This window comes from Homalodisca vitripennis, unplaced genomic scaffold (genome assembly GCF_021130785.1).
Source record: "Homalodisca vitripennis isolate AUS2020 unplaced genomic scaffold, UT_GWSS_2.1 ScUCBcl_6738;HRSCAF=14087, whole genome shotgun sequence".
NCBI lineage: Eukaryota > Metazoa > Arthropoda > Insecta > Hemiptera > Cicadellidae > Homalodisca > Homalodisca vitripennis.
The window spans coordinates 1-59,085 of NW_025782918.1; the positions used below are offsets into that span (position 1 = coordinate 1).

Below are 59,085 nucleotides of genomic sequence, written 5' to 3' on the forward strand. Positions count from 1 at the left end.
GTGTACTTCCCTGGATAACTCCTTAGTCCACTTGCTGATCACTACTCTGCTTGACAGATACATATTGCTTCCTATCTAACAGGTAGCTCTCAAATCAGAAGTATGTGGTCCAGAATCAAATACCAGAATGAAATTTTCCCCAAAAAAAGTTGTTACTTATACTTGTATTTTATAATGATAAAGTCACAAAACGCCTTGACAATAAAAATTGGGCACAGAACATAGTTTCTCTCCTATTTGAATCTATCCTAAATCCATTTATCTTTTAAGTTTACCACAATCAGTGGCGCACTCAGAAAATAATTTTGGAGGGGGCTGACCGGGGGTCCCTGGGCCAATTAACGGAAAACTTTTTAAACATTCTTAGAAAAACTGGTATTTTAAGGCATTACTTTAACTTTATTTTAGCTCTTTGAATGCAAGTTTTGAGTAGGGATTACAGGAATGAATGATACAACCCAGTAGATTAAATAAGATTTTAGGTTTTATTTTGACAAAATCTTTTTGTATCAGCTTTCTTACAAAACAAAGTTGAGCCTTCTTTGGGTCTTCGCCAGTATGGATAATACACTGTCTGTGTCAACTGGAATGTCCCTGTGGATATTAAGATTGGCTAAGCCATTTAGCCTACTCCAAGACATTGTGTTTCTTAGGTATGTCTTGATTCTTCGAAGAGTGGAAAAGGAGTGCTCTGCTGTGCTCAGTATTCAGTATGAGTAAAACATTTTTTCTTGAGGGGGGCTATAGCTCCTTTAGCCCACCCCGTGGGTGTGAGCCTGACTATAATTGTAAAGCAAATGTAAAGACTTGTGTAATAAGAAAATATTTTTAACACAATTGTACGCATTCAATTTTTATAGATTCATTGTAACAGTAATGATTAAACAAAATTGAGGGTTTATGTGTTTAGAGGGCTAGGAGGGTGGACTAAATGGCCTTGACAGATATATTCAGATCTGATGCAGGTTTTAGTAAACCACAACTAAGTGCGTGCATGCAAAACTTAGTTAATTAAAATAAATTATGGTAAACTTGCACCAGATAATACTACTGTCATTAATATTTGACTAACTCATCAGAAATCTCCAATATTATAGAATGGATCAACAGGAACTTTCATCATCATCATCATCATTTCTTTATTTGTAATTTCATGGAGGAATAAAATAGCGTCAATTTATTCGCCAAGTATAGTATAATATAAAATAAATTGCAACATGTGTTTGTGCTACAACATATAACATGTATAGCCTACTAATAATTTGTTATACTATATGATTATTTTTTTAGGCAATTTGGAACTAAAGACTTATTTAAAACAATTGAATTGAGTTACAGGATAATAGTCTCCAATGTTTGTGAATCACTGTTGTTGAATGAATCTACATGCCAAATCTGATAGCTGAAATGTCGAAAATAATGCTCCTGAATTTGAAAGGTAGTGGAAGTGTAAAATTGAATTGATGCTATTGGGAAAACGTGTAACAATAAAGAAACCTCTTATCAATAGTTCTATCTTTTTTTAACCCTTTGAATGACAACGTCCAATTTTATCAGATGTCAAAAGTCAGCCGAAAAGTGCCAACGTCCGACTTTTAAAACCGGATGTTTGGGGAAAAAAAATCACTAAACATAGACATTTTTTTATTTTTAAACTAATATATTAAATTGTTTGTGAAAAACTGTTCTTTTTCGAAATAAATTGTTGTAGTACACTTCCGATCAATTAACTTTTAACGAAAAATCATTCTAGAACTCACATATAAACATTTTTTGGTTGATATGGCTACCGGAAACAATGTGACATTAGTTTCTTAAAAGTTGTATAACTCACTCATTATTGAAGATAATGATATACGTTTTTTTTCAGATTTATAGACAATTGAATACCCTTTCTAGTGATATAGACAAAGAAAAGGATATGAATTTTTTGGTAATGATAATTTGGTTGAAAAATTAAATTTAAATAAATTCTGGAATTTTTTAGGTAAGTCCATTTTAGGTCCATTCCTAAATTTAATTTTATGGTAACTTTGTTGATAGCTTATTAATTAATCAAACTGTGAATTTTTTACTTAAACCTTGCAAAATGCCTTCAAAATGGCTGGCACCTTTCAGTACACCCACTCAATAAGTACTTGGCACTCAAAGGGTTAAACTACGTAATATTTCTCTCTAGTGATGCCTGAAGACAACGCTGATTGTAGATTTGACTCATATAGATTTTGGAGCAACGGTCAGGTTTCCTTATGGAAAATATTTATCCAAAGAGCTTATCCAGAAAAAAACTTACTTGGAGAATCTTGGATCTGTCATTAACAAAACTCTTGCCTGGGAAAAATATTACAATCCCTTGTGTTTATTGGGATATAACCTTTTCGTTACCAATCAACATGATGATGAGACCTTTTCCAACAGTAAAAGTAACTAGTTTTTAATATGTGTACAATAACAGGCTATCTAGGACAAGGCAGAGAGTTTAATAGTTGAATGCACTTATGGATGTAATCAGCTTGTTTCTGTGTATCCTGTATCCAAAAGACATTTGGAATGTAAACTTGAAACAACCAAAAACATTGTGATAGCATCTTGTAACCTCCTTAACTATCTGAGAACACAGAAATTAGCTTACGATTATAATCCAAGTATGAGGATGAGAATGAGAGATATTTCTTATGAACAGTAGCAGTTATTACTTTTAAATCAGAATCAGCATCTCTTAAATTAAACATGAACATTGAGAACAGTTATGCATCAGAATATATATATATACATATGTATATGTATATATATATATATATATATATATATATATATATATATATATATATATATATATATATATATGATACATGGTAATAATACACGATTGTCATTTATGGTTGATTGAGTTTTAGTCTAAAGTATGGCTGATCTCTTTGGTAAACTCTTGAACAGTGTAGATAGGATGTTCCCAATAACCACGAATCAAGTTTCCTCTTCATTGCCTTTCCAGTTAGTTGTTTGAAGGAAGCTGGAAGCTGATTGTAAAGTCGTGCTCCCGTTGTTGAGGGTTTCTTGTCATGAAGGGCAGTTCGATGTCTGACTGTTGGTATCAGAAACGCATTCCGGGTATTGTAGCAGTGTGGTCGTGTTACTCTGGGAAGTCCAAGCTTGTCCACATGTAGAATGAGTTCTTGGATATATATCGCTGTGACTGTCTTTATTTTTAGTTGTTTGAATGCTGGTCTATAGCTGTCCCTAGAATCCAGATTGGCTAGAGATCTTGCAGCCGATTTTTGTATTTTCAGCACTGTACAGGTTTGCTGCTGAAGTCCTGCCCCATACAATGACTTTGTACCTCAAGTGGGTTTCCATAAGTGCATGGTATGCGATTTTCGCTGTTTCGCAACTGCTTACACTTTTATTCTTTTTATTACATAGGTAGCGGTGTTTAGTTTCATGTAGAGGCTGTCAACATGTGGATTCCAGGTTAGTTTAGCGTCCAAGGTTAGACCCAGAAGCTTGGTTTCCTCTTCATTACTTATGTCAGGCAGCAAAGGAAATTATCCCCCCTTCCTCCGAAGTTAATCTGCTTCGTCTTGGATGGATTTTCTGGTTCGGAAATGGGACTTGAATAAATACATGAGAAAAGGAATCATGATCTTCGTTGAATGTTCCAGTTCACTAGCTGGTTATGTTTGTTGGAAACGAATAGCAGTTGTCAAATAGAAGGCTGAGTTAATTTGAATTAGTTGTAACTAAAATTATGCTATAGAATTTTCAAAATTGTTTTTTTACTAAGTTTGTTTTATCTCTTTACTTAGTGAGTAGACAGTCCGGGACTCAGTTAACTTAGTTAATTAGTGATGGATGGCTCATGAGTGAACCAGTTCATTTAGTGAACTGAGCTGACTCAAATCATCTACTAAAATGACCAGGATCATTTGATGTGATGTGTGTCAGTTACATAAGAGCTGTTTTCAGATAATTTAATATTATTTTACATCTTAATAAACTGATTTGTTTGTCTAAACGGAATAAGAAAACCATTCGGAACCATTATTGAAGTATATTGCTATTATAAAGAGTTATAATGAATAAAAAAATCACATTTGTTTGAAGTACAGAGTTTATTGTTTACACTAGACTAAGGCAGTGTATAATACTCTAAAAAATGTGATCATAGTGAACAATTAAAGCTCAATTGCAAATAACACATTATTGGTTTAAAATATGATTTTCAGTACCAAAAAACAAAACATAGTCAACATTTATAACTTATAAATTATAAAACATAAAATTATAGGGTTCTAAGTTTATAAGTTCATGAAGTAATTAGACTAACTATTATAATTTAATAAAATATGTCAACACTCACATTTGGCTCAAAATGAGATGTAATGTCAGAGATCTGAATGATCTGAATATTTGGCTCATGACTCAGCTCATTTCAATGGTGTGAGCTGTCTGAACAGGATCATTCCAAAGAGTCGTTCCTCCCATTACAAAAATCAGCTTAGAGAAATTAAAATTAAAACTCTTCAGTTTAAGAACCCAACATACCAAACATTGGGATACACTTAGTTGCTGTAAACCAGGACTTGAACAATTGCAAAGTTTTTAACACAATCCTGATTGATACAAACACATGCACAAGTAAGTAGAGTAATTAGTTGATAGAATCATTGTAAAATTAATTTGAAATTGGCGCCACAGATAAAAAACTAAAACATACTGTTTCCGGTGAAAAGGTCCACTCTTTTATATTTTTCCTTTTATACTCTACGGTGAGTAGTACATTTAACATACATTGTACAGATGAATCATTATTTGAATATTTGTATGATTTAATGATATCAAAAATTTTATACATATATAAATTATGGGCATATTGTTGTGCTCATAAACAGTATGTAAGATAAGTTTAGTTGTAGGTTATAATTTACTCTACAGTGAAAACTAATAACTCTCATAAAGAAGAAAGAAAGGTAATCCGTGGTTCATCTACTCGAATATCCAATGCTTTAAATAATTCATTGACTGAACAAGATAAAATAATAACTGGTGTGACATCAAACGCCATTTGGAAGTGTTGTTGCAAGCGAAGATTAATGAACTTCAGCAACTAGACAGTGACATATCTAATGCTATGTTGATATAAGACAGTACAGATGAAAACTTAGGGAAGGAAGTTATGCTGTACAATATTAAATTTAAGATTTTGAAAGTTGTGTTGTTTATAAATAAGTGAGGAATGTTCAGCTAGTAGTAGTCAACATACTGAACTTCAAACCGATTATCACAAATTCAAAATTACTTATGCTAGTACTTATTAAGTTTGGAGGTAAAATAAATAGTGCAGTCATTGAAGCGAAAAATACGGACTTACCTCCGAATTTTTTTACTGTGAACCGATTTGCACGAAATTTTGGAATTAGGCTCATCTTACCCTTAACTTCAAAAGTGAAAATTATCTGAACTCCGCCTATTATTTTTAAGAGGTGTAAACAACCCCTTCATGGAAAAATTGACATTGAGCCATTTTATCACTAGAAAACATGTCTAATAGTAAGTAGTGAAATTGTAAAGTGTTTTCTAACACAATTACCTCATATTAAAACCATTTTTAACCCCTTGAAAATCTTACAACCCTTGCAAACAACCCCTAAAATTGAAAAAAAATCACAAAAAAATACTTTGGTACGACATAAAAAGATGTAAGTATAGAGTAAGTAATATTTTATATTCTCTATAATAATTATCAAATTTCTAACCCCCTTTCAACCCTTGAAAACTACCCCTTGATAAAAAATTTTTAAACATTTTTTTAATAAAATGAAAAGGATTTAAATATTATTCCACACTCTCGAAATGATTATCATATTCTTATGCGTGTATACCCTTAAAACTACCCCTAAATTAAAACAGTAAATATATATGATTACATATTTAAAAATAATTTAATTTAGAGTAAAAAATTGCTATTTATTGAATAAAATATTTACAAATTAAATAAAATTCACTCAAATGTGTTATATATACCATATATATATATATACAGAGGGTGGCCAAATTATTAGACTAGACATTCAAATTTACTACATTTTAAGTTATCTTGTAACTATGCTTTATAATCCTGGAGTATATTGTTATTTTTCATATATTTGCATTCGTTACATTATGTTAGAACTTTTTATTTCTATTTGAGGTATTGAAGTTAATGTCATAGCCAGTTGGTAGCACTTAAATCAACTGATGATTTTTAGGCAATTTCAACTGAACATAAACCCAACTTCTGTATGCATCTAATATTGGTTATTCTTGTTTTTAGTGGGGTTTCCTTGTGATATGAGCTGGTAACAGTGTTAGTAGTGGATTCAAGGTCGTAAAACCGTCAAAGTTTGTGTGTTTTTTTGGCTTTTATTATTTTAAGAATACTTCAAGAGTGAGGCCACTTTTTAACGGTCATGGGAAAAAAATTGTGATTTATCTCCTAGGAAAACAGCTTCAGTAAAGATTCTTTTGAAAGAAAGGTGTTATTCACAAACTGAACTAGCGTAAAGGTTGGGTATTTCTAAAAAATCAGTAAGTAGGATCAAGTTAACCTGTGATTAAAACCTAAGTAATCGGTCACATCAAGTTGGAAAATGGGGCTGCAAGTCCAAAAGGGATGATAGATTGCTCAGGAAACTAAAGAATATTGTTAAAACAAACAGGAGACATACCACAAACAAATGGCTGACCAGATAAACGAGTATGGAGCCAATATTTCACCTAGAAGTGTGAGAAGATTGTTAAACACAGAAGGACTCAACGCTCGCAGATCAAGGAAAAAGCGAAAGATCACGTCTACCATGGCAAAGAAGCGATTAGAGTGGGTTAAAGGCTTAGACCATTGGACAACAGATTATTGGGAAAAAGTAAGTCATGAATATTTATGTGCTGCAAAGGAGACTTATTCCACAGACTCAAGATTGGTTTCCAAATGGGGAGTTTATTTTTAAGTACGATGGTGCTCCATGCCATAAAGCCATGACAGTAACAAGATTTCTCAGTGAATCAGACATCAGTGTGCTCCCTTGACCTGGTAACAGCCCTGACATGAATCCAATTGATAATTTGTGGTAAGTTGTCAAGCAAAAGAATGCTAAAGAAGATGGTAACCACACGTCAAGGGCTCGTGAATTTTTTTATTAAATAAAGTGTGGCACCACAATAAAGAAATCAAAGAGAACTGTGAAAAATAGTCCCATAGCAGGCCAAAGAGTTTTGAAATGTTGATAAAGAACAAGGGTATACGCACAAATTATTAGTCATACAATTTGATGTACAGATATTTAAAAACGATTTAATAAAATAATTTTCTTCGAAAACTAGTTCTAGTCTAATTATTTGGCCACCCTCTGTATATATATATATATATATATATATATATATATATATATATATATATATATATACATACAAGAACGTTGGTATGTATTCATTCCTACGTTTCCAAAATATATGAGCCATATTATGTTTATATATACACATTACAATAGTTTTGGGTCTCTATTATACTGCATAATTTCACATTGCTCTAAATATTCACACTCCGAAATTTTCAGTTACTAAGTAGACAAAAATATGGTAAGTTTTTGGATCATAACTCCTTTAATTTTCATGCTATCGCAAGTTATAGAAAAAGATTGTAAAGGTAATTAAGAGAGCTACAACATCCTTCATTGCTACATATAGTAAAAAACCTTTTTCTCAAACGGTGAAGGGTTAATGGGCTTAAGAGAGGTTGTGATTGCGCTGCCACGCGCTCTTTAAACAATCATATCTCCGTCAATTTTTGTTTGACAGAAAAAAAAATATTTTTCAGAAAAATACCTAAATTTTTCATTCCTACACTTTTATACGTATCTGTCGTCAGTTTTGAGATATTATGAAAAATGTGGTTTTTTAAAAATTGAATTGTTTTTTCAATCATGACTTTTTTGAAATATATGTGTTCTGAAGCAGCCAAACTGATACAATCTATCAAACCCTTCATAAAAAAGTTAATTCTAGGCGGAATACGATTAATTTTAATTTTGGTGGAAATGGCACTTATGAAACCCATTGATTTAAAAGAAAAAAACATTAGATGCTCCTCTTATTTGCAATACAGCTCACTTATTTTACGTGCAAAAGACTTTTAATAGTGCTCATTTTAAAGCTTATTTCCAGCACTACGAAACCCTTTTTTATTAGAATGCCTAAAATGCATCTGCTCGCCGCTAGATGGCATTGACCACATCGATTAAATTTCAGACAAAATAAAAAACGGCTTTGATCTTTAATATCTAGCTTAATATTGCACTTAGAATACTTTATAAAAACCAAATTGTTAATTTTTTTACCTGCTACAATTTTGTTCTTTATAAAGTTCTCGATAAAACGTATATTTTTGGAAATATTTGCAAAAAACCGATGAAAAACGTGAAAAAAGTGCGAATTTTCAATTGCCAATAACTTGAAAAGTATTGGATTTTTCGAAAAACTTTATAGATGATTTTTTGCTTAAAATTATGCCTTCTATCTATATCCGAGGTTATTTTGAAAAACAAAAAATCACCCCCAGAAGGGGTGGCAACCACCCCCAGGGTGGTTGCGGAGTACAAATCATTTTCACTTTTGAAATTAAGGGTAAGGTGAACCTAATTCCAAAATTTTATGCAATTCGGTTCACAGTAAAAAAATTCGGAGCAATAATGCTTCAATGACTGCACTAAAAAGGGTGTTTATCATTTAGGGACTAATTTATTAAAATTATAATGATCCAGACATTCAAAATAAAATAAGTTTCAGTATCTACTCCAAGCGACAGATGCAAACACGAGAGGGTACTTTGATACTATACGGAGATCACTATTTTTGGAAGAGTTTTCCTTATCAGGGTTTTTCTTTCTAAAAAAATTACATTATTAAAAAGACTTTATTTGACTTACTGTGAAAATTATGTCATTACGAAGATCGGTTCTTGTTTTCTGCCTCCCAAAAGGAAGCGATGTCGGCGATAAGGAGGCCACTGTGTCCCTATCTACTATTTGTTAATAGGCTATGTACGTAGGTTCATATTAGGTTTTCATAAATATGTTACGTGGTACTACAGTTAAAGCTTGAATTTGGATACCACCTCGAGAGGTGTTTTTTTCGCTAGAAGTGCGGAGTGGCGTCGCAAGGGCCACTAATGCCTGCACTTATGGTCAGGTGCATTTCCTATCGATCGGTACCGGTCGGACATGCTCTAGGCCATAAATGTAAGCTTCAGTAGCACTCGCACTTCTGGCGAAAATTAAAAATATCCCTCGTACCTAAATTCAAGCAATTTTATATATAATATTAACAAATAGTAGATACGAACAGAGTGGTCTCCTTCTAGCCAACATAACTTCCTTTTGGGAGGCAGAAAACAGAAATAGATCGTCATAATGACATGTAATGTTAACAGTAAGTCGAATAAAATCAGTTCTTTCTAATAATGTATTATTAAGTAAGAACAGTATTCGTGGCCGAGTAATATCAAAGTACTCGTGAGGGGCATGAAATTAATTTCTAGTCTCTCATCGACAGGTAGCAACTATAAGAAGGGCTAAGTAACCTAAAGGCCAGATATGTTCGTAATGAGCTATTGGTTGAGTACTGTGTCATAGAATTGTTAAGCTTACGCTGATCATGAATTAAATCTCGAATAAGTTAAATATTTCAACTCTTTATGATTAAATTTAAATTTAGTTGAGGGCACTAGATGCACAGTGTAGCTACCGTGTCTATCGGCTGAATTTGAGAACTTGAGTTACAGAGTAAGAAGTTTACTAGTCTAATTAATTTCCTAAAATGTGAAGTTGAAAATGAGGGACGCATCAGTCTAGCCGTGCAGAGATTAACTACGGTGGTTCGCCTAAATATTTCTTAAAGCCAAACCAAGGTGATCATTACAAAAATACTCGTAAATCAGCTACAGCTGAAGTCTGAATATGACCCTTTTAAACAACCCACTGCTCCTAATTTAGTTAGCTTAAGATCCAGATTGGTTCATGAACGTGTATTTTTTAGTCTCACATCATAGTTATTATTGTTTTAAAGCTCAAAACATGTCTATAACAGAGAAAAGAGACGCCTTAGCAAGAGTAAATGTTGCTCATCTGGTTTAAAAATAGGACATCTTAGTAAAAAATGTAGGACACTACTGAATTGTTTTATGTGTGGAGAAGAACATGTTCCTCTATTGTGCGATGGCCGAAAACCTAGGTTGAACAACCAATGTTGAATCAAATAAGAGGAACAAAGATAATATTAATCCTATATCTGTTGAAAATAATTCTTCTAGAGTCGATAACAAAACTATTGAAAACAATACAGCAAATACAAATATTAACCAAGCTAAGAGGCGCCTGCTCTTACAGACCCAGGTTTAAAGCGGGCATACGTACAACAGAGCGTAGCTCAAGAAATGGAGTATATTCCAACTAGAGTGAAGATTTTATTCGTGGGTTGTCTGGAGGAAGGAGGAAGCATCATTAGACACACACTCAACCTGTTTAGAATATGTACAGGTAAATCAAGAGAGAAGTTATGAGGTGTGGCTTCCATGGGTTGAGGACATGCACATATGCAGAGACATTTTGAATTGGCAAAATCAAGGATGGAGCGAATTGTCAAGAACTTGAGAATAGACACCCCAGAGAAAAATTTATGAAGTATTGAATGAGTGGTTAGAAGAGAACATTATAGAAGGTGTAGATGCTAAAGATTGGGAAAATGGGCACTACTTGCCACATTGACCAGAGTTCAAACCAAACACCACCACTCAGGTAAGATCTGTTTTTGATGATTCGGCAAAAGACAAAGGATATCCGTCTTTATACGATTGTTTAGATAAAGGAGTTAACTTACTTGAATTAATACAATCATTAGTGCTATGCTTTATGATAAATAAAATTTGAGTAATTTCTGACATCTGAAAAGCTAGCAAAACAGGTAAATTGGCGAACAAATATAAAGAAAGCAAGCAATAGATGCTCATAACAAATGTATATTCCGAAGATAAGATATGTTTTTTTGCGGATGAAACAACTAAAACGTCTGAAAATTGGGTCAGAAATTAAAAGTTAATGATCTCATACAATCAAATATCTTACTTCGTTGTTTTCTCAAAATAATCTTGTAGTAAAGAATAATAAAGCAAACTTATGTGAATAATATAGTCGATGCTCGTATTTCTTGTAGGTCTGTCGACGATTTATTAATCCGTATCATTTCATGAAATTTCTTGGAATTCACATCGAAATATACTTAAAATTTACTTTTGATTATAGGATTTACTTATCACATCGAATTAGTTAGTAAAAAGTTAATTTCTAGAGTTTTAGTTTTAATAATGTTATCTTCTTTTCTGTGCACCGAAGGTTTGTTAGCAGCTTATTATGGGTTAAATTTACTTTTATATTAATTTTGGTATTTTTTTTATACAATAATGTCAATATTGTGAAAGAAAATTTTCATTTTTTATTATTTGTGAATTCAATATCTGTATATAAACAGAAGTGTTGTGTAAAAACATGTAAATTACTTTAACAACGATGCGTTGATGCAATTAGGTGACTATGTAAAAAATAAAAATAATGATTTTTATATCTGAACCAAGTACACATTAAAAGTTACATGTACAAATATGAAGCTTGTCGTTTGTCAACATAATCATTATATCAGATGAAACTCCAGATTTTTTGAAGGTCACTTTTTTCATTTTGTTTTTTTTACATTCCATTATCTGTACTGTCATTTTCAGCCGTCCGTCACGCACTACGAATCGGCGCAGCCGACAGTCTGAGTCAACAAATGTGGTTATTGCATGATTTACAAATAATTGCGTAGCCTACGTTTATTTCACAACACAAAGTTTAGACAAGTAAGGCTGTCACATTTTTAAAATTTATTTATAAGTGATGAAAATTATGTACTTAATTAATTATGAACAGTTTCTGTTATCACAGTGAATATTGTGAAATAACGTTTGTCTTATAGGATAGGGAATTATTTGTAAAAAAAACAAACATAGTATGATTTAATACCGGCTAGGTCTGTCACATTTTTATAATTTATTTATAAGTGATGAAAAGTAAATACTTAATTGTTAACAGTTTCTGTTACCGCAGTGAATATTGTGAAATAATATTTGGCTTATAGGATAGGAAATTGTTATTTTTAATATTTTTTATAGGCCTAAGCTCTATTTTATTTACTATCGGGTAAACCAGTAATATTTTTTGCACATTGTCATAAACTAAAAAATATAGCTAGCACAAACATATATACGCATAATACAATTTTATTTACATGACACTGCCAAATTTATTTTAAATTAGCCTAACTGAAGTGCTAGTTGTTTAGGGCAAGTGTTCAGTATAGGGTCAATTTTCAAAAGCCATTGACATCTAATTAAAATTTACACAGTTATTATAAAATTCCTTAGTAAAATTGGGATTACCGTCAAATTTACGCTTTACATTTTTGCTCCCAGAACTATGCTGAACAGGCCCAACAGATAGTGTGTCATTCGGGAACCAAAGTGTTTAAGTTAAGCATGAGATTTAGGCAGACCAGACCATCGGTAGTTGAGTCTGGCGAGGTCGCACCAGATCCTTAAGAAGGCACTGCAACAAGATAATATTAAGGTTTGCAGGTCAATTATTGAATAACAATAGAGACAATAAATACAACTGCTACAAACAGTCTAGTTTGATAGTGTTGTCAGTATGGATATTAGTATAACCAACATAGTATCCCCTACTGGTATTATTAATAGTTACTTTTATGTTAGTTACTGTGTACTTTTGCAATACGTTTACTCTCATTGTCTATGTTCCTTACTGCATTCCATCATAGGCGTACCTATGATCTGACCAACTGGGGTGGTGAGGGGTTACCACAAAAAATATTCCGTACCTCTTAGTTAAACTGGAGTACAGAGCATAATATGTTGAATGCTAATAGTATTAAAAATTGTAAGTTTGACACAGCTGCCTGAGACCATGTTATTCTTATTTTATGCTGTACAAAAATTGGCTATAACTTAAGTGAAAATTTAACCTTTTGGAGACCGCCCGATAACACAAAAGCATTTCAAGAAAACGTTGCAATATTAAAGAGAATAACGGAGGCCTGGGAAAATGGCTATATCTTAAGAACTACAAGAAACATTCTTCACATTTAAACTAATATTTATACATTCTAAAATGGAGTTTTACAATGTTATCTTTTATTTCAAAATATGGGCATGTATTTGCATTGCTTAAATAATTATTGGCATTGATAACACAGCTTAATGTTGTTAAATGTCAATAAAATTATTGTTGTTGTTACAGTGTGTATTTTACATTTTAAGGCTTATTTAGATATTTAGCCTATCCTCATGGGCCACTGGTCTATGTGAGAATCTTATCAAGTAGAATAAGGAGGAGAGTCTATACAGTACAAGGTCAGCGGTACTGATACAAAGTGATATCGCCACAGATAGGATTTGAACCTATCTCAGATACAAAGTCAGATTCAAGAATCAAGATTAAAGATTTTATAGATCATTTAACATGCGGTAATGCAATAGATTTCGTAAATACTAATATAAAAAAAATTTAAAATTTGTATCATGTGTTAAATTCTGTTTTTAACTACTATGTTTAGGTAGAAATTTAAATAAATTTAGAACCATATTATAAATAAAATATTTACCGGTTCATGTTTGTTTTGCGAGTGTAGAAGCATAAATTTATGGTTCTAATCAATTATATTTCTGACATCACTGTTGAGTTTGCCTCTCCTAGTGCCTCAATCAATAAAATAATACATGTTAGATATAAAGGTCTCGGAAACCTAGTTCAATCAAAAAGTGTCCATTTCTGACCCTTGTAATGTACATCCGTCTAAGATGTTTGAAGTCTCATAATTGAATTTGCCTTTCAGTTGAGGGTGAAAATATACATACTCATATATATATACAGGTGATATGGTTCAAGTAATCTATTGATAATAAATATTGATATTGATGTTACTACTTTGAAGGTGTCCTGGTTTACACAGGGAATGATTTGGTCACCCTATTGTAATCCTGTGTAGCATGCTACTATTCCTAAAACTGATGCTACTCTGGATAGTAATAAATAAGTTCTACTGATGCAGTAATTAAAAAACATTTGTATGAATGGAACAGTTTTTTGGCAACATGCTCTCAATTTCCTATACATTTTCACATAAAATGATCTTCAAAGTAGTATATAATTCTTACAAGTCATTGAATTTCTATTACTTTGTATTGAAAAATAATTAAATTATGTACTGCTTACTATTTTTGTGTTTAGTTAATAACATTGTATTGGAATTAGTTACAATAAAATTAAGTTAATTGAATTGAATGATGCTCCCATGGATAAATCTAATTTACAAATCTCACAAGCAAGTAAATTGCGAAATACCATATTTCACTAGAATTGGTAAGATGTAGGATATCTTAAAAGCTAAATATAGAGAGCCTATAGCTGTGCTTGTAGATAATATTCTAAGATAAAATCTCACAGTAGGCACTGATACAAGGTTACCTCATATAAACAGTTTGGGTGTACACTATCACAGTGTACACCTTATAAATCACAGTGTTTAAATAATTTTTAAATGAACTTTGTATGCTTAATTTTTTCAGAAAGTGCCATTTGAATCTACACTTTGAAAACGATGCTATAGAAATCAGTGAAGTCAAAATAATTCTTTTCAATACCAACAAAGATGGGTTTGTGCCTTCAGTTGCGCATGTTATTGTGGAAGAACTTTCTCCTAAGGAAACGTCAGAAGGTATATTGTGTAAAACTTTTTATTTAAAATAAATTGAGATACCACTGTATAAACCTCTAAGTTTAATAGATCACAATACTTTTACTGTTTATTTTATTTTTTGAATAAATTATGCTTTGTTACAGTTTCGATTGGTTGTTGAACTACTATGGCCATTGTTCTTGTTTTTAATTCTAATGTGGGTGCGCACCAAAGGACTTCGTGAAAATATTAGTGAATGTGAGTTCCTTTTTTTATAAGTTTTTTAAATTAAGGTTTAATTATAGTAATATGAACTTGGTTCAGTTGACATTCTTATAATAATACTAATACTTATACTGATAGAGCATTAAACATTTTAATTTTGAGACTGTTCATTAATCTCTTAAAATTTGTAACATACAAACAATTTACAATCCTTGCTTATAAAACCAAGAAGTACTATTGCATAACAGTATATTATATAACCACACAACACACATTTTGGAATTGTGTGTTTCATTGGCTAAGCATGATTAAGTTTGTTTTTTAATACATATATATGTCAATCATATATATATATATATATATATTTTTTTTTTTTTTATTTATTAATAATCAATTTGTATAAAAACGCCTTTAATTAGATAAGACAGGATGAATTTGATTTTGCAATCAATCAATCAATCAAATATCTTTATTCATTTGAATACATCAAGTGTACAAGAATAGTGTCAAAATGCCATCATACATAATATGGCCAATCTTATTACTAAAAATATTTGCTAGTTTGGTCTTTTTAATGACATGAATTCCTCCAACGAGTATAAACTAAGGTACTGATAGCTCAGTGTGTAAGGTGGACATCTGTCAAAGTTCAATATTAGATCAGTGGTTCAAATCGTTCACCTGGCATTTCTTTTTGCTTATTCATTTAAATTTATTAAACTATCCAAAATTAATTTAATAGAGTACAGGACATATTTAAGTAGCTACATTTAATTTATTAATAACATTTTGGAAAAGAAGTTATTAGAAACCATAAAATAACTTATAAATAAACTTCCCAGTCAATAAATGTGATTAAATAATTAACAAATACTTGCTTACTTTTTTATTTTAAAACATGGGAAAATACAGAAAAAGCAGCATATACAGTTGTGAACAATGCAATAAAAAACTGGGAACCCGAGGATACAGTGTAGAATGCACTACTTGTGAAAATTGGTTTCATAGAACTTGTACTGATTTATCCGTTAAGCAGTGTAAGGAATTAAGGAGAGATATTGGGTGGAAGTGTAATAGATGCTCAGTATCGGATCAGCAGACTATTTTACATAAGGAAAATAAAAACGAAAAGAGTTATAATGAGCAGGAAATCGAAGAGGCAGCACTAGATGACACGGACAACATCAATGAGGATTTATTGCAGCTGAATCAGGAGCTAAGGAATGAACTAGAAAGTGTAAATTTGATAGTGACTGACATGGGTAAGCAGTTGGAGGTATCAAGATGTGCAGAAAAGAATCTCCGCAAACAGATAACCAGCTTAGAAACCCTACTTATAGAAAGAGAAGAATTTATAATTAAATTACAAAATGATAGAAAACAAAAAGAAAGTATTAACGTAAATAATGTAAGTGAGCTTTACTCCACTATTGTAAAAGTACAAACTAAAAATAAGGAAGTCCGGAGAAGTTTGCCATTACTAAAGCCAGAACAACCTATAGTGTGTAAAAATAAATTTCAAGCATTAAGCGAGTCGGAAGTAGAGGAGAGTACTTCTGAGATAAAAGGATCACAGGCAACAATGACAGGAATACTGGAAAAATATAACCAGCCAACAAACTCGAGGTCAACAAAAACCAAGAAGCCCAGATTGCTGTTTGTGGCAGATAGTCATGGGAAGCATATGTCACCACTTCTGGAAGAAGAACTGGGGGAGAGTTTCACTGTGGAAGTTGTCACAAATCCAGGAGCAAATTTTAACTATGTTGCTCAAAATTTGGTGGAGATGACGTCTAATTTTACAGCTGAAGACCATGCAATATTTCTCTGTGGAAGCAATGACTGTGATCGAGTCAAGGATCATGAATTACTTGTAAATAGTTTTAAGTTAGATAAAATAGTAAATGTAGCATCTAAAACAAATGTACATATTCTAAGCATTCCATTCCGTTTTGATAGCCCTAAAGAAAACTTTGATATTCACTGTGTAAATGCAAAACTACATAAATGTATGTCAACATCTAATATCAGAGGTTTTATAGATTTATCAACCATTCAGCCTAACTACTATACAAATCATGGCTTTCATTTTAATAGAAGAGGTAAAGCTTTACTAGCTAAGTTGATAAGACAAAATGTGAACAAATACCATTGCTGTGCTCAGAGTAACACAAACACACAAGACAATTCAATCACACATAGAATCTCTAATATCCAGAACAACAACTCCATGAGCAATAAAAACACATGTAGTCACTTGTCAACACAACCTTCATTAATGTCACCACTGTCACCTTTTTTAGCAAATCAATTGCAGAAGAGCCCAGTAAAATAGAGCAGAGTAAAATAATATCAAAGGTTCAGTTTTACAAAAATAACAATATAACAAATACAAATAACATTACCAATTTTCATGACAACATACAGCACCTGCCCTCATCAACTAAAAGTTTATATGATTTTTCTCAAGATAGTAGGCATACTAAGGCAAGGAGCTGTCAATCATCATCCAAGTTTTCTATTTTTCATCAAAATGTTCAACATTTGTCATCCCACTTAAATATGTTAAATATAAATTTAGAGGAAATACAACCAGATATCTTGGCACTAACTGAACATAAATTGACAGCAGCAGAATTGGTTGGGTTACACATTCCTCAGTACAACATTTGCTCGTCTTTTGTGAGATCTCATTCATCTGGAGGTGGAGTGTTAATATTGGCTAAAGAGCATATACATTTCAGATGTATTAAATTACCAGCAGTTGAAGCTCTCTTAGGAGAAAAAGAATTTGAGTGCTGCCTGTCTGAAATAACTATAGATAAATTTTCTTTTGTATTGGCAGTTTTATATAGATCACCCCAACACTGTCTAGTAGACAAATTTTTAAATAATTTAGATATATTGTGTAATGTACTATGTCATAAATTCAAAAATGTGATTTTGGCTGGAGATATAAACATAAATGTATTAAAAAAAGATATAATTTACACTAAATTTAGTAATATATTAAAAGTGTATAATATGAAATATTTGGTGGACTTCCCAACTAGAGTTACAGCTGATTCTCAGACAGCCATAGATAACTTTATTACGAATATAGATTGTACAAAATTAAATATATCAGGTATCATAACTCAAATATCCGATCATGATGGTCAACTTCTAGAATTTTTAGAATTAAATTGTGTTGATTCGAGTAAAATGAATATAAAAAAACTATGCAGAAGATTTACTTTGAATAACACTGAAACATTTTTGCGAGATATAGCAAAGGAGACATGGATAGAAGTTTATCAATCACCGGTAGATATGAAATATCAACTATTTCATAGTATTTTTAGTTATATTTTCGAAATACATTTTCCTAAAATTAGTCAAACTGTTAAACATTTCTTAGGACAAAAATGGATTACAGATGATATACAAATTTTAAAAAATGAATTAGTTGAACTTGAGAAACAATTTAGAATTTCCAAAAACACAAATTTGAAGTTAGTCATAAAAGGAAAGAAAAATGTACTGAAAGAGTGCATGAATAGAAATAAACAAAAATACTTCGATGATAAAATTCTATACTCTGACAACAAACCAAAAACAACTTGGAAAATAATTAAATATGAGGTAAATAAACAATCCAATATAAATCATAATAAAAGTATTATTGCAAATGGAAAATTAATATCTAATCCTGTTACTGTAGGAAACACTTTTAATGATTTTTTTGTGACAGCCGTTGACTTGCTAGTATTACCTAACATACCTCAGCTCAACTCTATTTATACCAATAGTGAGCATCTGACCTGTGCTCGGCCATGTTTCAGATTTCAAACCGGTGTCTGAGTATCAGTTAAAAACAATTGTTTTGTCATTTAAAACTAAGTTTTCTGTGGGGCACGATGATATACCAATTGATATTGTGAAAAAATCTGTTAACTTTATTATAAAACCTCTTGTCCATGTAATCAATTCTTCTTTAATTTCAGGAATATTTCCTGATATTTTAAAAGTTGCCAAAGTGATTCCTCTCTTTAAAAAAGGTAATGTGACTGATCCAGCATGCTATAGGCCAGTGTCATTGCTCCCAATTTTTTCTAAAATATTCGAAAAAGTGGTTTATGATCAGCTTTTAAAACACCTAGAGTCTAATGAACTGTTGGACAAACAACAACATGGCTTTCGTCGTGGAAAATCAACAATAACGGCCGGTATAGAATTTATCCAGTCCATTATTGACTCAGTTGATAAAAGAGAAAAAGTAATTGGGATATTTTTAGATCTTACCAGAGCATTTGATAGTGTCAGTCATGTAAAGTTAATAAGGAAATTAAACAGCTTCGGTATATATGGAAAGGAGCAAACGTGGTTTGATTCCTATTTAACAAATAGAAAACAATATGTAGAAATAGAAGAAACCATTTTTCACAATAAAAATCATTATGTGAGGGCTCATAGATCACAGCTGCAGACACTACGGCATGGTGTGCCCCAGGGGTCTATCCTGGGTCCTCTATTGTTTTTATGTTATATAGGAGGTTTGCCAGGGGTGATGGAGGGGTTGGATGGTGGCGTGTGTCTGTATGCTGATGATTCAAATGTTTTGTTTTCTGGTCAGAAGCTTGAGAATATTGAAATTTCATCATATATTGGTCTAACTAGGATTAAGGATTTTTTTGACAAAAATAATCTTTTATTAAATTCAGATAAATCTAATTATATTTCTTTTTCTACAAAGCAATCCAGATCAAATTTAAACTGTGACATTTTTCTAGACAATGACAGACTTAAACAAGTAGACCACACAAAGTTTTTAGGACTTATAATAGATAAAAATTTAGCTTGGGATAAACATGTAGATCATGTTACTAAGAAGATGTCTACTGGTCTATATGCATTGCGACAAATGGCAAAAATTAGTAATTTACATACACTTAAATTAATATATTTCTCTTTGATCCATTCACATTTAGCTTACGGAATAAGCATTTATGGAGCAACAACAATAAGTAATTTAGATAGGCTTTTGGTCCTACAAAAAAAATCTTTGAGAATAATGAAAAATTTAAGATATACAGATTCTGTTAAAAATATTTTTTCTGAACTTGGAATTCTGACAGTATATGGCTTATACATATTTGAATCAATAATTTATGTAAAACAATTTTTTGATCCGATACTACAAACCAATAAACATACATATAATACCCGTTTTAATAGACATGTCGATCAACACAATCTTGAATTTTACAAAAAGAAAACATATTACAGAGGTGTTAGATATCTACATAATTTACCAACAAAATTTATAATGGAAACAAATCTGTTAAAATTTAAAAAAGAAGTCAAAGATTATTTAACTAATTTGTCTCTATATTCTTTTGAGGAATATTTCAATACAAAAACCAATTAATTCATTTAAAGAAGAATTGAAGATAAATTGTTGAGATGTTACGATTGTATTTTTTTTACTTATATTTTAAAATTAATATTAGTATTTAGTTTCATTGTAGTGACGCTATTCTTTGTACCTTGTACATATTACAGAATAAAGTAGTTTGACTATTGACTATTGACTATAAGGCTTATAATATACTTTTTTAATTTGGCTTTAAAAATATTAATATCATTTTCCTTTAGAATATTTTCATGCAAACGCCTTAAAAATACTTTTCCAATGTAATTTGGTTTCTTTTTATATAACTCAAGTCGATGGTGCTCTGTTATTATAGTATTTTTCCATCTGGTGTTGTGAGGGTGTATGTCATTAATTACACTTGAATCAGTTTTTACAATTAAGATTGTTTCATATATGTACATTCCATATACAGTCAAAAGTTCTAATTTTGTAAAATATTCCTTCACAGAATCATTATTTTTCAGACTTAACATAATACGAATCCCTTTTTTCTGTAGCTTAAGTAGTTTATCCAAGTTTTTTTTTTGATGTTGAACCATATAGACTTATTCCAAAGTATATGTGAGACTGAACATGTGCATGATAGACTGATTTTAACATTTGGTTATTACATAGATATCTCATTTGTCTAAGTGCATAAATTCCTGAGTTAACTTTACTTATTACATGTTTTACATGGTCGTCCCAACTAAGGAACTTATCAATTTTCAGCCCTAGAAAATTTGTTGTATTTACTTCTTCAACTAAATCCGTATTATATAGTACCCTTGGTTTGTCAGTATTTCCATTCTGTTTTGTAGCAAAGGCAACAAATTTAGTCTTTTCAATATTTAAAGTCAGATTATTTGTTTTTAGGAATTGGTTAACTAATGCCAATTTTTGTGCTATATTCCGCTCTAGTTCTTGAAGAGTTTTTGCAGAAAATTTTAAATTTGAGTCATCAGCAAATAAGGTTAAGTATTGGTTTTTATTATTGTTTATTATTTGTGGCATATCATTTATGTAATATAAGAACAGGATTGGACCCAATGTACTCCCTTGCGGTACTCCAAATTTTATTAACTGCAAATCTGAATGAATTTTATTTTTTTTGTTATTTTGAATGTATGATAATTCTACAAATTGTTTTCTGTTTGATAAATAAGATTCAAAGAGCTTGAATGACGTTTTTGTAACACCCATTTTTTGTAATTTATCAAGAAGTACATCATGCTTAACGCTATCAAACGCTTTAGACAGGTCCATAAAAATTCCTACTGTCTTCTCCCCCTTATCGATTGATTCAATTACTGACTCTAAGAATGAGGTGGCCGCTGTAATTACTGATTTGTTTGCACGAAATCCGTGCTGGGCAATATTCAACATTTGATTCATTTCTAAGTATTCTACTAATCTATTATAGATGGCTTTTTCAAAAATCTTGGATATATTAGATAACAGAGATATGGGACGGTAGTTTGAAATGTTTTGCTTGCTTCCTTTTTTAAAGACTGGTATTATTTTTGAAACTTTTAATAAGTTTGGAAAATTTCCAGTAACAAATGCAGAATTAATAAGATGACTTAAAACTCTAGATAGATTTTTTTTAGCCGCTTTTACTACTGAAATCGGTATCTCGTCATGACCACAAGAGCTCTTATTTTTTAGAGAATCTATAATATGTTCTATTTCAGACTCACTTACTGGTTTTAGGTAAAATGCTGGTTGAAAGATATTATGTCTTTGGTAACTAATTTGATCAAGTGGGTAACTCATGCTATCCAGAGATTGTTTACTCCCCACACAATTTACTACATTAACATAGTAGTTATTGAATTTTTTACTTATAATAAAAGGATCAGTGTAGAAGTTATTATCAATTGTTAGAGTGATATTTTCAGACTGATGATGGTTCTTATTTCCAATCTCAGAATTTATTACTTCCCAAGACGCTTTTGAAATATTTTTGGCAATTTTTATTTTATGATCATAATAGTGTTTATTGGTTTTGTTTAGTTTCATCTTAAAAATCCTATTTCTTTTCCTCAGGTACTTAAACAAATTATTATTTTTACTGTGTCTTGCCATTTTATATATTTCAGTCAACTCTTGTTTTTCATCTTTAAGTTCAACTGTCACCCATTCGTTTTTCTTTTTTGTTCCCTTAATTGTTTTAAAATGAAATGATAAGTCAAAATAATATTTGAATATATCATAAAAAATTTTGTACTTAAGGTTCGAATTTGCAAAATATACTTGGATCCAGTTTTCCTTCTCCAGAAAAGAATTAAACGTTTCAACACTCTCTTTGGATATGACACGCTTAAATTCTGATATTGAAATGTTTTCAGTTGTAGATTTTTTCAAATTTAACAAGTCAATTAATTGGCCATCGTGATCAGATAGCAGTGTTATAATCCCTTCAACTTTTATTTTACTTGTAGGGATATTAGTAAAAACATTATCTATAGCAGATTCAGAGTCCACAGTTACTCGGGTTGGGAAGTTCACTAAGTATTTCAATCCATAACTTTTTAAAATATTATTCAATTCAATTTTATCTGGTTTGTTAAGTAAAACATTAATGTTAAAGTCACCTACAATCAGAATATTTTTAAATTTTGCTAAAATATAATCAATTAGAATATCTAGTCTGCTCAAAAATTCATATACGTCAGACGATGGGGACCTATACATTCCAACAAGTACAAATACATAATCATTTAGAGTACATTTAACAATACAAAATTCACAATGAAAATCTTCACATAGTTTGTCAGCTAAAGGTATTGACATGTTACTTACTTTTAGATCACACCTGGAAAGTATTAAGACTCCCCCCTTTGTAGTATTATCTCTACAGTAACTAGAGGCAGTGCTAAAGTTATGCAAATTTAGCCTTTCTAATTCCCAACTTCTAATGTTATGCTCAGTGATAACACAAATATCAGGTTGAACCTCGTCAATTATAATTTGAAGTGAATTTAATCGTGACGGAAGATGCTCAATATTCTGGTGAAAAATTCTGATCTTTTTATTTATTTCTTTGTCAGCGTGTTTGTGACCGGCATAATTTTGCATTATTCTACCATTAACTTGTTTGTTATCACTACAAAAGGGTGAGGAACACACCTCCAGATGCGAGCTCAATCTAAAAAACCATTATCAGTAATAACATCTCCGTTTGGTCTGTACACAGACCTATCCGACACAACACTAGTACTCTGCTTTTCACCGGAAACATTTTTAGTAACTTGCACTGAACCATCTTTTTCACTTGTATCCAAGATAGAGATATTGGTTGTTGAAATCATTTGTTGGGTAGTAAGTTGTTCTATGGGTGTGTGCTCCTCCGGGTTCACAAATGAGTACAGTTCAGCGTCAGTGGAAGAAGGTATTTTCAGTTTTAGGTACAGTTCATCGATAGCATTTTGAATACATTGGATAAGGTTGTTGTAAGTGTAACCATTGTGTAGTTTCTTAAAAGGAGTTTTGTTATAGCTAATAATATTTACTGGGGTTGCTGTTTTTATTTGAAAGCTAACAATGTTTTCAGCAAACACTTCAGGTGCTAATCCATCACGTATGCAACCCATAGGGGAGCATACTAGACTTTGAAAGTTTCGAGTTTTGAAGTCTCTGACAAGTGCTGTAAAAGCATTTTTATAGCTGCCCTCAGTTGGTTTATGGTTGTATTGTTGCTTAGTAATCAATCCATAGACCGCACATCCATTGTGACGTTTCTGAAATGATAAATCTCTTGTTAAGCAATCTGAAGGCTTGGGCCTCCCAAATTTTTCCTTAAATGTTGTGGCTACTCCAGCACTCATTTGCTTTGCGCTTCCAAAGTCATTGGAAATACAATGGGCGAATGCTACAGTTTCGTCATTACAAAATCTTTTTATCACATGTTTCATGTTTCCATTAATGAAATTAATCTTGTTTCGGTTAAATGATTTTGAAAATATTACTGCCAGTGTGTCCAAAATTTGTCTGCAGATTTTTATTTTCCCATTTCTGTTCAAATGCAGCCCATGCCTTGTATAATCTAATCTGGTTAGATGCTCCAATTCAATAATATATGTAGACTTTAGGCGGAGTGCCAGTTCCCTCATGTAGCTATTCATCAAGTCAATCTTGAAATTTATCAAGTCGTACTTCTCTAGATCAAATCTGTGAGGGATTGTACACAGTATAACAGGAGTTTTTTTGTTTAGTGTAGCTAGTGAATCCTCTATTGACCGATATATTGCATCGGTATCATTTTGTAGTAAATTGTTAGTTCCCCCCATGATAACAACAGCATCATTTCCAGTGGATTTTACTGCTACTTCCATTACTTGTTCAATCCTAGCATTAGGCATGACGCTTCCAAGGACTCTGATATTACTGCTTCTTTCTTCAATATAATGGCTCATACTATGCCCTTGGCTGTCAGAAAAGATTGAAAGTTCAATATTCTGTCTGGATAGTTGATTTATGGTTTGATTGCATTTTGTTGTGTGCAAAAGGTTAGTTTTGTATTTATATTGACATGGTTGGCTCAATAAGTTTGATTCTATAATACTGGTGTTTTTTGTTGATTCTATATTATCTAAAATTGTGTATCTATTTGGTGTGATAATTGCTGGGAGTTGAGTCATGACTTTTTTACTAACTTTGTTTTCCTTGTGTTTTTTTTTGTATATGGGTCCATTTTGTTTTACAAGAGTTCTTTTCTGAGCTACTGTTTTTTGAGTCTGTTGAGCCAATTTCAACAAAATTGATAGGTTTTAGTAGCATCTGTTTTAAGAGGGAAGGTTTCATAAAATTGTTATTTAGGTTAACGTAAGCTATCTGGGAACGTTTGATCAAGATTGAAATCTCACTAAGTGAAGGAAAAGTAAGCTCTTCAAGAGAGTATGAGGTGGTTAGTTGCAACAAGTAACTGATTATAATTTCAGTTACAGCAATTGTGAAAATACCACAATCGTAACTATTTTCCTGTTGTGGTGCAGTACTTACAGGGATGAACTCATAATCATTCTTACTCTCTTTATTCAAGTAGCAGAATACCTTCTGTGCAATACGTTTTGCCGGCTCAATGTTGTACATTCTTAGCGAGTCATAGTAGAAAAACTTTTTTGTTGATCCTTTGTATACTAACAAGCTCCAGTGAGAACCCAAGCCATCTATTTTATTATCTTGTTTTAAATTTTCCACGTCCTCATAATCTTTACTATCATTGACAGGCAGAAACAAATAATTTGACTCTTTTATATTTAAGCTGTCCAGAACAAAACTATAATCTGTTAGCAGTTTTATCGCCTGACATACCGTAGGATCCAGACAAATAATTGCTCTCCCCCTTAAGAGTTTATAATTTAATACCTCAAAATATTTCATAATAGTGTCATCTTCAATCCAGTTTGGTCCCAATATGTTTAATACTTTATTATGGTTGCTGGTAAAAAGCAAGGACTGGCTGTTATCTTCAATATTTTTGAGGCTAAAGTTATCACACACATCATGGTTGATTTTGATTTTATCTATTAGAGGGCTACTAATTGCCAGAGGTTCACAAACCATGTCAGGCGAGTTAACACTCATCATAACATTATCTTTTTTGTGTAATAAGCTGTCAGCTGCTAAGGTTTGATTTTCTTGGCTGGGTAAATTATTGACTAATGAGTCATTAGAACTTACAGAGGATAATCCAATCAGAGATTTATTACTTTGTTTTTTGAAGCTCAGTTCTGCTTCTTTTAAAGCAACAGCAAATCCCTTACTTTTTTGGTATTGTTGGATAAAACGTGATTTGTTTTCATAAAAAAGACAAATATCTGCTTCTTTAATATTGATTCCTATTTTCTTTGTACCATAAAATGTGACATCATACTTTGCAAGTTTTGATTTTGTGTCAGTCTTGTCAATAATAGCTGGCCAGTATTGAAATCCCTTAACCTTTGCAAAAACTCTGTCCCCCAATTTAAATTTATTTTCTGTTAAATTACTCATTTTGTAATTAGTTATAATTATATTAAATCATTTAGTTTAATAAGATACTATAAAACTGAAGTAAATAAAATGTATTATTTGAGTTACTTCTCAGGATGAAATGTAAAGTATAAATGTCTGGCAATCTATTGTGTAATAGTAAATTGTTCTTATAAAACTCAGTGAGCAGATTGTACAGGTGGTCAAACAATGAGTCATTGATTAGCAGTAGTAGTAGCAGTCTGAAGGTCAGGCCGCCTTATCTTATCTCATCTCTACTATCCTTCTCTTGTTCACATAGACCCAAACACTTCTTTAATTATTTTGAAATGTTCATATTACTTTATTTCCACACTGCGAAGTGTTAAACTAACTACTTACAACTGTCAGATTTTACTCACTTAATACTTTGATATAAAATTTAACTCTAAAAGATTATTTAAAACCACTGAAATCCTCAAAAAAATAGGGAGCACTACATGCACATGTTCTACTCATTCAGTCACTCATAAATATTCATTATGCAGTATGGATGATTCAAGTGTAAACATCTCAGAGAAGCCGACACAATATGTAGAACAGATAACCATGTTTTTTATAAGTGTAAAATACTAGAAAACATTAAGTAAACCTTAATTTAAAAATAAACTAGTTATATAGTTGAAATAACCATTCTGCTGGAATTTCTTTTGAAATGACAGTAATATAGTAGAGAAATTGTGTCATATTAAATGAATTGGTTCTAGATAGTCGTCTTAGCTGTCTTAATTAAAACATGTTAAAGTGCTATTTAAATTGAATTCAGACTTATTCACCTTGAGGGAAATGTCATGATTGTGAAGACTTTCTGCATTGAAAATATTCTTACTTTCTTACAATAACCTTAAATTTACTCACATGGCTTGTGTGTATATAAATACTATACGAAAACTAATCTCAATGAAATCGTAAATTTCAAAAGCAAGAAATATATTAAATTTGTAGTTTTGTGAATCTATAACATTTATTTCTAGAATCCAAGAATGAAAGTTTTTTATCTTTGGTTATTATTTTTATTTAGTAACACAACATTTATTATAAGCTGTCAATTAACCATCACTGTAGCATTTGAACTGAAATGAAACTCGTCTTCACAGCGTATTACATTTTGTAATGTTTACATGTCTTTTTAAAGGAGTAAATATTATCTGATTGTGATAAAATTAAAGTTTTATTATACATTTTTAAAGCAAAATTGTTAAAGCCTTTGAATATTATTGTGGTTACCAGGTTTGTGTGGAAAGTACGTTAATCAAGGACTTTGCTAGAATAGTTGATATCTTACCATATGAGTCATAACAAAAATTATATAACGTTGTATCAATATTAATTGATTTATTCATGATTGGGGAAAATAGGTTGATTTTTACGATGATATTTGATGGTTTTTAAATAGAGTTATGGTGTTGCTAATATTGTATGTATTCGGATTTCAGGCCATTTCACTCCAAAAGCTTTACCCTCTGTGGGTCAAGTACCTTTCATACAGAGTTTCTTGTGTTCGTTCAACAACACCTGTCATGCAACAGAGAAGGAGGCTCAGATCGATGGCAGCAACCTACAAGCATCGAGGTAGAAGGCAATTAGATTTACTATTCAAACTATGTAACCTTTATTGGCTGAACATTATCAAAGTCTATCTTTCGAGGGGCTGGAAAATTCAACCCTGGAACTGGCAAAGTCGTGATTCACGATGCATTTTTCCCCACCGTGAACTGGCAGAGTTGTAATTTGTGGTGCATTAAACATCATCTACTAATTATGCCAACTTTCAAATAATCTTCATTTAAATTGCATTAAAAGCTATATCGTTGTAATTGGTAGATTCTGAACTTTCTATTAATGTACTCACTTCTATACAAAGATCTATAGATGTCTGATGCGCTAAGCAATTTTTACAGCTGTTTAAATCAGCTGGATTCTGGTATGTTTAGCTATACATTGTTTTTGTTATGTATTATAAATAGACATTTTCTTGATCGATAACAACTCAATATTAGATTTTTAAATTGTAGGTGTTTAGTGATTTGTATGGGCTTCAGAAAATAAAAACTGATTTTTTAAGAACATAATAGTTTCGTTTTGGTGCACGATACATCCATAAATTGTAAGGTAACACAATTTTGATTTCTTTTATCATAAACTGTATTTTATTCTGAATAAAATGATATTCAACACTATGTTTTGAGTAGTAACTGATTTTGCAGTTAATGTTTTGTGGCTAAAAGCTGTGCCAGTTAAGGCTAAAATGCATGCCAGTTTTAGGGTTAATTTCTCTCTGTCTGTCTGTCCTCATAATATTTTAAGATCAAACTGACCTATAGACTTGACATTTTGCATGAAGTTTAATTTCTATAAAGGTAACATCAAGTTTGATGATGGCGCATATTATTCAATGGGATTTGTCTGAGTGTTTACAAATATATTTACAAAAATAACATTTTTCCAGCCTCTTTAGTGATAGGCTTTGCTAATACTCAGCTCACTATATAACCTGGTCTCACAAGTGTTAATGCTGTACTTTAAATCACTACTTTTCAAGACTTAGTTTCCAGTCCCCTCCTTTTGTGGAAAAATAATACAACACATAAGATTGGAAAAAAAGTAAAGAAAATAAACAAATACAAAGCACTATGACACTATACAGAAGCGCAAGTTCCATCAAGTCCTTAAAAACTGAAAAAGTGTGGGCTAAAACTAGCAAGCACAAGTGCTACGATGACACAATGGTTTGTTTGACACAACTATTGTAGTTTGTTTTTATGGGACATTCATGACTGGATCCAGAATTCATAAAGAATACCTTTTGGGACATTTCTTGTATACCAGTAGGAAATTAATCAAAGTTGTTTACAAATGCTGATTTTTATTGGTAACCTATGATGGGATGTTCCAGAGCTGATAGTCTGGTGAGAGAGCTGTCTACCATGTTTGGTCAAAGACTGGTGGATCAGGATTTGGATGCTGCAGAGAGTGTTGTGGCTGATCTGAATCGGTTGGCAAGCCTGGTCCAAGGCATCACATCCCGTCAGGTTCAAGTGAAAGGTAACATTGGTTTGATTTTACTATGCCAGATCATTGAAAAAATACTCTTAATTGTTCATAAATGACTATATATTTTAGTTCAACAGTTGTGTATTTATTCAATGTATAACAAGGATTTTTGCTTTAGTCAATATTACTAACACCATTGCAGCTCTATGCTGATTAAGTTGTCTAACACCACAACACACACTTAGGCCAACCACATTCATTGATCATATATGAGCTAATATGTAAAAGTTTGATATTATCAATATTCATTTATTTGTCAAGAACACAAAGTTTATTTTGTTAAATATATTTTATAAATATAATTAAATAAAATATTAAAATCACAATCTGGACATAAAAGAGAGTATAAAAATTAACAACATGGTTTTAAAAATTAATGTATAGTGAATATGTAATATGATGCGTGTAGGCAACTTTGTGATATAAATTTCTGGAATATTGAAAAGAACTGGTTTTCCAATTAATTTTGAATTTTAATACATTGTACAGGCCTATTTCAGAGTACAACTTTTAACTGCTATGTTCAAAGAAGTTGAATTGCTGTTATACGAATATTATTGAAAATTTTGTAACTTTTGGGTGTTTTTTGTGTGTTAATGCCCCCATTAGTTAATGCCATTGAGTTCTGGAATTTGTATATTGCCGTAAGTTGTTAAGAAATCAAAATTTCCACTATTTGCGATTTAACCTTCCAAATGGCAAGCCATTTTAGGATGTTTTGTGCATGTACTTAAAAAATGTTATAAATAATACAAATATAGTATGAACTGACATCTATAATATATAATATTTTTTTAAACAATCTGTTGATAATTGTGGTTTATAAAACTGTTTATATTATAAGAAAATCCCCAAATCGATATATATATATTTTGTTTTAGCCATTTTTAAAATATGATAGGACTGCGTCTGGCAAAGAAAGATAGTATAGTATTATTAGTATTATTTGACTTGTAAGAAAGCCAAAACACTCTAGATTTTATATAGTTTTAGAAAATGTAGAATGTTGAACATCTTATTTAAACAAAGTTGGTATTAGTTCACAACTGCAAATCGTATAAAAAAAGGCTAAAATTGTTATTAAGGGTACAATTTTTTTTCAAAAATACACCAAGAATTTAATTTGTTCAACATAATTTTTACTAAAATTGATAGGAAATTTTTTTAGTATTTTGGTTTAAGTTGTCGCTATGCTCAAATCACTCGAATTTAACCAATTGCTGTTGGGGCGGTTGAAAAAATCATAAAATAAATAAACATGATAAAATAAAAATTATTTTCATAAAATAAATTTATAAATGTTTATTTTAGTACTTGATATTTGTCTTTTAATTTTTAACATTAATAATTAAGTATATATAGTTTAAAATAAAATATTTTTCCATGTGTAAAATTATTTTTTAAGTGTACGTAAAGTTCCAGTAAACTCAAAATTGAAACAAATCTCAAGCCTTTCTAAAATTTGTTGTAAATTTACAAGTTAACTAATGATGTACCATATGTCTTGGTTACATATAGTTAAAGGATAGTTAATTTACTACTAAACAAAATACTAATACTATAGATTCATCTACATAAATGATTTATAATAAGCTTATAAATAAACACAGACAAAACCGGCCTATATCATTGTTGTGTTTCACAATACAACAATTAGAGTGCAGCTCTAAGTGGCTGGCACTCAAATGGTTAATTTATTCTTATGGAATATGCCTTTTGGAATTTTTCTGTGTTAATGTTAGCGATTTCTTATAATTGCCTTTTGAGAAATACAAAGGAAAAATATAATGTAATGTATAACATAGGATTCTTTAAATCCTAACAGAAATAACGCTAAATTTCAATGACAATATCTTGTGAAGGTTGGAAATATGTGTTTGATATGAAAGATAAAAAATAATGTAATAATATTAAATTGTTTTTTAAAATCTCAGATTTTCATTTTTAAATATTACTACTACAATATATACAATTAAGTAGCCTCTATATATAAACAATCAGTAATATTTTAAAACTCTGGGCATTATTGGAGATAAATAAAGTCTAGATTGTATGAGCTTTGTCGTTATGAACCATTTTTTCCAATTGAAGGACATTCTCAGTTGAATCCAATTTAACTAGTAACATTTACAGAGAAACATAGTTTTCATTTAATTTTCTATAAATATAAATTTGAATTCTATAAAATATTAAGATTAGGCTTTCTGCATTTTAGTCCTTTTAAACCGTGTTTAATAAATCAACTCATTATCAAAATAGCATGGGATTTTTAAATGTACAGATATTAAAATTTACCATTAAAATGTGGCTGAAGGTCCAAGCTTTTTATGACATAAATGACCACTTGGCTTAAGATATTTGACTTTAACTTTCTAATCTTCTTTTTATGTATCTATTAGGTTTCTTAATAAATATAAATATTTTATTGTTTGTTAAAATTTTCTATTTGGATATTATTAATTTATTTCATTCAGTAAAAGAGTGGTTTATATTATAAAAATAATATGCTATATAATTTGATAACTTTGTTTATTACATGATCTGTAATGTTTAGTGACAGTAAAAATATCATCAGTTTTTAACTGAAGAGGGCCTGCTAACAAGTTAGTTACTGTGTTGTGCACAATTGTCATTTATTATTAAGTCTGTGAATAATTTAACGGATATTGGATCTGCATAGTGAAGAATCTCTGTACTGAATATCAATACTGTACTTAGTTCCCTGGTTCATTGCTAGATGTTGTCGATGTGTTGTTCTGCTCGTGTTGAATACATGCAGGTGGACGACATCTGTTTTTGTTTCTAGAATGGGGAAACTTAGTGACAGTTGGTTTACTTTAGTGCACATGTGGCACTTTGTGTAAGCTCAAACTGCATTGCTTGTATTTGTTTAGAGTGTGGGATATCTGGAAAGCAAGGGTATTTTTACATAAAACTAGTATTCAGTGGGTGATGTAAACAGAACCAAATATTTCAGTTTGTCGAGGCCATGTGTTTCATGAGTGATGATGAAGAATTGGAGGTTTTATATTTGATAATGATAGTTCTTGATCCGCCAGTGACGATGATGTGTCAATAGCTAATGACATGGGTGACAGTGAAGCACTGGGGGCAAGCCGCACATCCAGTGCTGTAACTGTGATTTACAAGTGCATTGCTCATTTAAAGTGTTTCTTAACAAAACAACCACTGGTACTCAAGGGCTGAAGTAAGTGAATTGTTAAAATTATTTGTAAAAACATTTGTTTTTATATTTTATTAAATATGTAAAAATGTTAAAAAACCCATAGAAGCACAAAAAGGAGAAAATTTATGTTATACTATAGCCCAAATCGGCAACCAGCATTAAACTCATTACATTTGTAGAAATTTTGTCTATATAGAAAAAGTGTATTAAGTAAAAATATGAGAATTTTTTTTATTACTATATATTAGTTATAAAAAGCTTTTAAGATAAATCTCAAGTCTAATTTTTTTAAAGATGTAATTGAAAAATCTGTTTGTTATCAAGCAATCAATCTTGCTTTATTCATAATGGTATATTTCATAGTTAAAATAGATCTACAATTAATAATGTTTGTTATAAATATTTTACTAAACAATATTCCAAAATAAAAAAATATAAATAATAGTTAAATTACTAAGATTAAACAAGTTTGTAACTGTTCCAACCTGCAATATTGCTTTAAATTATTGTACTGAATACAAAGTCATGACTTAACCTTTCCAGCGTTATTGACGCGGATCCGCGGAGGGCCACTACAAGCTCAAAACGTTATTGCCGTGGATCCACGTTTTTGCATTCTTTATTTTCTTACTGCTATGTTAGTTGAATATTTTGCTGCTAGATGGTTCTAGTAGTCATGCGACATACAGACGGGTTGCCCTGCCTCGAATTCTGTTAAAATGGGAGTGGCAGCTGCTTCTAATTGGCCAAACACTGTCTAGCGGGAGTTGCCCCGCGCCTTTCACAAAGCCATTGACGGGAGCTCCCGTGAAGGCATCTAGTCAGTTAGTTAGTGAGAAGCGTCTGGTACACGCATATGTATTTCGGTTATCGATAATTTTCTGTTGTGTCCTATTCTTTTTAAAGTAAATTATTCATATTATATACAGCAGTTTCCAGTATTTATGTAGTGTTTTTTACCATTATTCGTGTGAATGGCGAATCCAGACGATTCGGAATTTGAAGATTTGGTAATTCTGAGCAATTACTTGGTCAACCCCAAACTTTTTAATATTTTACTACGGTCATAAGGATGTTATCAGAAAGCAAGAAACATAATTCAAGCCTTGCAAGGCTGTCCTACAGGTTGCCGAGTGATACGAAGGTTCAAAGTCCACGCGATAACAGTGGCTTGCGGGAGACGCGCAGAATGTCAGTTGTGACAGCCCGCCACCAAATAAACACTCTTTGTCTACTTTTGTATTTTTCTAATTTTATTAGTTTGTAATATAGTATATGTTTATCTATAAAACTGTGTTTCATTCCCATACTACTGAATAAATGATAAAAATATTAGTGACAACTACAATGCGATAATCTCAAAAGTTAAAAATTAGCCTAGGAAATCCAAAAAGGGCTAAACAAATTTTATTTACCGTTAAATAACTCTATTTTGACATACAGAAACGAAAATAAATTTAACTTTACACATTGGAAATTTAAAAAAATTGTAACTTTATCAAAGAACAGGTCAAATTTTTCATGACGCTTAAAGGGTTAAATATTCTTTTAGATTTTTGTTATCCTCAATTCAAATTTATGTACAGATATTTTTCAGATTTTTTCAAAATTGTGTTTACTGTGTTGCTGTTTACATGTGTTGCTGTTCAGGTGTTCTGAGTGTGCCCGAGTTGGTGAACAGCACGAGTTGGATTAAGGAAGAAATATTCCGCCAGAATATTTCTCTCGATGAAAATGCTGTGGATTCCTTAATTACTGCTAAGTTTGCTCCTCAGAACTTTTCACTGGTAAGTTTATACGTTTTGTTTATCAAAAGTGATAATCCTTAGAAAGTTATCACAAATTAGTGGGCATCACAATTTTTGGAAAACATATTTTTGTGTTCTGGTTGGTTTGCTCGACTTGACATTTTTGGATGGTTAAAATAATTCTGAAAAAAGTAAATAAAATATATAAAAGATGTGTATAAACCAATTGGTGCAGGCTCTCAATTGTCACTCATCTAGTTACAGCATGGACCAGATTCAGAATCCCAGTGTGATTTTGGATTTGTGAATTTTTTGTTGATTTAGCAGTAGTTCCCATTTTTAATGGCAGATTTTTTTGGCAATACACATTCTACAAATCCTTGTAATTGCGGTTTTGTACAGTTCTACCAATTCTGTAAATCAAAAGACCTGTAATAATTTAAAAATTTTTTTAAGAATCACGAATATTTATTGTCGTCCCACAAATATATATCGTAATGACAAAGTCCTTATAGCAGAAGGGTTATACATATGTACAATATAACACCAACAGTATAAAAATATATATAAATATAAATACATACTACATACATATGGTAAATAGTACAAGTCAAAGACAAAGTTTAAAAGAATAAATTATCTACATTACACATAAGCATTTGGTTAACATTATAAAAAGCTTTTTGTTTTTAAGTGTTTGCCAATGTTTTTCTATTGTTACTTGTACTGTGTTATTCCAAACATTCAGTCTGCTGTTATAAGGCTAAAAGGTACCATGAAAACGTAGCTCAACAACGTCATACAAGACGCTGCAATAAAAGGAAGGTGAACTGGAGCTAAACTCAAAATTCAATTGAATCAACCCTACTTAGCTCCACCATACTTAAAGATCGTGTCTATCACATCTCATAGTGCACTCAATTGTTTACCTGATGAGACAATGAGACTACCACTTCACCTATTTATACGTGTCTCTGATGTCAAAAGTTTCGTTTTGAGCTTCTTCGTTGTTGACTTTCTTTGGATCTCTTCAGACGAACGTGACTCAAGATTCCAGAAGTCAAGTCTGAGACAGTGTCAGATACCAGACACTACAATAAAAGGAAGGTGAATTGGAGCTAAACTCATAATTCATTCAAAAGTCTACCTGAGAAAAGATATCATGAAGCTATCAAAGACTGCCTTTAGAAAAAGCCTAAACAACCAATTTAAGTAGTTACAGTTTATTTCACCTATTCATGCAATTTATTTTTTTTAAGGGGGGCCATTCCCCTTTTAATCTTTATTCTGTCCATTCTCATGGGCCACTGGTCTGTGCGAGAATCTTATCAAACAGAATAAGGGGGAGAATCAATACAGTAGATGGTTACCTTTTTTCACCTCAAGATAATATATGAATTAGTGCTAAAGAGATTTAAAACTTTGTAGGATCATCACATTATTCTTTGAACAGATTAACTTAATCGATCTAATAAAAGAGTTTGTATAAAAAAACACAAGTTTTTATTTTGAATTTTCAAACTGCATACATCCCAGTTCTACTTATGGATTTTTACGTTGTTAGGCAATGGCTGAAAAATGTGGGAAGCATATATCTCAATATGCTTTAAGTTGAAGGACCAATTTCATTTTCAAAATTACTATTTCTGAATAAACACACATTACAACTGCCATTTCAATCAATGCAATTCAAAAATTCTTTATTCATATGTTATACATACAGTATATAAAAATGTAAAGTCATTATTTAGGGTTGACTAATTTTTTACAATAAATCAATACTGTCTAGTTCATACAAAAGTAAAGTTCATCAAACTTTAAACTTGATGTGCATATTAATTATTGTTGTATAAGTGGAAACCCAAAAATATATGTATACAATATTGTTAGTGTATTGATACTTTTTAACATGCTTACACTTGGACGTAAAAATTATCATACATATTACTAGCAGTTATGTGTTATCTTGAAACACAATACTGTTGCAATTTGATTGATAGGTCAATATCAATTATGTAATGTCCTGAGGCAATGTTGCCTAACTGTGCCACAACAAATAATTTGTGAGATTGTAACGTAAAATCAATTCTGATCTAAACCCATATTAATGGTGTTAATTAAATGTAAACAAAAGAATTCTTTATAATATTGTTTTAAAGTTTTGAATTTACTGCGCTGTACTAAGATAATAAGCAATTTAAAAGGTAGAAGTACACAACACCAAATGTCATGTAACAGCTTCACTGAGGTTGAATGCAAAATTTCAAATCTACAGCTCATTTCAATAGGCTACTTGTGTTATTGTGTCACATGTTAAAATGCCATAATGTTGTACTCGGTTTGTTGATTGATTTATTCTGCAATTTTCTTGTTACCTTCATGGTTACCTCTAAAACAATGTAACAATATTTGTTAACGCTCATCCAAATCCAATGTAGTAATATCACCATCATCAAACTCAATGTTAGTGATGATGAAGTAAAGATGAAGCTTTGTGCGAAATTTCAAGTCTACAGCTTTCAGGCAGAAGGAATTATGTAATTTCTCCTTCAGCATTAATTTTAACGACTGTCATTAACATCTAGCAATATATTAGTTTTGTATACCTGTAATACGTTAACAAGTTGACACTATCTTAAAAGAGTAAGTGGCGTCAATCTTTCGGGCAATGATAACCTAAGTGTTTCTTGCCATTAAAGAAACAAGAGTTTTGCACTTATTGATTGATTATCACACAGAAAATATATTAGACCGGAAGTAGATTATGATCATCGTAAGTAGACACTTTTTAACCAGAGAAGAAATTGCAATATCTTCCAGTCACTATCACTTATCACAGGAGTGTTTGGTATGCCATTTAAGAAGGATATGTCCATTGTGTACCCGACATTCAGTAGGGAATTGCATATGAAGCCATGTATAGCTACTAGTTACTAATAAATGCAATATTTCAAGCTGCCAGCCACTTCATGTGAGGAAAGCTATCACAAAAAAAGACCTGCCTCATGAAAATTAGCTGTCATGACAATTTTATAAACTATATTAGAACTTTTAAAAAAAAGGAGAGGCCGATCCCTTTTTAAGACTTATTTTTCCCGTCCTAATGACTTGTTGGCATGTGCTAGGATCTTATCAACCAGAGTAAGGGGAAAGGCTGATTCAATACATGGTTTATGGTATCGATAAAAACAGCCACAGACAGAATTTTAACTCATGCTATCTCTAATCGAGATCCGAAGTCCGAGGTCTTAGACCACTCGGCCATCGGCATTATCATATAATACCTGTATTAATATTTTCAATTGTACCTAATTTTATGCCTAAATGGGAATCATGTCTTAAAACGCTTTCATATAATGTACATTATAAGAGCAGTCACATCATAAGCAGTTTTTAAATTTAAATATTAGCAATTGATTTTTTGAACTTTATTTAACTAATTAGGCCTATAATAATAATTTTGTATTGATCAATACATGGTTTTGTGAAGGAATAGGACACAAAACAAAAATAGTTGTGTATATTTCTACTAGTCTGCATTAGCAGCACACACGTTGATTGCATTGTGTGCGAATTCTGATACTATTCAAAGAAGAATTCATGTAATAATGAGAATAATGTTCTATAATCAAGATTTAGTTGTAATAACATATTTATCACATTATGTCTTTTATTTATTTAGCTAACCCTCCTTTACACAGTCATGTATTGTTGTTATAAAGTCATCACCTAAATTACTTATCTATGACGAACCACTTCAAAATAAAAGTTGTGGTTTGTGAACCTTTTGGAAAACCTGTTGTGTATTATGGAAAATTATAACCCCAAGCAACATACACAGTTTAGTGGCAGCATACTAAAAAAAATGAATTGTGGCTCCAGAAACATTATATATCAACTTCAATGTGAATCATGCTCACAGGATTATATTAGCCTTATCAGAAACTTATTAGTTTAAAAATAACAATTACTGAATTTTTTAAAAGAGAACATTTGTATGATCTTCAGGTTTTTGTATAAATTGTATACTTTTACTCCCACACATTTTAGTTACTTGTCTCGGAATAAAAATGTTAAATCTCACACAGTGTATTCTTTCAACATCTACATCTTTATAATAAAAATTGCTTAGGCGGTTTAAAAGATGTTATAAGTATACCCATGTTAAATCTCACACAGTGTATTCTTTCGACATATACATCTTTATAATTTGTAAGGATATAATCAACCCAAGGTGTCTATGGTGTTTTTAAAGGGTATCTATTTACAGCTTTATGTGTTGTGTAGCGCGCACGCACACTACTATTTTAATATAGTAATTTTTAGATGGTATTTTAGTAATTACACAGTGTGTAAATTAACTGGACTAACCCAAGTCCCTTTAACCGCGTGATGTGAGGTGACTGGCCGTGCTGAGGAAATGCAAGGGTCAGCACTCGTCAGCACGGGTCGGGAGTCGAGTTGAGGGCTCGGAGGTAGGCGGAGGGATTGGCAATGTAGAGTGTGTGAAGTAAGTCTATTTTGGTGGAGTGAGATGCGAACACACCGGTACACATATAGTAGTTTGGGTGCGCCTACGAGTGTTTTAGTGCATTTTGAATATAGATTGGACTCAAACAAAGGAGAAACGTGAGTAATTATTTCAAGACCCTTCTCAACCACTATTCTAAATTTCCCTACGAGCTAGGGTGGTGGCAGCAAAACGCTATCCCTTTTATTAACCATGAGCCTCTCTGGCTAATATCGGAGGGCTTACAGTGGTGACCAGCGGTGGGATACGATAATTAAACCAGCAAATTATTTCAAAATGATTTCAAAACTTTAAAAGAACTCTAAAAGAAATAAAGAAGTGTACCACGTGGTTGAGAAAATTATTAGAACATTTCAGTTTACACTCCATTATCCAAATAACTACTATTCTAAATTCATTTACAAATTAATTGCAATGTTATATTTCTAAATTTCGAGTAAATTCAACTTATATGAACGAAGATGGACTTTATTAGTTCTGTGTGCTTATTACACCAATGTGCAACGCCATTACACTATGAAGCGGAAGTTGGACGCCATCATCATACGTCATCATAGAACATAGAAAGGAACAAGGAGGGCATACGTCACCGGACATCCAGTGATCCAGACCGGAACTACCAACTGCCGACCACTGTCTACGCAGATGTTGTCATCTCCGTCAACGCAGTCACGATCATCCACAGCCTTCGAGATGGCAGCCCTGTCACTATTTGGTGAGCAGTGGGAACTTTGTTAAATTAAATTAAATTAAATCATTGGCGAAAACCTAAGATTAGACTACGTATTATTAGTAAATAGTTGGTTAAATAATATGGTTTCAAAATGCTTTGAAAATAAATGGTGAATGCAGCATTGAGGCCAGGCTTTAAGCATTAAACTTCTTTATTGACAAACAGATTCAGAATTATTCAAATAAGAGAAATTAAAAGGATAACATCCTAGTATTTTATTTTGCCAAAGCCTCCATGTCAGGTCGTCACCTCCAGGGCATTCAGTCCATCATGTTTTCAGCGTAAATATAAGCAGAATAACGTGTTTGATTAAAATCATTTGCTTGGAAATAGGGATATGCCAATGATTCTATATTAGCTTACTGTTCAATTTGATTGATAATTCATTAATATCTGTATACAAAAAGAAACCCGTAGAAATTTTAATATAAGAGTAAAAGAGTATAATAGCAATAATTGTTGGAAGTAACTTGTTGCTGACTTATAAAAAGGGTAAATTTTCGAATTATACTGAAAACAAAGTGATATCAGTTAATGTGATTAACTATTAGAGTATATAAGTAATAGCACATAGTATATCATATAACAAATACGATTATTTAATATTATTGCAGCTGTATTGAGTCACATTACAGTATTGATATACTTGTATATCGAGGCATTGTTAGACTATTGATCCATTGATAACTCAATACTAACCGATTAGTGATTGGTATCATTTGGAAATCGAAAAACTTTATTGTTTGATTGATCCATTATCGAAAATTGAAAAAAAAAAAGGGGAAAAGTTATTTTACTGAAAAATAGGGAAACTAGTTATTCACATTGTTGCTGTCAATGTCTTTTAGGGATTTCATTTAGAGCGTTTAAGTTATTAACTATTGAATATCACTGATAACCTAGAGAATTGTATAGCTACTGTATTCCAAAGAGGAAAACCAAATTTTTTTAAATTATTAACGATGGGCACTGTACACCTAGAAGGGAAAGACCGTTGAGGTCCAAGAACGCCTTTGATGCCATATCGAATAAAGTGAGGTCGCTTCAAGTAAAACACTAGATGAAACGTTAGCCAACGCTTCTACCTCCGCGGTGAACAAAACTGAAACATCTCCGTACCCGATGGACATGACCCTTGCAGACAGCAAGCCGTCATTTGAGCTTGTCTCAAGTATAGCCCATTACGATGGAGAGAAAGCAGATCTAGTCGCCCCCTTCTTTGACAACATCGAAGGAATTGGAGAGCTCAGCAATTGGAGTGAAGCTCAAAAACTTCAAGTTTTTAAAACTTAAACTAACAGGCAGTGCTCTACAGTTTGCAAAGTCAGACGAAAAATGTAAAAACTCAACAACTTTAGAAGAAATAAAAGCTGCTTTTATGGAAAGATTCGGCGATAGCCTACCAATCATTACTACTTCGAGCAATTGGCTAGCATACGACAAAACAGAGGAGAAACTATTGAGCAGTCTCTGACCGAGTAAAAAGGGTCAGTGATAAAACTCTAAGAGTTACAAACAACGCTGAAGCAAACCAAATTCTGAGAGAAGAGGCCGATAGAAGAGCCATGGATGCCTTTGTAAGAGGATTAAATGGTGAAATAGGACGGCAGACCAGGATCAAGTTCCCTAAAACATTCAGAGAAGCTGTAACCACGGCGATAGCTCTAAACAACTTAGAGAAAAGACCATCCGAATTTGAGGAGAAGACAAGGCGAGTTTTTGGAACGATCACCGATACTACGTGTTACACTTGTGGGAAACCAGGCCATAAAGCCAGAGAATGCCAATCCAGGCGAGTAGATATTGTATGTTATACATGTAAGAAGAAAGGTCACAAAGAGAGGGATTGTAGAAGTAAAAGTGAAACAACTACCTATTATTGTGAAAATTGCCGAAAACCTGGACACACAGCAAACAATTGTTGGGGTATGAGAAATACAGCATTAGGAAGAGGCGCAGCTAGAGGAGGAACCTTCAGGAGCAGAGGGTATCAGCATGGAGGACGTGGATCAGCTTCGAACACGTTAAACCACAACGAGGGACCCAGGCACGCCGCTGGGAACCTCAGAAATCATTAAATCTGAACCACACGGGGCTCAGACAGGCGAAGTTGAATTTCAAAGCTGTTTGCCACTTTGACACAAGAAAATGTGAGTGAATTAATTGTACAAGGGTGCATAGGAGGAGTGAACGGTCTCATTGTAATCGATACAGGAGCACAAGTATCACTGATCGATAGGACAATGGCTCAGAACAAGCTAACTCCAACTGAAATCCAAATACGAGGTATCACTGGTGCTGTTATGAACGTTTACGGCACTGTAACAGAGACCTTGGCAACTGGAGTTACTTGATTTAAAATGTGACTTCGTAGCAACAGATCTCCCTGAAGATTATATTGCTATCCTAGGATACGATGTTTTTGAAACGAAAAAAGGCTGTGATTGACCTTGAGAATAAGTCTCTGAGTATTGGAAACAAGATAGCATGCAGTTTCCATGAAAGAGAATCCCCTGTAACTCGAAGCAGGAGAAGTGGCATTGGCATTGTTCAATGTTCCCACGAAACAAGTTCAACAACCTTAATCCACCAAAACAAATCCTGAAGGAAGAAATACCTGACATTTTAGCGTATAGTCGCACAAACATCAACGTGCCTGCCCGTTCAGAAATGCTTATTCAAGTAAAAAATTAAGCAAAAAAACAAAAGGATCAAATGGAACAAATGGAAGGAAAAAAACAGTAATTACAGAACCAGCGTTAGTAAAAGTTCATGGCATCAATGTCGCTAGAAGCCTTTCAAAAGTGAATAAAGGAATGTGTTGGACCAAAATCATAAATATCACCTCTGAAAATTTAGTGATATACAAGAATACGCTGCTCTGCAAAATAGAAGAGCCACACAGTGAAGCAAATAAAGGAGCATGGAAACGAGTAAATCTAACACAAAATAGGACAGAGGAATTCAATGGAAAACTTGAAGAAAAATTAAAGCACCTCCCAACTGAAGACCAAAATAAATTAAAAAATGTTTCTCCAACGCTACAAGCGTCTATTTAGCTTAGGAGGAATAGAGAATTTGGGGGTGTACTTCTTTAGTTACTCACAAAATCAACACGAGCCAACATCCTCCGATCAATAAGAAACCTTACAGAGTGCCACAATCACAGAGAGGTACTCTACAAAATTTGATACAAGAACAATTAGATAAAGGTGTAATTGGTACCCAGTACTTCCCCATGGTCAAGCACCGGTAATCATTGTCCCCAAGAAAGCAGGCTCTGATGGTACCATCAGTTATCGTCTATGTGTAGACTATCGGGAACTCAATAAAATTACAGTTCCGGAAATATATCCCCTTCCAGATATACATGAAACTTTAGACATTTTAGGAGGCAGTCAGTACTTCTCGGCACTGGATCTGAATTCAGGTTTCTATCAGGTAAAAATGCACCCTGAAAGTCAAGAGAAGACGGCCTTCAGTACTCCTGATGGTCATTATGAATATACACGCATGCCCAATGGGATTGATCAATTCTCCTTCTGTATTTCAACGATTGGTTGATACTACTCTCACAGGTCTGAAAGGAAAAGCATGCTTGCCCTACATGGATGATATCCTAATCTTCAGTTCGAGTATTGATCAGCACGCTAAAGATCTTAGTGAAGTTCTAGAGAGATTTCAAGAGGTAAATTTGAGTATCCAGTTTGAAGAAATGCCAAATAGCAAAGTCTGAAATTAACTTCCTAGGCCATGTTGTATCGAGAGATGGAATCAAACCATGTCAGAATAAGATTGAAGCTGTCAAAAATTTTCCAAGACCCAAGAATGAAAAGGAACTTCGTGGATTTATTATAGGACTATGTAGTTACTATAGGAGGCATGTACCGAAATTTGCCGACATCGCTAAACCTCTGACAAAATTAACCAAAAAAAGACCAAAAGTTTGAGTGGAACGAAGAAGCGGAAACATCATTTGAAAAATTGAAGACCATCCTTGTAACTGAACCTTTATTAGTGTATCCAAATTTCTCCAAGGAATTCGTCTTAAGCACTGATGCAAGTAATGTTGCACTTGGCGCAGTAATTAGGGACAAGTGATTAATGGAATAGAACACCCTATCGCCTATGCGTCAAGACAGTTAAAACTCTGCTGAGCAGAATTATACAGTAACAGAAAAAGAACTTTTAGCAGTTGTATGGGCAGTAAAGTATTTCCGATGCTACCTGTACGGACGATCATTCTCCTTGTATACTGATCACAGCGCAATCAGATGGCTGCTGTCGCTAAAAGATCCTTCGAGTAGACTCACAAGATGGGCACTGAAATTGGGCTGAATATGACTACAAGGTATTCCATAAACCAGGGATAAAAAAATCAAAACGCTGATTGTCTGAGCAGAATTGTGTGCAAGAATACTGTGGAAAGTCTACCTATATTGGATGTGGACAGCATTAAAGAAAATCAATGTAAGGATGAAGAGTGCCAGAGATTGAAAAAATACCCTCAGTTCAAAACAAGTCCACAAGGAGTCATCTATATAAAGAGGCAGGACAGACAACTGATAGTCGTTCCAAGACGGTTAAGAGAGAAGGTTATTCGTTTACACCATGATATCCCGACAGCAGGTCATGGAGGGTATCAAGAAGACGATGTTAAGAATCCAAGAAAAGTTTTATTGGCCGAAAATGAAATTAGATGTTGTCCTCCTTTATCAGAGCATGTGATCCATGCAATAAAAGAATGGATTACGGAAAAACTAAAGCACCTTTAGGTAAATTTCAAGAAAGTACAGAATTTGGATACCGGATTTCGTGTGACATTGTTGGCCCATTACCCCTAACAAGCTCCAAAAACAAATACATACTGACAGTTATAGATCATTTTACAAGGTACGGAGAGTTTATTGCATTGGCCAGACCAAACTGCAGAAACAATAGCCCGAGCACTTGTGCAGAGAGTCATTACGAAGATGGGAGTACCCTGTGAATTAATTACTGATCAAGGCTCAAATTTCACATCCGAAATAATGAAAAGCATGTGTGTGCTCTACTAAGAATAAAGAAACTTCAAACCACCGCATATCATCCCATGAGCAATGGTAGAACAGAAAGAGTTCATAGATCCATACCCAAGATGCTAAGTCATTATGTCAACCGAAATCAAACAGACTGGGACGAGCTCCTACCAATGGTAAATATGGCTTATAACTCTCAAGTGCATGATTCAACAGGATTTTCTCCTTTTGAGCTAGTCTTTGGAAGAGAGATGAAGACTCCCTTAGAAGATGATCTATTGATCACAGAAGAAGATGATGGTTACCCTGATTATGTCGAAGATCTTAAGATGAAGTTGAATGCCGTAAGGAATTTGTCTCAACAATGCCAAGACCATGCAAGAACCCAGCAAAAGAGACAATACGACAAGAATTCTAAGCTAAATAAATTTGAAGAGGGCCAACGAGTATACCTTCACGTGCCCCAAGTGAAAAAAGGGAAGAGTGAAGAAGTTGTCTAGACCATGGAAAGGTCCATACACAATTGTCAAGGTTATATCAGATTTGAATGTCGTACTCCGAATTAAAAGGAAGAATGTAACTGTACATGTGAATCGAGTAAAACCTGTCACCGAGTTTAAGTTGCAAGAACAAGGAAGTAGCCAAAATGATCCAAAAGCTGCTCAGGTAGCAGAAGAAGAAGAACAGGAAGAAATCATTGAAGAGACCGAAGACCATGAAGAGGCATTCAATAGAGTAGCCGGACAAAATGAAGAACAAGACAGGAGAGAACCAAGCCCAGGAAACCGCAGAAGAGCGACCAGGCCCTTTTAGATCCATAAGAGATAGAAGAAAAAACCGTGTAGATTTCAAAGACTATGAAGTTTATTAAATAATAGGAATGTATATACATATTGTTATGACAGTGAACGCGTATTGCATCGTTTATTTAGTAGTTAAAAGTAAACGCAATGTATTGAATAATTATGTATTGTTTGTTATTTGAGGATGTTATATGATACACTAAAATATTCCTCGTTAGTAATGTTATGCTTCTTGTCTGATGTGTAAGTAAAAGATGTTTTAGAGTACCACGTACAAAGTAGAATGCAATAGTTACTCCGAATTGAATGGGTTGTATGCGTGAGTATGAATGTTGTATGACTGTGAAACGAATGTTGATGAATGGGTATGCAAGGTGTGTGAATAAAAAGCCAAATTAAAGGATCCAAACAATTCAAATGTGTGATTGAGTACACTATAAGGAAAGAAGTTATATCTACGCAGGTTAAGATAAGAAACATAAGATCAAGCTGTACGTAATAAAATAAATTCGAATAAGTCAGGATATTCATGAAGTAAACAATTATTAGGATCTAAATGATGATTTCAGGAATACTTGTACTCTTTGTCGAGACAGGAAATGGCAGAGAATGAAATGACACAGGGAATCGTTTTCAAGAAACTTCATGACACAATTATTTCCGAGGATGAATGGAAGATTGTATTAGATTTAATATGATAGAAATAAGAGACGAACTTGAGTCACTTAAGACAATGTGCACAGACTTAGTTTATTATACGAACACTAGTGTAAATGTGTGGGATGAGGACTTTTGCTTTCGAATATAGTAGAATTAAGACCGGGATAGACCAGTATGAATCCGATGTAAGTGACTTAATTTAGACTTCCTACCTACAGAACGCTCCAAGCGAGGACTAGTTGATGCAGGAGGGATATGCATTGAAATGGTTGTTTGGTGTGCCCACTAGCGAAGATATGGAACAAGTTAATAGTAAAGTTGAAGAGATAAAAAAGAATTAGCGGATCACTGTTGAGTTCTAGAGAAAACCAAATCACCTTAATGAAAGACATGAATGAAAAAGATGGGTAACAAATACTAAAGCCATATCAGAGATAATGACTAAACTTACTCATGTCAAATAGCATGTTAATCACTTCACTCCAAGGATTCGAACAAGAAAACATTATGCTACATCGTTCATTAACAAAACATTTAAAATCTGTCAGTCTAGCACGTCATTTAGGTCAAACCATAGATGAAGCAAAGTTAAGAATTGTTGAGTTTAGGCAAGCTTTAGAATTAGTAAACACAGGTAGAATAAGCAGCAAATTACTACCACCCCATGAGTTTGTAAAACATATTGCTTGACATAGGAAAAGTCATACCTCGTCATTTGAAACTAATTTATACCAGTTAATGAAGAGGACGTATTTATGTATTACACCTTTTGCACTGCTCATGCTTTAGCCACCAAGACAGGAATTAGATTGATCGTAACTGTACCTTTAAGTTCGCAAGACAGACGTCTTGAACTTTATAAAGTAGAAGTTATTCCATTGTACCAAACAAACCTTCAACATTGGTTAAAATGGAATGTACAAGTTGATTATTTGTTGATCTCCAAAGAGAGACAGTATTATGCACCTATCGATTTTAACACACTAAGTCAGTGTAGACTAAGTCATTTTTATTTGTGTCCTAACTCTATAAATGTATTGCATCATAGCGTTAATGATTGTATATATTCGCTCTATTCATGGGATCTAACCTAGTCACAGAAAAATGTTCACGAACCTTAACCATAAATGTAACTTCACCTGTATGGATCCAAAACGGCAATGATTGGATCTATAGCCTAAAGGAACCATATAAAGTCATACTTAACTGTATGAGGAGTTCTGATGGAGAAAACTCAGTTATCTCTCCACCACATCTAGGTGTTATTTAGAATTAACTTTAAACAAAGTCTGGAATATTAAAACAGGCTTCAAGTTGCGCTATCTTTGGTAAATATAATAAGTTATTCTCGAGGACTCAAGGAAATATAAAATATAAATTTGACATTAACCATTTGCACATCCCAAAGATTAATCTGTTGCTATCTCACGAAGAAAATCTAATCTTTAAAAACAGTAGCTTGTTATTTGAAACAATGCAAAAAGTCAAGGACAATCTTAAAGATAATCACATAGAACTAGACCTTAACAAGCTTTTAAATGATACACATGTTTTGTACCCTAGTATCAAAAGAAAGTATAGAAACCCCACTGAACTATTTCTACATTATCATAGTTTCAATGTTTATTTTGTTCATTTTGAATAGTGTACTTTGCGTAGTTTTGTTTTGTCACAGGAAAATGCCAACCTTGTGCGAGGATTGTCCTCAGTTGCTGAGCGGCAAGCCCCAACCATTCGAGTAGAACATGGAACTCCGCTCGCAGAAATTATTCAGGAGTCTTCCTTTGTTCAATTCAATACACCAAGCCCGCCTTGAAGTACGGTATTGTGAAATTCATTGTAGTGCTGAACCAGTCAGGTCAGTGTTGCAAAGACTATATTTTTTTATAAAATATGTGGGACTTGCCAAGCTCAAGAAATGTAATGTAGTTAGGAGGACATATATCTTAAGTGATTGTCAATGTCAAGTAGAATTAAATTGTAGATTATAAGAACTTACGCAGCCTAAAATACTATTTTTGTCCTTTTAAGTTGTGAAAAAATGATTGTAATGTAAAATGTTATCATATACATTTTTTTTTTGAAGTATTGTAAAATGTTTGTTATATTCTGAGAATCTAAGATTGTATCACCATGAAAATTCTGTATGATCCATCTTTCCTGAAAGGGAGAGTGATGTAGCGCGCACGCACACTACTATTTTAATATAGTAATTTTTAGATGGTATTTTAGTAATTACACAGTGTGTAAATTAACTGGACTAACCCAAGTCCCTTTAACCGCGTGATGTGAGGTGACTGGCCGTGCTGAGGAAATGCAAGGGTCAGCACTCGTCAGCACGGGTCGGGAGTCGAGTTGAGGGCTCGGAGGTAGGCGGAGGGATTGGCAATGTAGAGTGTGTGAAGTAAGTCTATTTTGGTGGAGTGAGATGCGAACACACCGGTACACATATAGTAGTTTGGGTGCGCCTACGAGTGTTTTTTAGTGCATTTTGAATATAGATTGGACTCAAACAAAGGAGAAACGTGAGTAATTATTTCAAGACCCTTCTCAACCACTATTCTAAATTTCCCTACGAGCTAGGGTGGTGGCAGCAAAACGCTATCCCTTTTATTAACCATGAGCCTCTCTGGCTAATATCGGAGGGCTTACAGTTGCAAAGCTTTGTGACCATTCTCAGACCTTAAACGGGAATACACTAAGTACTCGTATGTAATGTTGTCCAGGGCCACCTGTTGTTACTGCAGGAGAACAGATCTCTGGTGTTATGTGACACTCAGCTGATGACCAGTGTAATACAAGTCCAGTCAGCTGTTGTAGATCAGCTGTGCAGGCTGTCAGCTGTAGAGCTAGATGCACTCGCCAACATCATGCGAGAGTCTCTCACGGCTGCAGGCACCTACCAACAGGTTTGGCCGTGTTGTATACATTAGCCTTTGTTAGCAGTTGTCACGTTTTAACTCTTAGCTCATTTCTTGAGATACAGTTATGTTTAGTTTATTTGCTCTTCTATTATATTTATTATTATATAAATTAAATTATTAATGTAATTAATAATGTATATATATATATATATATTTATATATATAGTAGTTTTTAAACTTTCTGTAAATACCGAAAATGTGAAGGTGGTGGAAAAATTACTGTTTCTTTGAAGGTACATTTCTAATTTTTGAACACTATTCTATAAAGTATTTGTGAACAACTGTCAGTAGATAACAAAAGAAAGGATATATCATGATTTTGTAAATAATATATGACTTGAAGTTCATACTTTCTGTGTTTATATCCTTGTATCGCTGCATGTCTGCTGCTCAGCAGTGAACAAGCATAAATTGGCTAAAATGAATTTACATTGTACTTTGTGTCATTGTACTCTCTACAAAATACATATGGAGGAGCTATATCTCTATATTTTTGGTAAGAATGATTTGAAATATTTTTCTACAACAAACATGTGGGAGCAACAAACATGCCACAGTTGAAAGGCATCAGCTGTTTGTTGATTCCGGCTTGTGCAAACGTACCTTTTAAGTGGCCGTGCTTTACTTATGCATTGACGGATTTAGTTGAAAATAGTATTGTTAGAATGTTGTAAAAATTTTTAATTAGCTGGTATCATATAAATTGTTTATAATTAATGCAAAATAGCTAATGCCATTTAACTGACAAAATGTTTGTTGTCCAGGCTTGTGCAAACATAAATTTAAAGTTGTCATGCTTGTTTATACGTTGACGGATTTCATTGAGGAATGCATGTACTGTTGGATTTCCCATAAAAATTTAAATTAGTTGGTAAATTGTAAGTTTTTTGTAACTATGCTGTATTTTTTTTAACTTTCAATAGGCACCATTTGTTAATATTAAAGCAAATCACCCAATGTTTTAAAAGTTTTCCTTCTATTTTTAATAACCCATGTGTAAAATTTGGTATTTGTAGCTTTACTACTTCTAGAGATATTTTACAGCTAGTACAGTTGTATTGGTATTATTTTACATCTAGTACAGTTGTATTGATATTATTTTACAGCTAGTACAGTATGTGGAAAGCAACTTGGATCAGTCTTTGTCATGGAGTGACTGGAACAGTATGAGGAATCTGTCAGTTCAAGTTTGGCAAGATTTCACCTCCCTCCAAAACTATACTAAAGCAATGAGGTATGTTGCAATGGCAAAGATAGTTGTTCTAGAGAACTTGTTTGGAACACATTGCATATCATCACCTCAGGGGGAGGGGTATCTTTCATATATTTTATATTCAATCAGTCAACCAATTTAGTGTCATTAAACAGTATCAACAATGTCAGAAAACAGCAAATGTGCCAAGTTAAGACATTAATTAAATATTGGAAATTAATAACAGGAGTTTAAATTTATCATACATTTAGTATCACTATTGCCGTTAAATAGGTAAATATACAAAAAACTATTAATAACATTAATTACATAACATATTACATAACTCCAGGTTATTTTACATAGGTAATATTAACTTTCATAAAGAATAATTTTTAAAGCTAAAAACGTAAATAGATCCCAACTGATTTAGCTACACTACGTGCATGCGCTAAACGGCAACTGCAGCACTGTTGCGGCGTAATTTAAAAACGGTACTTACTTTTAAAAGATGCCTCGTATAACCAAAACAAGTTTTAAGTGGCAAATTTGTTAACTCATATTGTTAGTTTGTGTTTTAGGCTAAAAATATCAACTAACTCTATATATTAGTAGATTAGATTTAGGTTGTAGCAGTTTTAAATATTAACTTCGATTTGGTAGATTTTGATTAGTAGAGTTTACTGGTAAATGACTTTGAATTTAGTAACGGTTCAGTCCTGAACAATTTGAGAAAAACTGCACAGTTGGCAGCACTTGCTTCTGCTATTGACACAGTGTATTGCATTAGATGAACTATCCAGTTATTACAATGCAGATCGATGAGAAACAAGTTCTGGGTTACATTATGAATTTTTTTACAGTGATCTGGCAGTGATGAGCTCTCAGTACACGTATCTGGCAGACGAGATGGTGGCCAACAACGTGTCTCGGCTAGAAACAGGCGATTGTCATGTTCAATTACTTCCTGTGCGGTAACCAGTCAGGAGATCTTATCAAGCAACTGCTAAACGCTGGCGGAAAAAGTACCCAGTGAGTAGTCACGTCAATATATTTGTTGTTGTTTTTGTAAACAGAAAAGATTCTTAAATTTAAACAGGAACCATGTCAATAACTTTCTTAACTAAGTTGTCCTGAATGTTGATTCTAGGTATTGATATCTTGAAATCATGAAATGTGCTACAAAATGGTTTCCTAAATTAAAAATAAATATATAATTTATTTTCTATTAAAAATTTGCTATTTAAATTAATGTTTTTTTCATGTGTTTTTCAAAACGTTATAAAAAGTTATATAAATTTTGCTCCTCACTAACAAATATAACAATAGTTAGTTACTAATGTGATAAAATGAATATAGTTATTTCCTTTAAAACATTAAAAAAAATCAGTGCAAATAGTTAAATAACACATAGATGTAATGTAAATATTGAGTTTAGCTCCAGTTCACTTTCCTTTTCGTGCAACATCTCAAAATTGACTCTGTCCATAGACTTGACTCCTGGAATCTGTAGTCGTGTTCATCTGAAGAGATAAAAAAAAGTCTTAACATCGTTTCAATATCAGAGACACCTACACTACAACATATGGTGTAATCTATGTGAAGTGGTATTCTCATTGTCTCATTAGATGCACAATTGAGTGCATTACAATGTTTTAGACTTAGTTTTATGTTTTAGTAGTTAGTGCTCCAAAAGTACAGTGGAACAACTAAGTTTTTCTTCACATAACGTAACTTGGTGGGAAAGTTATCAGATGCTGCAATAAGACAAACGGTCACTTCTGGTTGGTTTATACCTTCCAGTTGAACCTACACTGGGAACCTACAGTTGAGCAAACCCATGTGTCTGGGTAACCCAATGTATGTACAGGAGCGACTGTTACTAACCAAAGATGTCGAGATATTGGGGTGCAACAGTCTTTTCTACTGCAGGAGATAACTGTTAGAGTTGGTGGTGCTCCCTAAGTGTTAAGAACTGTTGCTAGCCTAGACATACAGAAATGTCACCCCTGCCTGCTTTGACTGGAGAGGCTGGTATAGAGCTGACATTTCTTTCTTCCAAGGAAACATGATTGAGTTTTATGCCCAAAATCCTTCCTCATGGATCTCAACACCTCCCCTACCCCTAGAACCTCAGCTTCTTATCTTAAGAGAAAAACAACAAAAAGGTGAACTGGAGCTAAACTCAACATTCACATTGCATAAGATCTTCTTACCATAGATATAATTAATGTTGTGCAATAATTTTATTTATTCCTAATATAATACAAGGACAAAATATAAGTACTAAACCATTATCAACATGTTAAACTCATTTTTCATTTAAACAGATGAGTAAAACTTCTTCCATTGTAAAATTATTTTGTACAATAAACTTTTTCAGTTTGGTACTATTTTAGTTAAAGGATATCTGAATCATTTAATATCTCAGGACAAAATCATAGTGTGCACTTGTATCATATCCCAAAAATCAGAGTTAAGCAGTGACTTTTTCTGATGTTTAGATGGGATGACTTCAGAGATCAAATGAGGGACTCCTCAGTTGATGAGAAACAGTATGTTTACGATAACACAACCACACCGGTGTGTAACTCATACTATGAGCTTCTAGACTCCTCACCACCCTTGCGAGCTCTTTGGAGGATGTTCAAACCCTTTGTCAGGTAACACAAAATTTGTATTTATATACATAATATTTCTTTAGTTTTAAATATTTCTCTCACATCCTTATATTTAATCATTTTCAGGGGAAAGATCCTTTACACTCCAGAAACAGTGGTGACCAGTCGTATGATGACCAAATTAAACACAGCTTTTGAAATTTACAAGGATATCTACGAGCTCACTTTTACATTGTCGAATGTAACTCTACCGAATTTGAAGGAATCCCTTGTAAATAATACTGCCCGACTACAGGTCATAAAGGTTAGTTCTTTTTTTTTTGTATAAATAGATTTACACTTTGAGTGGTGGGCCTGACATATATGTTCATCCATAGATTGATGGCTGCTTTGAGTTAAAAAAATCTCAACCCAGAAACAGATTAAGGTTAACATAGTCCTTCCAGCTCAGTCGGAAGAAATAGGTAAATTTTATACAAAAAAATGTTTAATAAATGTTATAAGCATTCCAGAACATATTTTGTGTTTTCTCTAGGTTCATAAATAACAGATTAGTTTATTTTCTTGAATGGCTGCCATATGGGCGAAATGACGTACCAAGCTGGTCAACGAACTTAGTCTAGATAATTGTAAGATCAGTTTTTTCTACCAGGTTTGAACTTTCGGCAGCAATCATTGGTGATAAAAAATTCAAATGGGATTTTCACGTAATTGATATCTTAAATACCGTTTACGATACAACATATTTTAAGTTAAGAATGTTCAATAAAAGTTATAAGCATTCCAAAAGCAAGTTTTTTCTCTTGGTTCATCAATAACGGACTTATGATTTATGTTAAAGTTTGAACGGGCCTTTATAATGGAATGAAAAGACATACTAAGCTGCCCAATGAGCTTAGTTGAAATATTTACAAGATTCATTTTTTACACATCTTGAAAAGTTCAAATATTTTTAAATATCTCTAAAACCAAGGAAAGGTTCCCTATTTAAAGTTTGCTGATATATTTATATTTGAGAAGACATAATTTAATATAATGTAATTTAGGCCCATTAAAAAAACCACCCCCTGTATATACAGGGTGTATATTATGTCTGGAAACACCCAAATATATCCTTTAATAATTTAAATATAAATTTGAAACCTCTTACAATCGTGATAGAGATTGGGCATCTACTTTTTGGAACAATGTTTTGTTATGTCACACCAACGGGGGACGTCCTGCCGAGGGTATCGTGAATATTCTTAATGGAAGCCTATACCTTGTGATACATAATTTTAAAGGTAATAGCTTACTGAATTGAATGCCACAAACCGCATCTCAAAGGAATTATTCTATCAGAAAATAGAGCATTTTTAGTATTGAAAATTTACTGATGTTCAACAATGTAATTTTAACATGGTTCTTGCCACAAAATGTGTTACACTAATTTTTTAGTATTTTTTTAAATGTTCAATTAAATAAAACAAAAATTTCATTTTAAGCTGGTTCTATTAGCACAAATTTGCCAGTTTTTATTACAGTACAATTATGGAAATACTTATGTTATTGATTTCTTATTACAAATAAAAAATAATGTATGCTGTTAGAAAAGTCTTACAACAAACGTTTTACCTGCATTTGGTGTCAAAGCAATTGTTCGAACTGTGTTCCTTCTACGGTTTGACAATGAGCCAATCTTGTGTAAAATGATTCGACAGAGTTGCCTAACATTTTCTTCAGTTATCAAAGCAATCTCCTCTATAATCCTGTTTCTTAGGTCTTCCAAATTATGAGGCTTTCTTCTATAAACATTGGATTTTAAATGACCCCATAGGAAATAATCGATTGGTGACAAATCCGGAGATCTTGGAGGCCATTCGATTTCTCCTCTTCGGCCAATCCATTTATGAGGAAACCTTAAATCCAAATACTCTCTTACCTGTCTCCCATAATGGGGTGGAGCACCATCCTGCTGAAACCATACATTATCAAAGTATTCTCCTGATGCAATTTGAATAGCTGGGATTATTTCATTTTGGAGCATATTGTAGTAAAGTTCGGCATTTAAATTTCCATTGATGAAAAAGGGTCCAACAATTTTGTTACCTAAAATTCCACACCATACGTTCAGTTTTTGTGGTTGCTGTGAATGGGACTCAGTAATCCAATGTGGGTTTTCACTAGCCCAGTAACGGCAATTGTGCCTGTTAACATTGCCATTTAGGAAAAAAGTTGCCTCATCAGAAAATAGTATGTTGGTCAGAAAATCTCTATTGTCATCACATTTGCGCATCACAAGTCACAAAACTCAACTCTTCTGTCGTAATCATCCTCACTTAACTGTTGGACTAAATGAACTTTAAATGGTTTGTATTTATTAATTTTCAAAATCTTACTCACAGACATAGGGTGCATATCATGTTGCTGTGCAGCTTTTCTGAGCGATGTATGTGGGTCTTCAATAAATGTTTGCAAAACATCTAGTGCATGTTCTTCATCTGTTTGCAGATTGTATCCTACCCGACTTTGGCCGATTACGTACACTCCCTGTCATTTCAAAACGCTCAATAGTTTTTGATATTGTTGAAACACTTATGGGATTCCTTTCTGGGAAAGTGTCATTAAACAAATTACAAACTTCCCGATAAGATCTTTGACGATCGCCATATCCTCGCATCATCAACAGAGTAATTCGTTCTCTTTCAGACAATTCCATTAAAATGCCAAATAAAAACTGAACTACTGTAATTAGATAACTTGTTGACAGCAATGCTTCAGAGACACTGATTAACTCGACAGGAATGATATGACCTTTGTCCATTTGTAATTCCCAAGCTTAGACCTGTCTAGTGAAAGCTCCATGCTCAACAAACTGAAACCTGTAGACCAGATGATTAATAACACAATAATGTTTCTCATAGGCTAGTGACCTTTGTCTCTTTAAACCTTCCTGCTGACTGGAAAACACCAAGTACAGATTCATAAGTAATCAGAGAAAGTGACTCATAAGTTTTATTCATTGTAATAAAAACTGGTAAATTTGTACTAATGAAACCAGCTTAAAAATAAATTGTTTATTTTATTTTAATTGAACATTTAAAAAATGCTAAAAAATTAGTGTAACACATTTTGTGGCAAGAACCATGTTAAAATTACATTGTTGAACATCAGTAAATTTTCAATACTAAAAATGCTCTATTTTCTGATAGAATAATTCCTTTGAGATGCGGTTTGTGGCATTCAATTCAGTAAGCTATTACCTTTAAAATTATGTATCACAAGGTATAGGCTTCCATTAAGAATATTCACGATACCCTCGGCAGGATGTCCCCCGTTGGTGTGACATAACAAAACATTGTTCCAAAAAGTAGATGCCCAATCTCTATCACGATTGTAAGAGGTTTCAAATTTATATTTAAATTATTAAAGGATATATTTGGGTGTTTCCAGACATAATATACACCCTGTATATATAAATAACAATTACTAGACTTCTTTATATAAATTTCCTTTAATATTTCGGTTTTTGCCGTTTTCAAAAAGGTATAATAAAAAATAACAACACAGCAAACAAAATTTACAAAAGTAAATCATATATGTAATTATTATATATATGAATTCTCTTGATACAAAAATATAAAACCAAATATTGGTAAACTCTCATAAATTTTCATACCTCTCAGCATACTTCTTCAGACGTAACATTGTATAAATATTTACAAAATTGAATTATTAAACTAACAATATATTAAATTATTGTTTTATTTAATACATTAAATTTAAATGTATATGTGACAGATACGGCCAAATACAAAATAATTGAATTGTAAAAAGTAAGGGCTCTGTGGTGTAATGGTAGCACATTCATCCGGCAAGTAAGAGACCCGGGTTCGAGTCCCGGTGGAGCAAGTACTTTCTGTGGTTCAATGTTTATTGAAATTGTATATATATATTTACCCGGCAAGTAAGAGTAAGAGATCTGGGTTCGGGTCCCGGCGGAGCAAGTACTTTTTGTGATTCAATGTTTATTGAAATTGTATATATACAATCCAGGACTTGAACCTGGATCTCTTACTTATCGGCCCAATATATATATATATATATATATATAAAACATTTGTATAAGTGGCATTAGCCTGAACATTTATTTAATTGCAAAAATGACTTGCTCCGCCGGGACTCGAACCTGGGTGCCTCACTTGCAGGGCAAGCATGTTACCACTATACCACAGAGCCCTCACTTTTTACGATTCAATTATTTTGTATTTGACCATTTCTCTCACATATGTGTTTAAATAAGCAAACTAATGTATGATCAGAAGGCCAAATACCTGTCAAACGGCTTTTAACATTTATTAAATTTGTATAAGTGATATTAGCCTGATTTAATTTTCAATAAACATTGAATCGCAAAAAGAACTTGCTACGCTGGAATTCAAACCTGGATCTCTCACTTGGGCGAGCATGTTAGTGGTATAGTGGTAAGTGGGAGATCCGGGTTAACATAGCAGTTAATATTTCTTTTTTTGTAAATATACAAACCAGTCAAAAGAAATTTTGTTGAAAAAATTCAAATTCATCAATAAAGTTTGTATATACTGTTTATATATTGTATTAATTTACACGCAAGACAGTATAATGAAATATAAGTACAATTTTATTGTGATTTGTAATTATTTGATGAATTTGGAATGTTAACCTGAGAGGGCATCTTGAAGGATGAAAATAAACAAACAATGCAAGTAGCCAGCTGTTACTTTGTAAACAAGCTGTTGTAACACTCTGCACACATTCTAGTGGATAGTTGTTGCACTAACAACACAATGAACGTCAAACTACGTAATATTTGATTACAACGTAAAATTAGCGATTGCGTAATATGCTAAAATACAATGCTAATTTTACATCAGTAAAATTACCTAATCTTTACTTAAAGTGCTAGTGATTTATTTAGATTGTAGGTTTTTGGATTAACATTGAAACAAAATAAATGTTTAAAAACAACTAGTCAGTGTGTTTTTTTATTTTTAAACACTTCTAACTATGAGTTTTGGAGACATTAAATATGAAAAACTGAGTGGTCTAACCAATATAAAGTTAAATATTTATAAATATTTTGCTCTCTCAACTTCCTACAGCAAAATCATAAATGTAAAACATGTTTGCCTATTTTACTTGATAATTATTGTTAAAAACGGTTTTAATAACTGTTAATTACATTTTTCACATAAGATAAGCAACAAATTTATTAAAATTTGGTATTATTTGAATAACTGCTTAAAGGTTTCAAAAAGTTATTAAATTTTGTTATAGGCAATATTGGACTCGCCAGCATCAGACATCCTGTTTAACAACACTTTTCTGCGCACATTCTTGGGGACCAATTACAATGAAACCATAATGGAGTTTAAGAAAGATCTTAATCTGTGAGTAGCTTTAGGAAGAAGAAGCATACATGAAATTATCAATAAGCCAGTTTATTACAAAACTTTATTACCTTCGTAGTAACACACAAAAGAACCACATAACATGTGAACAAGAATGTAAAATAAAATTATTATTACAGTAAATGTTAAAAATTTCCCCTGTTTGTGTTGATGTAATAGCTGAGCTCTTTGTAACATCGACTCTCTTACATTTTGAAAGGGTCAGGGTTTTTCTACCACTTCTGTTGCTTAAAAGTATATTTTAATAATATTTTTTTTTACATTCTTGTTTGCATAAAGTGGTTCTTTTATTTGTAATTAAGAAGGAAAACACATTTAGTTCAATATGTGTGTTTTTCTGGCCGAATCTCAAAGGGAACACTACTTGTTACCTACAAGTTACCAGAGTGTCACAAATTCTCAACTTTCTCGGAAACAGAACATTTACACAATGTCACACATTGTGTCACACATGTCACACATTTACAATGAGTCACAATGTGGACTATACAATAACCAGATGCCGTCATGAGAAGCACCTGTACAAACAGTAATCAACTTATCTACTTTGTAAAGGCTAGAGAAAGTTGACCTTTAACCACTGATAACAACTTGCGATTACCACTGAGACGTGTGTGGTTCTAATACCAACGACAAGTATTAAATAAAAAACAATATTACTTCCACATCACTCCTATAGAATAATACATACATATTGATTGAAATATACTCAGTCCTTAAATATATTTAAAAT

General features: G+C 32.5%; 1 protein-coding gene across 1 annotated transcript; it reads left to right on the forward strand.

Moving 5' to 3' along the window:
* The first annotated feature begins 11,798 nt into the window (after positions 1 to 11,798).
* LOC124373950 (retinal-specific phospholipid-transporting ATPase ABCA4-like) lies at positions 11,799 to 52,945 on the forward strand. The gene is made up of 10 exons (XM_046832260.1): positions 11,799 to 11,923; positions 14,708 to 14,856; positions 14,982 to 15,075; positions 27,889 to 28,024; positions 29,349 to 29,497; positions 34,344 to 34,480; positions 48,913 to 49,095; positions 50,217 to 50,344; positions 51,166 to 51,334; positions 52,807 to 52,945. The coding sequence occupies exons 2-9, from the start codon at positions 14,791 to 14,793 to the stop codon at positions 51,278 to 51,280; spliced, it is 1,008 nt and encodes a 335-aa protein (XP_046688216.1). The 5' UTR covers positions 11,799 to 11,923; positions 14,708 to 14,790; the 3' UTR covers positions 51,281 to 51,334; positions 52,807 to 52,945.
* The last annotated feature ends 6,140 nt before the right edge of the window (positions 52,946 to 59,085 follow it).

Coding starts and splice junctions, on each gene's coding strand:
- LOC124373950 (XM_046832260.1), top strand. CDS start 14,791: ATGGGTTTGTGCCTTCAGTTGCGCATGTTATTGTGGAAGAACTTTCTC. Junction 15,076..27,888: donor TCGTGAAAATATTAGTGAAT/GTGAGTTCCTTT, acceptor TTCGGATTTCAG/GCCATTTCACTCCAAAAGCT. Junction 29,498..34,343: donor CCGTCAGGTTCAAGTGAAAG/GTAACATTGGTT, acceptor GTTGCTGTTCAG/GTGTTCTGAGTGTGCCCGAG.